The sequence below is a fragment of the Nicotiana tabacum genome, chromosome 3 (assembly GCF_000715075.1).
Source record: "Nicotiana tabacum cultivar K326 chromosome 3, ASM71507v2, whole genome shotgun sequence".
NCBI lineage: Eukaryota > Viridiplantae > Streptophyta > Magnoliopsida > Solanales > Solanaceae > Nicotiana > Nicotiana tabacum.
Genome location: NC_134082.1, coordinates 121,288,053 through 121,360,141, shown reverse-complemented (window position 1 = coordinate 121,360,141; position 72,089 = coordinate 121,288,053). Strand labels below are relative to the sequence as shown.

Genomic DNA, 72,089 nt, shown 5'->3' with positions numbered 1-72,089 from the left:
GTTGCATATAACCAACACATCATTGCCCCTCATAGCATAGAAGAACAACACATAGAACATACCATATACGAATGAGATAAATTCTAATCGAATGGCACAACCCTCAACAATAGCAGTACGGAGTCAACCAATCCGACCTCGTGTAGAATACACATCCTCATTAGGCCTACCAATGGGCTCCCAAATCAACCTTGGTCATCCACAAATAGATAATTAACCCTTTGAAAGTCCAAAATGACCTAACCATAACACATAGCATCATCTGGCTAGCTTTGGCCACATTTTCATAGTCCACAACCATGAAACAATCTGCTTTTGAGAACTCCTAGTCTCCAAATTCATAGAACACACGAATCACCATATCTGACCGCCCGAATGTCTCACACATCTCTCATACACGATCAACTACCGAGGAATACTTTTATAATTCTTTCGTTCCACATAGTAAAATCTGAATATCAGTAGTCGATCAACCAGGCAAGTACCGCAATACCAATGAAGCATTCGTAAGTCAAAATACAGTGCACCTTCTAAAATATGCACCCTTCTCAGGTAATACCAAGTAGTAATAGCATTCATCTAAACATCTAAAACCATCCATATTGTTCAAGATTCATGACCATCCTTTTGAAACTGAACTGTGACCTTGCACATACAAATCACAATCCCACACAACACATCGCATCTATCATGCCATCATATGAAAAGTACCAGAATCTCATAACCAACTCTGAGTCACTAGCATAATACATACCCGATCAGTCAGAAACCTTCCATTTGATCCCGTTTAAGAGAAAATCACACTACGCAACATGCTCTTCACGCTGGTAGGAAATATCCATCTCAAACCGTGGTAGAAACCATTGAAAACTCTTTGAAACCTATTAACACGTAACCAAGCCATCATAACTGAATCTCTCTAACTCAACCAAGCCACGCAGGTCACCAAATCTAAGAGTATTGCCAAAAATTACCTGTAGAGACTCACCACATTATAAGAACCAAAAGAACCGAGCATACCATTACCATACTTATCCAACCTACTACCAAGTTGTCATGTTTCCTCCGAGTTTCTTCTGAATATCCTTCAAGTTGATACTTCTCCTAGCCATAATACCATGATCCTCAACCAAAACTCACCACACGAGACCCTATCATAAAACCACGTTACCCTGAGGCCCAAAAACCATTGTATTTCCTCTTAAGCACCCCAAAAGTACCACAATCGAGATGCCCACTCTGAAGAGACCTTCTGTGAATCTAAAGTCGCTTCCTACCTTCCTGATACTGAAATGTAGAATCCATAATGATACAGAATACCGCGAGTCTCGACACTATCCAATTTAAATCTCAGATTCTAGCCATACACAAATTCAAAAAAAAAATTCTCAATTGCTACATATAAATCTTGAATCCATTAGAACCTTCTAGAGAGTCGCCCACTTTGCTTTAATTTGAGTTGCACTGCTCAAACGGGTCGAACGACTTGTGCCCCATTAGCATGACAACACCCAAAGAAGTAATCCCGCCTTAATACAACTGAGAAAATTCCTACTCCATGCGCACGACATCCTTCATGAATAAAAACTCAATCATTCCATGATTTCCATGTACCCATAAGTGTAATAAACCCTGCATCCAGAAACTTCCTTACTTAAGTCATCCTCCAAACCAACCTCTACATGTCATAACCGATTTACAAGTATGCCTCAAACCAAAACTAGTACAATACATAACCATACAATCCACTCATCGATAACAGACTCCCCCACTTGGCTCAAAGCCATAGATCAAAACGCTCGATAACTCACAATGCCCATAATCTATTACTACCATAATACCGCAGTCGAGATTCAACTAAATCCTTCATAAGCTCATGTGACACAAACAATATAGTACATCAAATCATCTTCTAAGCTCGCATACATCCTCGTGAGGGTCAAGTTATGCATACATCCTCGTGAAGGTTGTACGCGGTGAAATCAGAGGACTTGATTTCTCGCTCTCAAGACATTTCGCAAGAATGCCTCGAGACCCCAAGGACAGGAAGCCACGGCCGAGTTCCCGACCTCGAGGCTCATCGAGGCCCGACTCAGAGAAGACAGAGATCGAAGCCAGGACAGAGGGGAAGTTCCCAAGGCACACGTCTAAGTATGACAGGGCCGGCCTATCTAGAGCCCATGTTGAGGCAACGCATCAAGCCATCGCATCACCATACTTTGTAATTAATGCCCACGTACTCGTAGCCGAGTTCCCCTCCTATATAAAGGGGACTCACATTAACCTTATAGGGGGCTGATGTTGCTCCATTTTCTCCATAAGTGCAATAATATCTCTCTCTCTCTCTCTTTTCTTTCTAAATTACTTGCTCTCATTGGCCCGAGGCCATCTTTATATCTATCGTTCTCTTACTTGTTCTTCATTATGTAGCTTAGTATTGGTCATAGAGAGCCTTGTTTAATTATATCCTCAGTTATTATACCATCCCCGGCTATCCCCGATAGCTCGAACTCGACCCTAACATCGACCCCGAGGTCCCCCATCGACCAGACCTATATCCGGGCAGCAGGCCCCTCGGTTCGATTACTATCTTGCTTTAGGTTGCATTTCATCATTATACTTCACGTTCTTAATATTAACTGGTTTAACAACTAGCTCGGGAATCGATCACGTATTTTTAGAATCTCATTTACAAATTTAATTGTTGTTACCATTTTCACGGTAAACAATTTGGCGCCCACCGTGGGGCTAAAAATAATAGTAATTATTTTCTTGCTTGTTTATTTGCGCAAACGCACATTATCTTTCACACTTTTTCTTGTCCAAGATCCTTTGATTTCAGGTCAAAATGTCTGGCTCGGTAAACAGAGTCGAGAACAACAACCTCGAAAATCACGGGGAAAATGGCATGGCTGTCCCGGCCGCCGAAGCACCACTATAGAATCCCGATAACGCGCCCGGACCAATTCTAGCGGATGCGGATTCACAAGATGCACAGCAAGTCAACGAAACTTCTCATACCAATAAAAGAATATGGCACAACGACCGACAGGAAGCTCAAAAAACCCTGGCCCGGGAAGAACGGGAAGTTAGACTTCATGATATTTTTGAAATGTTATAGGTACAACAGTTGGCTATTGCTCAGTTGCAGAGCCATCCGAATACTTCCAGCACAGTAGTGCCGGAAATAGCTCCCTGCTCCGAACGAGTACCTAAAAGATCAAGCAACAATGGATCGATAACAGACCCCGCCATAGCGAAGATGCTTAGGAATCACTCCAAAAGGATCGAGTCAGGTTCATGGAGGTTCATGCAATAGTTGTCCCCCGGGGAAGCGGTCCCGAAACCCGCTTCACGGAAATCCAAAACGTCGGAACTCCCAAGGTATGACAGGACCTCGAACTGAGATGAACGCACCACCTCTCACACGTGCGCAGAAAAAGGCAGCGACCCTCAAGATGATGAGTTCGAGCACATCGCAATGAAGAAGGTCGGGGAAACACTCTCAAAAGAAATCGTGATGTGGCGCCGCAGCCTAGCGCCTGACCTCACAAACTCGCTTACCATACCAGCAGATTCCTCCGCATAAGCACACGCCGATGACATTGAAGCAGTAACGGAAGAGCCCAACACATATGAGGTCAAACAAAGAGAGAATGAAATACCACAAGAAGTCGTGCCTCATTCCCTTATAGGACGAATGAGATCACTCCCGGTTTCGGATGACTAGGCAACACAGGCCTTCGCCCGAAGTTTAAACGAAGCATGCCCGACGACTCCAGGTCATTTCAAATGAAGCTTGATCATATATCCAGCTGAGATCTGGTCGGATGCCCGTATCCGGCACCAGCCACAAATCAGGGTCGTGGACAACTGTTAGGGAATCTTTACGGGCTCGGTATAACCAAGTAGGCTCCCGGCAAAGAAACTAATGCCAAACAGATGGAGGTACCATCCATGCACCACGAATAGGAGGAACACCACGAGATGCTACCTACCTCGCAACGGTAGGGAAATAGCTCGTGGGAAACATCTTCGAGGAACCTTCAATGGAGCCAGATCTGACAAGGCACAGCCGGCAGAGGAACCCCGCCCAGCGGAGTATGATTTCAACATTGTTATACCAAACATCGTGATCACCATAAGAGAAACCAGGGACACTGAACGACTCAAGCCTATTCGACCAAGACCCCTACAAAAGAACCACAACCCAGTACGGGAACCACAGGGTTGCGCGGCCACGGGGTGAAAAATGGCTACCAGCTCAGAGGGACGATAGCCGTGCTACTCAATAAAAATCACCGAGTACCATCGAGCGGTCAGGCTCAAGTCCAGCCCCAAAGGAGGAAGGCAACCGGGAAGAATGAAGCGAACAAGCCAAGACGTACTACCACGATAGTGAAGGAGCGGCGGCACCCTCTGAGGACTCGTAAAATGGAAAGTGAAAATGTTTGCCGTCAGGGAAAAACGGGTCCAGGGAAATATTCCGGAGGACACCCTTACATCCAGGGAAAAGGACACTGAAACTGCGCATTGGCATCACACTGACGCATTGGTAACCCTCTCGCTCATTTGATCTATTTCAAATAAAACATGTGTTCATGAATTCAGGTGGTTCGATCACGTACAACAATGATGTCGGACCAAAGTCAATGGGGCGGTCCGAACTAATGGACCAAATCGCTCCCGCATCTTGAATCCCTAGCGAATTCCAAATGGCAATCGCCACAAAGACCATTCTCTTGATACAGCCCGTCTGAGCTCGGGCCGGGACGCCGAGATCTGTACAGCCAAGGGAGGCACAAATCACGTACGTCTTATTCAGACAACCGCCGGCACACCATCCGGGGATAGCGTCGGCCCTATTTTTCCAAAAGAATGAAATCCCTCGCAAAGGGCAGAACTAAAATAAGTCGGCAGAAAACAATACGTGACGAGAGGAAGTTCTTCACCATATGGCGCATCGCCAGCATCAATACCCCCACCCTCAGAAGGATCAAAGGGTAAGCAAACCACATCTTTGGCCAAGCCTGATAAGATACAGTGGAGGGCTATATCAAGGTTCATGCCTCGAAAAGGTAGGAATATACCAAATCTCAAAACGTCGCCTACGCATCCCGCGGTGAGGAAGAACTGCTTTACTCCCTTGTTATTTTTTTTCACTAACCTGTATGCAGACAGCTGGCCAGGACATTCGGAAGTTCTAACTCTACTCGGAGATCCCTAGGCCTTAAAAAAGGGCCCTCCGTGCTCTTTCCCCTCAATTGAGCTTCCGCCCCGAAAAGGGTCGTTAGCAAGATTATTAGCGGAGCAACGCACCCCCCAAAGGAGGATCCGATAAGGTCATAGGCCTTCTTCTACAGCCCGACGACGAGCAATGATCTTCTTCTAAGGGCACCGTCCCCTCAGGAGGATCGAGAAATGGCAGATTAAGTCTCAATCGGGAATTATGTGCCAGATCAAATGGTCCGAAGAGCCGCGCCCGCGCGGGCCGAGCTCAAGACAATGAAACAATGTATGTTTACACCAAGCAATAAAAGGATATCTTTTCAGCATCTTATTCTCCAAACAAAGAAAATCTCAAGTATACTCCCGGTAGGGACCCCTCCACCAAATGCATCCTGAAATACACTTAGGCTTAACGTCAACAATTTGGCACTTGCACGACCCCAGGGTCGGAACTCCGGGATCATAAAGCCCCTACAAGGCAACTCCGAGCTCACGAGAAGCGGTCTTCAAGCTTAAACAAACTCGATGACTCGGATACTGTCATTAATCGCCAAAACCCGAAACTGTAAGACCCCTATCGGGCAGACTCGGCGTGACCAGATCTATTCTACATTACAACAAAAACTGTAAGACCACAACAGGCATGACAAACTGTAAGACCTCTGCAGGTATGACAAACTATAAGAGCTCAACAGGCATGACAAACTGTAAGACCTTAACAGGCATGAAAATCCCGAAGTTCAGGCTATACGTCGCATTTGTAAGAGTCCTGAAAGGGCATACCCTCGGTGTAGATGCCTAAACTATCATTCTGGATCAAAAATGGCTCTGGCCAAACACATATGACTACAGTCAAAACGGCTGATACAACCAAACTAACGCGACTCGGGGACGCTCAACCGTCGCTAAACAAATATTGCAGGCCACTACTTCGAATATACTTCGGAAAGAACCGGTTTAAACAGGCTTCCCTCAACAGGCAAAAACAAGCTTCGACCATATCAACTCCAAATCACATGGCTTCGACCTACTCAGCCTACGAGCTATGAACCTTTCGAGGTGCTCGAAACATCGCCGATAACGACTTGAAATCGAGGTTCTTCTAGAACCAATGATGGGTCAGGCAAAACTATTTTCAAAAGACCTTAACGAGCGAAAAACAAATCCTACAAAAAGCCCACGGGCAAAACAGCGTAAGAGCCATTGTCTCCAGCCAAACGAGCCTCCGGGCTGCACACTAAAAGGTCTCTACGACCAAATAGCTTAAGAGTCATTGTCGCCAGCTTGAAAATTGACAACTTGAGGATTAAAATGAGCTCGAATCATAACCCGATTCGGAGACCGGATCCAAAAAAGTTGACTATGCAAGCCTCCAGGCCACATATTAAAAGGTCTCAACGACCAAAACAGCATAAGAGGCTATATCACCGGTCTGAAAATCGAAAGAACTTAAGGGTCAATTAAAGCTCGAGTCACAACGCGACTCAGAGACTAGACCCAAAATGGTTAAACTACAATATGCCTAAGGGCACGGCATAAATGCCACTATCGCCAGCCGAGTGAGCCTCTAGGTTACCCACCTGTAAGGTCACTTCGACCCAAAGCACAAAAGGCCATCGTCGTCCGCCCATGCAGGTAGGAAAGATCTTAAGGGTCAATTGAAGCTCGAATCGCAATGCAACTCGGAGACTGGACCCAAAATAGTCGAAATAGTGAAATGCCCAAGGGCAAGAAATGAGAACGATTACTACCTGCCCGCACGGACACAGATGATTCAAGGGCAGGCAAGTTTGAGTCAAGGCCTGACTCGGCGACTAAGACTAAACAGCTGGGCAAAGCACGCAGGCCCCAATGCCTGCTCACATCAAGTATCGCACTTAAGAGCCTCCGGGCCTGCCCGATCAATTTCGGACCTCCGAGGATCCCGCCAAACACTAAAACTAGCCTGCCTGGTCAAAAGAAATATAGAAAGAGATGCAGAAGAAATAAAGCTTCAAGCTTCCTCTTATCTTACATATGCAAAAAAGGCGCACTCTCCATCTACATACATGCTCTACATATATCAAATACAAAGCGGGAAAATGGCAAAATCTACACTCAGCTCCAAAGGGCTACAGCTGGTCGGGTTCGCTCTTCGTGTCGTCAACAAGAAGTGACTGCGCGTCATGCTCGTATGCCCTTGCTTGAGCCAATTCCTCCGAGAGAACGAAGCCCCTCGCACAGATCTCCTCGAGTAACTCTCTTCGAGATCTGCAACGAACATACTCCTTGATCCTCTTCTCCCGGTCGAGGGTTCGCTTCAGCTTGGCTGGAGCATCCGTAGTGCCTTTTATACGAATTGTCATCTCCTGATCAGCCTTGGTTCGGCTTAGTGATGTTTCAGCCCAGACATCAATTATCTCAGCCCTGATCTTCGAGATATCAGATTCAATTTTCCCTATCATATCCGCTTGAACTTTGGCATTGTCACGAGCCAAGCGAAGTTGGGCTTCGAAGGCAGGGACCTTGGCCGAGGTGCTTGTCTCCTCTAAAGATTGAGCTTGCACCTGAGCCTTTAGCTCGCCACAAATAATTCTGACACGGCCGATGTCGCCCTTGAGGTACTCCAAGGCCTCTGTCTTTTTCTGTAGCTAATATAACAAAAAAAAGGGGTTAACCTTAAGGTCCAAAGGGAGCAAAGCACGAGCTGCAAAAAGTTACCTACTCCACCAAATAGCTCTAGTAATTCGAGCTTTGGTACGCCTCATATCGCCAATGCAGCAACTCAACCTCCTTCTCCTCGCTAAGGAGCCTAAGGGACTCGCCCTTGTCCAGAATTTTCTGAAGCCTGGCCCCTTGACGGAGCAGCTCAGACATAAGCCTATCATAGGCCTGCACAAACAAAGCTCAATAGGGGGGAGGAGTACGCGGAATAAAGGAAAACTGCGCCTAAACTCACCACGAAGTAAAGCCGACGGACCTCCTCGAAGTCAGAACACACTCCTATTGATCCTGCCCTCAACACCACTAAAAGCTCCGTCACATTATGGTTCCAACCCCGTTTATCGCCGTCGTCCCTAGGCTCGGAGGCCGACGCCCCTTTCTCCCCTTCGGAAGAGCACTGCATCATCCTGAAAAACTGCCCAATAACTACAAACGGCAAAGCCAGTAAAAAAGAAAGGAGGGAAATGTTACCTCAAATATACGAAGGCCAAGGCAAAGTCATCGTGCGTGCATACCTTGGTATTTCGCCCCCCATCTGGCACAGAACACAGCTCACCATCGACGCTCATCGCAGGTCGAATGGGTCACCAGCCTCCCAACCCAGCCGGGCAGGTTAAGAACTTTGCCCGACATCTATGAAGTTGCTGCAACAAGGGAGAAAACACTATTATTCAACTGATTTTTGCTATAGGCAAAATCCAAAAAAGCACCAGACGCTCTGTTCACGTGCATAATTCCACCCTTCGGGAAATGGCAAAAGCTCCACAGGGATAATGTCGATCTTTTGGACCCGAATAAACCAACTGGCCCACTCTCGATCCCCGTCCCCTTCGTCATCAACTACAAAGGGTGCGGATGAACGACACCTCAGGGTTAGCAAGCCCTGATGATGAAAGGGCCGGTATAGCCTGACGATGTGGTTAAGCATGAATTCAAGTCCATCCTTCTCCGCAAAGAACCTCATCATCAGCACTGATAATAGGTGAATTTAACTATATTCAGGCCCTAAATAACTGCCTTCTTGCATAGTTTTAATAATAAAAGCGATAACAAAATGCTCTTATTAGTGCTTTTCATGATTTGCAGGTTATAAATGACTAGGGAAGGCTAGGGAGCACTTTTGGAGTCAAAACGAATTAAGAAAGAGAGGTCAACCGTGAAATGTCCCAAGTGAACCACGCAAAAACAGGCTGAAGAATCAGAAAAATGACTCTGCCGCGGTTCCACTTCCACCGCGGCAGACCCGCGGTGACGGATGCTCGCGGACAGAAGGAGATTCAGAGGAGCTGTTTGGCCGCGGTTCCACCGCGATCGTGGCAGAACCGCGGCAGGAGGCGGAAATTTCAAGGACTAAAGTGCAAAACACGGGATTTTTAGCCCAAAACCCTATTTTAAACACTAGACTTCGCCCAAGAGAGGGATGTATTGATTTTTAGAGTATCTTGGCAAGAAAAACAATTGTGAGAGATCACCCAAAACATCTTTCTTCTTTTCTTTGATTTTGATTGCTAGTTTATGATGGATCTTATCTTAGTTTGTTTACCCATAGTTATGAGTAGCTAAATCTTTTGTCTAAGGTTTTGATGGAACCTATTGGGGGATGAACTTCTTGTTTATGTGAATACAAATTGCTAGTTTCAATCTTTATTTATTCAACTATGCTCTTGTTGTAGTTAATTGACAGGATCCTCAATTAGCTGTGCCTATTTAGTGTGCATAACTCGGGAGAGAGTGCATATGTAGGTTATTGTTGAATAACACCACTCCTAAAGTATAAGAGGAATCTATAAATGCGGGTTTAAAGGCGGGATTAGGGATAACGAAGCCTTGGGTGTAATCTTAAGTGAACTGTGTTAATTAAAGCTAGCTAATGTATCTCGGGAGAGTGCAATAGTATATTACTTTGATTACTAGGGAGAGATTTACGGTAAGAAAAGTGTTCATGATTGATAGAGGTGTGTTGGGAAATTTGTATGAAGCATAAACAGAAGGGATTCCATCAATAGGGGAAATCTTTACCTTAGCTTTTTCTCGTCATTGTTTACAACCTTAGCATTTTAGTTTACAGCTTGTTATTTACTTGCAATCTTAGTTAGTAAAGAAACCTTCAACTGTGATTCAAAAGTTTGGGAAATTGGTTCTCAAGAGTTTAGTGGGTCTAAAGATTGTGATTGATAGGTTAACTCTCTATGGATTCGACCCTTGGCGTAATACTCGGGTTATATTTGCAACGTCCGCAGAGTCCTTTTTAGAGGGCATAGTTGGGCGTGATCAAGCACCACTCGCCAAAACGAAGGATGTATCTGCGCCAAAGTAACCTGATACTTCATGCAAAAATCAAGCACGACCCTATCAAGGGGACCAAATGCGAAAGGATATAGGTATACGCTCAAGAATCCATCAGTAGAGTCCGTAATACTTTCATCCGGGGAAAGCACCTGTAGCGCTATCCCCTCGCTCCATCCATAGTACCTCCTCACCATCTCCAGATGATCCCCTCTTATCTAGGACACCGTCCTCAGAGCAAACTCCCATGGTTCCTGAGCGTCGGGAGCAGCACTCCCCACTCCCTACCGGGCCGGCCCCAAAGTGGTTGCCATGATTATGGTAAAACTAATAGATCAAAGAATGGACGTGTACCAACACTTTTTACGCCTGAAGAAATGAAGAACCCTATGCCAAAGCGGAAGGGCAGCTATCTAAAAATAGTGAGGTATTGCAAAGAAGCCGAAGCCGCCACACATATATGCAAGGAGTAGTGATGACTCGCCTACCCGGAGTGAGCCCCGAGAAGCCAACAGCCTCGATACAAATCAACAAGGTGATACCCGATCCCGAAAGCATCCTTCGACGAAAAGCTAGGACTCGAGGAGTCGTTCGTATTATCTCCAATCTCGAGACAGCATTCTACCTCGAGGATCCCCACCAAAAAGAAGTCAAACTTCGGGAAGCTTTTAATGCCATCACTCGACACGAGGCAGTACCTGGTTTCATGGTTCCCTTTTTGTAAAAGAGGAATAAGCACAGGAAGCTCCGATCATGAAAGCTCCACGAAGGTCCGAGGCAGCTCCTGAGTATAGGCAACTCTTCATCAGAAGTCTATCCTATACGTTTTAAAAAGGCTATCTGCATCAAGATCAAAAAGGACCTCCAGGTACCTAAAGTTGTCCTTCATCCAGGATAACATCCTCGAAAGCTCTGAAATTCGGCGTATTATCTCTATACAACTCGGAGGGCCCCAACAGCCCGAGCCTATCAGATCAATTTAGGATTGGTCCGAGGTACAATGATGGGTTCGGAAGAGAGCAATGTCGATCAGCAGAGGATCGGAAAGAATGCTCACGCCCAAGTCAGATATCAGCGGTCAACAATAAAAGAAGATATTCAAAAGGCCTAGAAGGGCATGAGAGCAAACAGAAATGAGGCAAAGATCGAAAGAAGAAGTCAATAGAGTATATTCATATTCATAAAAATTCATGTACAAACAGCCCTCGAGGGGTCCCTACATACAATTACAAAAGCCTACAAAGGTCTACACCTAAAGCGGAGGAACGGAAGGATGTACATGTGATGAAACCCGAGGGCCCGGTCCAACCTCGAAGATCCATCTCCGGTATCAGCGTCCTCAAGCGTCGCCCCCTTGAGCACGTATCTTCGAGGGAGATTCCTTCAGCTGCCATCTCCTCTAGGTTCCCAGCACAATCCCCCAAGGGATTCCTGTTGGAAGAGACAAAGAAGAGGAAAAGGAGGGGACGCAAGGAGGCAGAGAAAAGAGACATGGCCCCCGAAGCCAAAGGTTGAAGATTCGGCGGGCCTCAGCCTCAACGGCCGATAGTGCCACTTTATCCCTTGGGAAAGAAAAAACCCAAGGGATAAAGTGCCACACCAGGCCTGGGTAGGAGAATGAGCAGCGGTGCATAGTCCGAATGACTGTCTACATAAGGGGGAAATCAATTCCCCATCCATCACCATCTCGAGCCAACAGCAGCAGCAAAGGCAAGCATGTCAACGACCAAAGCAGTAACGGGATAGCAGGGTTATGCTCGACAAAGGGAAGCCCCGGCAGAGGGCCGCAACACGATCTAAGGAAGCTCTGCCAAGTGGGCTTGAGGCCATGAGCCTCAAGCATAATGTTCAATGATAGAAGAAGATGATAAGAGGGAATGGGAAAATAAGCCAACAAAAGCATTGGGATAGGAAAAACAATGCCAAATAACCCCTATTTACAGGGGGTTATGACACGGTCGTCGAGGCTTTGAAATATTAACCGACGGATGCAGTTAATGCATCCTTGAAAAACTGAATCGATGACGGTACTTTCACCTTGGAGAGCAAGAATCGGGAGTGCATTGAATGAAGTCAAAAATACACAAGTTCGTTGATGCTCGGTTGCCACAAAGCTCGCGCCAAGAGTCGCACAATCGGTATGACGTCGCCGTAAGGAGCTCAAGGAGTCAAGTGTCAAAATCATTTCCCATCACTTTGCTCTGGGAAACGCAGAGACTATCTGTATGCGGCGAAATCAGAGGACTTGATTTCTGGCTCTCAATACATTTCGCAGGAATGCCTCGAGACCCCGAGGACAGGAAGCCACGACCGAGTTCCCGACCTCAGGGCTCGTCGAGGCCTGACTCAGAGAAGATGGAGATTGAAGCCAGGACAGAGGGGGAAGTTCCCAAGGCACACGGCTAAGTCTGACAGGGCTGGCCTATCTATATCCCATGCTGAGGCATTGCGTCAAGCCATCCCATCTTCATACTTTGTAATTAATGCCTACGTACTCGTAGCCGAGTTCCCCTCCTATATAAAGGGGACTCACACTACCTCATAGGGGCTGATGTTGCTCCATTTTCTCCACAAGTGCAATAATATATCTCTCTCTCTCTCTCTTTCTCTCTCTTTTCTTTCTAAATTGCTTGCTCTCATTGGCCCGAGGCCATCTTTATATCTATCGTTTTCTTACTTGTTCTTCATTATGTAGCTTAGTATTGGCCGTAGAGAGCCTTGTTTAATTATATCCTTAGTTGTTATCCCATCCCCGACTATCCCTGATAGCTCAAACTCGACCCTGATGTCGACCCCGAGGTCCCCCATCGACCAGACCTATATCCGGGCAACAGGCCCTTCGATTCGATTACTATCTTGTTTTAGCTTGTATTTCATCATTAAACTCCATATTATTAGCATCAACTACTCTAACAACTAGCTCGGGAATAGATCACGTATTTTTGAAATCTCATTTGTAAATTTAATTGTTGTTACCATTTTCATGGTAAACAAAGGTCAAGTTAACTTTCTCAACCAATCCAAGCTCAAATTGCAACACTTATACCCACTGGTAGAAAAAAATGCCTCCACACAACATCATCAGGATCATACGTTCGTAGATTACCCCGCAGGTCATACCCCACCTGCTTAGCCTCAAGTTGGCATCTCTCTATACCCTTTCACAGCCACAACTACTACGCAATCACGTAAACTTCGTGAGTCTGAACTCATCCACAAGACATGAGAATCTAATTTGTTCCACAACTAGGAAACATGAAAGACCCTTAAACCCATTCATAACTCAAGACTATATGTCAAATCAAGACATAAATTAAGCACCCAATAGTCCTTTTCATATCCCAAGCAAACTCTTCATGTCACATTCAAACCACCTGAACACATCCCCCAGTCACATCATACTCATCATATAGCCATCCAACCACTCATCGAGCCACAAATACCACACATAGGGACACTACGAACATATAAGTCCAAAGGCATGAACTTACCCAACTAAAACTACCGAGCCTAAGTTGCCCTGTAAACCTGGCCTCAAGTCCTCCAAACTGGTCGATCACCAAAACACTAGAAACACATCTCGTGCCTCATCCATACAATCACAAGTCGTCGATGCACAGCTGATATCGAGCGTTCACATACGCATATGAGTGAGTGGATGAAATTCAAAGAGATACACTTTAAGCTGAATCAATACCGCACGATAAGGAAAGGAATATGGGAAGTTTATCCTAAATGCCCTGTACAAATCATGAGTTTCTATGATTCAGAATTTACAAAGCTGGTATGAAATACAATACATCATCTGTTTGAAATATACATAAACAGATTAATAATTTTAAAGCTATCAAGAACAAGAGGCAGCTATGTCCAAATTGCAGGTGCACATCTTCAATGCTAGCTCCCACCATACACAGCAACATCAGCATCCAAAATCTGCACGCAAGGTGCAAAAGTGTAGTATGAGTACAACCGACCCCATGTACCCAATAAGTAACAAACCTAACCTTAGGTTGAAAGTAGTGATAATCTTGGACAACAGTAAATGTCCAACACCAATAGTCAGCATCAACGCATAACGATACAATAAAGGTAGCAAAAGAAGCTACTCAAAATATGATACTCAGCTCGTTCATTGTTACGAAAAAATGGGCATGCTTTTAAAGTATAACAATAACTCAAATCTTTCACCGAAATCACCAAAGTATGAGTAAGTCAGAAAAACTGTGATTTTTCCCAAAAACCTTCCAATAATAAATAAGATATTTCATTATCAGATAGCATGAGGAAAATACTTCTCTATGCCTACATGTCAATGTGCATGTGAAATCATGAATGTCACAAAATAGTGTAGCATGAGAAAATGCATCTCTATGCATGTATGTCAAGTATGCATGTCAAATGCAATGTATCACAATGATGAACTCATGTACTCACACTCTCAGAGTACTCAATATCACTGTCCCGCACTCCCACTTATCACGCTCAATACTCTACACACTCAGTCACTGTACAAGGGTAGATCCAACCCAAACTCTAATAATCCCGTTGCGCCGCGCAACCCGATCCCATCGTGAATCAATAGCAACCCCACTCATTGTGGGTGTGCAGAACACAGATCTAGCCCAAGTGTTATAATAAGTCAATCATGGCATGAATCAATAAAGCCTAATGTAGCATGCAATCCGATCCCATCTTGAATCAATAATACTTGCTGCGGCGTGCAACCTGATCCCATCAATATCACTCACAATCCGTCCCTCAGGCCCTAACTCAGTCATCAATCTCTCCAGTCTCTTGGGCTCACAATGTCATGAAAATTAGCCCAAAATGATGATATGATGTATCAATAAATAGCAACAGAGGCTGAGATATGATATGCAAATGAATGAGTATGACTGAGTATGTACCTGCAATTTAAGCAGATATGACCTCTGTGGGTCCCAACAAACTAAGCATATAGCCTAAACATGATTTCTAACATGGATCACAGCTCAATTACTCTAGCACATAGAGATTTCATGGATAAAAACAAGATTAGGTAAGTATACAGTATCACAGAATCAACCGAGTCATAATTCACACGGTGCACGCTCACACGCTCGTCACCTTGCATGTGCGTCAAATCCAAAGCCAACACATAACATATATATTCGGGGATTCATACCTCATCACCAAGTTTAGAAGTGTTTCTTACCTCGAACAAGCTGAATCCAATACCGAGCAACTCAAACAATACTCTAGAAACGCCATCCCGCGCGTACCAACCTCCGAACGGCTTAAAACTAGCCAAAAGCAGCTAAATAATATCAAATAATGCTTAAGGAACCAAACCCAATCGGTAAAGGTCGAATTTTTAATCGGTTATAAAAGCTTCTCATTAAGGGAAGAATTGTAAGTTTAAGTAAAATTGTTACCAAATTTAGAAAAGAGTCATTCTTTTTAGAACGGACCAAAAAGGAAATAGGTTCAAATAAACTGGAACAGAGGTAATAACATATTCCTATTAAAACTGGGGCCCTCAAAATTGAGAGCCTAGGCATATGCCGTAGTGAGTCCGAAACCTAAATAATGGTATTTTGGACTCAAAATACCTTTATACAGTTAAAAAAAGTTACATTTCTAACTAAAACACAGTATTATACTGCGTTTTAGTTTAATAAAAAGTTAGCCGTTAAAAAAAACGTAATATAATACTGCGTTTTAATTAATAAATAATTTTTTTAATGTAAAACGCATTATAATACAACATTTTAGTATTATAATACGTTTTACTAAAAAAAAAGTAGCATCTCTTCTTTCTCCAAGTTAAAAAAAAAAGGAACAAAAGTAGCATCCAAACTTAAAACACAAAATATATAATTTAAACGTTGTATTTTGACTAATTTACACATAAGAATTAATACTTAATTTTATATATATACTAGTCTTAGAGTACGCGCGTTGCCCGTGTATTTTATATTTATCTTAGAGTACGTGCGTAGCGCGTGTACCCGATAAGGATTTATACTATATTAAAAGCACGAGGGCCTTTAGCGAAATATCGCTCGCCTTTTTACTCCTTTAAAATATAATTCACATTAGACAATAGAAAATAGTCATTTGATTATCCTAATATTTAGGACCTAAAAATTCATTGAAATTTGGTTATTAAATCTTTACTTATTTAAACTAGGTACCTAAAATGTAGGACTTTAAAAGCAATTAAAATTTTACCTTAAATAAATAATTAAGAAGTCAATTATTTGGATCATTAGTACAAATTTTGTAGCCGTTCTTTTGAAGTAATTTCTATATGGCAATTGGAAAATAAGTACTTTTTTAGAAGAAATTTATTTACTTCAATTAGTATTTGCAATAAAGTATATTAATTTTATAGTAATTACATAGATTCAATCATTATCATGATAAAGATATTATACATAAAAATAAACATCGTTACTTCCTTAGGTTAATAATGATGGGTATATCAGTTAGTCACATATCCCTAATTTGATATTTATTTGCAATTACATGCAATATTTATCCGCTAGATAGATTTATCGACACCATGAAAAATTACAAAATTTATGACAACACTTTTGGATAGTGTTTTATTAACAATTTTTTTAAAAAAAGAATAGTTTGAAATAGCTAACATTTTTAACATTACTCACCTTAAATCTTTAAAATTTTAGCTAATTTGAAAATAATTGTGAGTTCATGGGTTTTGCTTTAAGTTTTCATCGCTTGGTATATTGAAGTGGAAGACTTTTAATGTCACCTTAATTATTGTTATTCCAGGTGAAATAACAATTTCTTATCTATTCTTGTGAAAATTAATTTAATCAACTTATATAGGTAATATTATTGGGATTACGTTCCTAAATATTAGGAGTTCTTATATAGTTCAAATAAGAAAAAATTTAATAATCAAAATTTTAGTTAATTTTAGCATCCTAAATATTAAAAATATTTATTAAATATTAATTTTATCCAATGTAAAATTTATTTTATATGATAAAAAGGTCGACTAATTTTGCGTTTAAGTTTCATACTTTTACAATAGTCTAGATTGATTGAAGAAGATAAAATATATTTAGTAGTTTTTAATTTTGATTTACCACGTAATTACTATAAAATTAATATACTTTGTCGCAAATACTAATTGAAGTAAATAAATTTCTTCTAAAAAAGTACTCATTTTCCAATTGTCATATAGAAATTACATCAAAAGAACGGCTACAAAATTTGTACTAATGATCCAAATAATTGACTTCTTAATTATTTATTTAAGGTAAAATTTTAATTGCTTTTAAAGTCCTACATTTTAGGTACCTAGTTTAAATAAGTAAAAATTTAATAACCAAATTTCAATAAATTTTTAGGTCCTAAATATTAGGATAATCAAATGACTATTTTCTATTGTCTAATGTGAATTATATTTTAAAGGAGTAAAAAAGGCGAACGATATTTCGCTAAAGGCCTTCGTGCTTTTAATATAATATTAATAGATATAGATAAATATAAAATACACGGGCAACGCGCGTACTCTAAGACTAGTATATATATAAAATTAAGTATTAATTCTTATGTGTAAATTAGTCAAAATACAACGTTTAAATTATATATTTTGTGTTTTAAGTTTGGATGCTACTTTTGTTCCTTTTTTTAACTTGGAGAAAGAAGAGATGCTACTTTTTTTTAGTAAAACGTATTATAATACAACGTTTTACTAAAACATTGTATTATAATGCGTTTTACATTAAAAAAAATTATTTATTAATTAAAATTTAGTATTATAATACGTTTTTCTTTAACGGCTAACTTTCTGTTAAACTAAAACGCAGTATAATACTGTGTTTTAGTTAGAAATATAACTTTGTTTTTAACTGTATAAAGGTATTTTGAGTCCAAAATACAATTATTTAGGTTTCGGACTCACTACGGCATATGCCTAGGCTCTCAATTTTGATGGGCGCAATTTTAATAGGAATATGTTATTACCTCTATTCCAGTTTATTTGAACCTATTTCCTTTTTTGTCCGTTCCAAAAAGAATGACTCCTTTCTAAATTTGGTAACAATTTTACTTACACTTACAATTCTACCCTTAATGAGAAGCTTTTATAACCACACAAATACTCTGGCCCCTTTTTAACTTGTTTAGGACCACAAATTCCAAAAGTCTTCATTTTTTCTTAAACTCCATGCCCAGTCAAAGAGTTTCACATAAATTGGAACGAAAGGTATATGTTAAATTTTCTCAAAAAATTTATAGTAAAAAGTTATTATTGTGACGTTGATGTGACTGTTGAGAGATGGAAAAGTCCTTCCGAATAAAGTAAACATCTTTATGATCTCCTTAAACTTGATATAATGATATTTTTGCATTTTTTACATTCTGATCACTAAGCATAATAGTCATTCTAATAATGATGGCTTAGATTTATATTTCGAGTTAAAAATATTAAAAAAAACTCTAATCGATATACTTAATTACATAAATAGATTTGATTTTTTTCCAAATGCCTAATAATTGCCTCAACAAAAAAAAGTTTTTCAAAATAAAAATAAATTAAATCTTACATAAGATCAATAACGTATCAAGAATGAGTAAATTGATGAGCTATATTACCAATTGAAAAATAATTACTAAAGAAATCAATTGTAACAAATTTGGGCTTCTAATTATAGTTACGCTTTAGCCTCTAAGTATGTCGAGTCGCCCCTGCTGTTTAGCCATGATGTTTGTCTGGACACAATTTAAAAAGAAAATTGGGTTAAATATATATTATTGGTCTAATATTGTTTGCTTGATCACCAAGGGAAAAAACTCGTCCGCAACGAACAAAACAAAGGTTATAATGTTTATTCGCTGAAAATTAAGGCTGAAATAAAGAATACTCACTTCACCTAGGTAGAATGATTTGCTTAGCAAAGGAAGGGGGTGGTGAGACAGACGTGAAAAATAACATTATCGACATTGATGGTAATTATAGTATCATAGCACATTATAATTTTTAAATTCATCTGCTTTAATTTATTGACTTTTGACTGAGAATTCAACTGTTAACGTTGTTTTGGCGCGGAGTTATCAAGAGCTATTGAATTTGGTAACTAATAAAAGGATTGCGATATACTTCTGGTTCAGAAAAGTTTGGTAATGCTACGCGCAGGGTTGTCATGTTTTTAAAGCAATCATCTACTTTTTGGTCATATGCCATATGCATGACTCTAGATCATGTTTAGACTTTGAATTATTGAAAATAACGCTATTTCTTTTAATTTATTTATTAATATGGCTGAATTTTATTAATTTGAACAAAAAATATAAATATGGAGGGGATTTACACCAAAACCTCGAGAATAAAAAAAATTGAGAGGAAAAGAGCATAGTTTATTTTCTATGCGACGAAAAAGTAGAGGTCGTAGGTTAAGTTGCTAAATTACCATAAATTATTAATGCAATCTTAATTAATTGTTATAATTTGTGAATGATGTGAGTGTATTTCACTTCATGCTTAAAATGATAAATTACATCGAGAATATATACACAAAAGCTACACATAAGTCAACAATGCATCCCTGAGATCACGCCTTCTACCTACAATATTTGATTATCTATCTGACATACAATCTTATATTTGAAATACTCTCTGACAATATCTAACACTCCCCCTCAAGATGAAGCATACATGTTATATGCTCCAAGCTTGCTACAAATGTGTTCAATCCAAGCTCCTCTAAGGGACTTAGTAAGCACATCTGCCAACTGGTCATTTGAACCGACGAAGCTGGTGGCAATGCATCCGGACTCAATCTCCTGCCGAATAAAATGACATTCTACCTCTATATGTTTCGTTCTTTCATGAAAAACGGGATTAGAGGCAATATGAAGGGCAACTTGATTATCACATATAAGCTTCATCTGTTTGAATTCGACACATTTCAACTCTTGGAGGAGTTGTTTCAACCAAATAAGCTCGCATGTAGCAAGGGCCATAGCTCAATATTCTGTTTCTGCACTAGATCTGGCAACAACATATTGCTTTTTACTTTTCCAAGAGATTAGATTTCCCCCAATCATGATATAGTACCCAGAAGTAGATCGTCTATCTGACGGAGAACCTGCCCAATCAGCAACAGAATATCCAACAATGTCTGTGTGACCTTTGTCTTCATATAATAGTCCTTGCCCTGGAGCTTTTTTGATGTATCTTAGGATGCGAATTACTGCATCCCAATAATCTTTACACGGAGCTTGGAGAAACTGACTAACCATACTTACTACAAATGAAATATCATGTCGTGTGATAGTAAAATAATTTAGTTTACCGACCAGTATTTGATATCTGCCAGGGTCATTCGATGGCTCCCTCTGTCCAGGGACGAGTTTGATATTTGGATCCATAGGAGCGTCAATAGGTTTGCAGTTTAACATGCATGTTTCCTCTGGTATGTCCAAAGCATATTTTCTTTATGAGATAGCAATACCTGTCTTGGATTGTGCTACCTCGATTCCCAAGAAATACTTTAACTTCCCCAAGTCCTTGGTTTGAAAATGACTGAATAGATGCTGCTTTAGTTGAGATATTCCTTCTTGATCATTTCCAGTTATGATAATATCATCAACATAAACGACCAGATAAGTATTATTTTCTGGACCATTATGTCGATAGAAAACGGAGCGATCTGCTTCACTTCGAGACATCCCAAATTGTTGGACAACAAAGCTAAATCTTCCAAACCATGCTCTCGGAGATTGCTTAAGGCCATAAAGTGAACGTTTCAGACGGCATACTAAGTTTGACTCCCCCTGAGCAACAAACCCAGGAGGTTGCTCCATATAAACTTCCTCAGCAAGCTCACCATATAACAAAGCATTCTTTATATCTAGTTGATGAAGAGACCAACGACGCATTGCTACTAAGGAGATAAGCAGTTGGACAGATGCAATTTTGGCAACGGGGGAGAATGTGTCACCATAATCAAGGCCATAAATCTGGGTGTATCTTTTAGCAACAAGGCGAGCTTTCAGGCGATCAATTGTTCCATCTGAAACTACCTTTATTGTATATATCCACCGACATCCAATAGTAGATTTTCCTTTTGGTAACTGGACCAATTCCCAAGTGTTATTGGTCTTTAGAGCAGTCATTTCTTCTATCATAGCACCTTTCCACCCTGAATGTTCCAATGCTTCACCAACAGTCTTTGGTATAGGTACATGAGATAAAGCAGATACAAAGGTATAATATAATAAGGACAATCGATGATAACTTAAGCAGTTAAATCGTACTGGTTTCTGAGTAGTACGTATACCTTTGCATATGGCAATTAGTGGAGTTACTGCATCTGATGAAGGCATGACTAGAGCAGGTGACTTAGGAGCAAGAAATGAGTCATCGGGGGCTGTCAATATATCCAGATCAGGTGTAGTGCTATCATTAGTATTAGCTAGAGGTACTTGGAGAGGAGGAGGAGAGCCTTGAGGGCTATCTAGAAGACTAACATGCAGTACAGGAAATATAGGCACTGGAAAAACTTGAGGCATCAAATTTCGGTTTGTAGTGTTTAGTGGAAAATAGGGAGACGTCTCAAAGAAGGTTACATCCGCAGAGATCAAATATTTATGTGCTTTTGGATCATAACATTTATAACCTTTCTGTTAACGAGAGTATCCAAGAAAGACACACTTAATTGACTTTGGTTGGTGTTTTCATTTCCAGGACTGTGATCATGAACAAAGCAAGTACATCCAAACACTCTCAAAGGTAAATGTAGGGATTTTGACCTGGAAAGAGAATTGAGTGAAGACTTTGATGTTGCAACACAGAAGAAGGCATCCTATTGATTAGATAGCAAGCAGTGAGATCAACATCTCTCCAAAACGAAGAGGAACGTGATGGTGTATAAGTAAGGTAGGAGCAGTTTCAATGAGATTCTGATTTTTACGTTCGGCGACTCCATTTTGTTGAGGAGTATATGCACAAAAAGTCTGATGAGTGATTCCTTGAGATGACATGAAACTAGTGAAGGGGGATGATAAATACTCTTTTGCATTGTCACTACGTAATACCTTTACTGAAACACCAAATTGATTATTTACCTCAACACAAAATTTTTGAAAAATAGAAAACAATTCAAGACGATTTTTCATTAGAAATACCCATGTGCAACGGGAGAAGTCATCAATAAAGGTAATAAAATACTGAAATCCTAAACTTGAAAAAACACGACTAGGACCCCAAACATCTGAGTGAACAATGTCAAATATAGATGAAGCCCTGTTATTGACTCTTTTAGGAAACGAAGTGCAAGTGAGTTTCCCAAGCTGACAAAATTCACATTTAAAAGAAGACAATGTGGAAAGATTAGGAATTAAATTTTGAAGCTTTGCAAGACTCGGGTGGCCTAAACGACTGTGGAGTAGATCAGCTGACGCAGCGGAAGTGAAGGAAACTGGTGGTTGTGATCTGGACATATGATATAGTCCCTGTGACTCATATCCTGTTCCAATCGTCTTCCCCGTTCTCCAGTCCTGCACAAAAACAGACTTAGCAAAAAAAGTGACAGAACAATTAAGACTTTTAGTTAATTTACTAATGGAAATCAAATTGAATGGGCATTCTGAAGTAAATAAGACTGAGTTTAAAGAGATAGAGGGAAGAAGTTGCACTTCTCCTATTCCTTTTACTGCAGTTCGCAAGCCATTAGCAAGGGTAACCGCAGAGAGGGTTGAGGAAGAAATAAGGTTTGAGAAAAGTTTCTAATTACCGGAGATATGGTCAGATGCACCAGAGTCCAGTATCCATGAGCAATTGGGTGAAGACCTGCTTAGAAAAGCAAAGGAATTATCAGTTTTTGAGGTGCCAGATGAGAGTGATTGTTGTTTAGCCGCTTGATACTGCAGGTAATCACTATAATCCCCTCCAGATAAAGTAATAAAATCAGCATGTTGATCTTCTGTTTCACCACCATTTTGAACCATATGGGTTGTACTGCGATTGTTTGTACGTGATGGTCGACCATGCAGTTTCCAACAAAATTTGCGAGTATGGCCTGGCTTGTTGCACTAATTGCAGTATGGTCTGGTGCTTTTACCTTTTCCTTTTTGAGAGACATTTTGTTCCTGTGGATTTTCATTTTGCAAAGCTAATACAGATGTCTCCACTTTATTAGTATCAAGTGTTTCTGTTCCAATACGCAATAGTCGAGCTGAAACCTCAACTAATGAAGGAACTATTGAGCTTGCCAAGATCTGATCCTTTACAGGGCTAAGATCTGATCGAAGTCCTTTCAGTGCCAAAACCATAAAGAACCTATCTCTTTGTTGCTCCTGGGTAGTGACACTTGCAGTAAAAGGCATGAGTGAGTCAAATTGATCTTTCAAGGTATCTATTTGTCCTAAATAACTCGCCATATCTTGATTGTTCTGCTAAAGTTGGACTAAATCCGAAACTACTTTGTATATTCGTTGTATATCGTTCGTATACAAAGCTTTAGCTTTAGTCCAAACTTTATATCAAGTTTTACAAGATTGAAACAAGTTGAGTAATTTAGGATCCAAAGAGTTCCATAAAAGATTACATAATTGTGCATCAATTCGAGTCCAATTACTCTTTTCACTAGTGCCAATTTCACTAGAATTTTTGACTAAGTGTTGATACCCAATTTTTTCCCTATGTATTTTTTATATACAAAATACTTTCAAAATAACATATGTACTCATATATAAGAATGCCCAAGTGTTTTAGTATTTATTTTCCAATTTTTAAAGATTTTTTTAATCAATTTATTGCTCATTTTAGCAGTATAAAAACCAATAATTATTCCCAAAATTATCATTTTTGTGGATAATTTATTTTATTTTCTATATTTATACCAAAATATAGTTAAGGTAATTTTTATATATTTTTACAAATTTCTTTGGTATTTTTAAAGCTAAATTGCATATAATTGCAATTCTAGCCTACTTTAAGATTTAATAGCATTTTTATAATTATAAAATTGGTTAAAACATTATTAAATAAATATTTATATATTATTAACCAATCCAGTACTCTTAATTTACTTTCAAAATTATTTTACTATTTTTATAAAATAAAAAGGGAAAAACAGGCTATTTAAAATCTGGCCCATTTTTATTTCAATCATAGCCAAATTGACCCCCCTAATTGACACAATTTTGAAACCCAATTGGACCGGCTCAACTCTAATCTAACCCGACCCCCGACCCAACCAATTAACCCGCCTGGCCCTTTCTTTCAATCCATGCTGTTGATCATTTAGATCAACGACCACGATTACCCCTTACCTTTTTTAATTCACTAACCCTACCCTAATCCCCTCATTTCCATCTCTCAGCCTCCTTTGAATACTCTCCTTCTCTCAAACTCTCTCGAAGGTTCCTGAAACCCTAGCCTCTCTCACCCCCTTTCAATCACAATCTCACCGGAACCCATGGTTTTTCAGGCCATGGATGGCCAGTACTCACCCTCCTCCACCATTAAACTCTGGGTGTTCGAAGTTTCGAGGTCTGATCTTGATGGTGTCCTTTCAGATCTCTATAGATGCAAGCTTCTATGGCCTCTCCGGCCTGGCTCCGGCGTATTTAAGCATCAGAAGCCTATTTCCGACCTCTCCGACTCAAGATCGGACCTTCTTCCAAGCCTTTCTCATTTCTAGGGTTTCTATGAAACCCTAAGCTATTCGAGGTTTTTCTCTGGTTGTTTTCTTATATCTATGCTATGTCTGTGCTCTACTTGAGTTCTTAAACGTTTTCCCTAATTTTCTTTCAAAAATTACTTCTCTTCGATTTAGGGTCTCTGAAAAGGTTTTAAAATGTTTTCTGACTCCTCTTCTTCTTCTCTTTGTGTGAATCTGTCTATGCTATGTTTTTATGTTCTCTTTTCTACCTCGCATGTCCTTCCCCTGTGTTCTTATGTTTGCCTTATTTTGCATGTCCTTCTATTGTGCTCCGTTCTTTCTTCTACTGGTTTCTATATCATGCTTTCACATGTTTATCTTATATGTTCATTTACCCCTATGTTCCTCTACTGTATTTTCTACTAAGCTTTTAGGTCTTTAGTTGCTTTCTTCTAGATTTTGTTTGAGTTATTTGTTAAACATGTTTCCTCTACTGATCTATTAAGTGCTATACTATCTCGTTCCTCTTCTAAAACTTGTTTAAGTTCCAAGCTTTCTTAAAACGTGTTCTTTATGCTTCAAATCAGTTCTTCATTCTATTTGCCTTGAACCTGCTATTTTATCTATTTGTTTTCATATGAATATCTAAAAGAGACCTCTGAGCCTGTTTCAGTTATTTGTCTTCTCTTCTCTGTATCTGACTCGAGTTAAAAACCCTGGGATTTGGGGGTTTTTTGGCGAGTTTGATCTTGTGTTTTGGACTAGGGTTATATTTGGGACCCTAACTCATTCTGAGTCTATGTACTAGATTTGAGCCTCTTTGTTATGACCCGGAACTCTTCTATACTAGGCTTTTTCGCATGATAGTTCTTTCTTGTTTGATATGTATGTATGTTTTATATATGAGGAATTTTGCCTTCAAAAGGTTTTGTAAACTTGTGATTGATTCGGAATTCCTCTTAATAAGGTTGGATTGGTTGTTACGGGTTTTCCTTAAGTAAAACCCTTTCCTCATTTTTCCTGACTTGGTTCATTCGAACAAAGCCTAAAATTTTGATTTCACTGGCTGTTGAGTGATCGCCTTTCCTTATTTTCCCAAACCATGTACCACTGGACTTTTTCCTTAAACAACTTCTATGTATTTACCCTTTTTGTGCTACTTTGGAAAAGATTTTGATCAAACTCTTTCCTTAATTATCTTGCCCGTTTGAAATCAGAATCCCTTAATTGAAGGGAGACCTTATGTGATTGATTTCGAAACTATTTTCTTACCTTTTCTTACTTGCTTTCTGCACTATAAAGGGCACGACCCTTCTGCACTTTTACACACTTCCAATTCAATACTCTTTAAGACCTTGAGTTCAATACTCTGACAACACTTATTGAACACTTTCAATTTCAATACTCCTACATTCTCAATTCAACACTCTACTCTCTTCTGAAATCTTCTGGCTGTGTGTTTGCAATTTGGCTTTACTACTGCTCTTCTCTTCTTATTTCCCTGAAACTGGTATGTTCTAATTTAACTTTCAGCTTCATCCCTATGTGTTTGCTTTACAGTTTCAACAATCTTGTCTACTTTGTTGTTTATGTTCTGTATTGAATATGCTGTCTTTTTGCATCTGTTGCTGTGTGAATTCCTCATACCCTTATTCCTTTCTATGTGTTTGAGTTAAAGTTCAAAGCATGGCAACATCCAAATTGTTGTTCATGTCTGGACTTGATCCTTTAATGGATCCTAACTCCCAAACAATGTGGCTAACAGGCTGGTTGGGGTGTGCCAGCACTTCCAATTGCTGGGTATGACCACCAGCCTGTCTTGCTTTCCCCAAAATCCACTCTATGCACTTGCACTCTCTCTTAGATTCTAAGTTCTGCCCCCCTCCTACGAGCCTTGCTTTGGGACTTTGAGCTCCCTCTAAACTTGGACATTTGAGGGCTGGCCCTTCTACACTGCACTATAATCCAATTCTGTAATATATTTGGGTGTAAGCACTGCCCGGAGTCCACTTGAGACTCTTAGGGAACTCTGACACATCCCAAATAAGAGAAAGGCTTTGGATTTGATCTTTGGAGTTGGTTTACTTCATGCTTGAGACAGAAGTCTGAATCAGGCTCTCCTTGATTGGGATTTTTAGCTTTCTGATGTAATTTTATTTTACTTTTCTTTATTCATCTGGGCTGTAATAATTTATAATAACTTATGGGGTTTTAGTAAATGGGAGGGTTACTCATATATGCATAAGGGTAGATATCATGTTCATAGGTATTTACTGCTGCAATCATGTCCTATTTTCACTTCTGCATTTTTCATATAGAAATCATGTTTACAAGTCCTGCACTTCTGCGTTTTTCATATAGAAACCATGCCTACAGGTTCTGCATTTCATATAGAAATCCTGTCTATAGGTTCTGCATTTCATACGTAGATACCGTGTTTATAGCCTCTGCATTTCATACATAGATACCATGTCTATAGCTTCTGCATTTCATACATAGAGACCATGTCTATAGATTTCTCCATTTCTGCCTATCACATAGAGAACATGTCTATAGAGTTTCCTAAATTATGCATATGTATCTATCACTAGGCAAACGCATTTATAGGCTTAAATAATAAAAATCAGAATTTTAAACACCATGCCTATAGGATTTCTACATTTTCGTAAAGATTAAACTCAATAACACTTAGAAAGCATGTCTTTAGGGAAAACCAACTGATCTGAATCATTTACAAGTCTAAAATCAGTAGTAACGTTACTCAATGTTTGTAGAACTTATGTTTTCTATAATCAACAGGCCTTCTTCTTGTAAAAATCAGTACACTTCTGCATTATTAGATGGCATGGATGTAGGTTTCACTTAGGCAAGCTATAAGGTAAAATTAGCTAATAGAATCAGACTCTGTTAATTCCAACCAGCAGGCAGGTCTGATTCCGATTTCTTATCCGAAATGTGTAATAGACTAGTCTGCCTCCTTAACGTTTAAGTTTAATTCAGACCATAACCAGTATCTGCAAGACATGCTAAACAATCTGTCTTTAAGTGAGGAGGCCCGTTTGAGCCTCTTAAATTGTTATGTGTTTCCCATATCTGTCTTATGTGTTTTTGTTTGTCGCTTTAGAATTTTATCCTTTTAAACCATACAAAGCCCAAATCTCCCTTCCCTTTAGGACTAGTAGTCCCAAATGCCTCCGAGACTGATAGGATTGGGGCGGGTACTAGCATGCAATAAGTAATGAAACCAGTCCGCGTTTAAATACCTCAACGGGGTGGGAAAGGGTAGATATGGATATGATGACCGGTGCGCTAATACCACGTGTAACCCCTCTTCTGAGGAGTGATTACTGGGTATTGCATTGATGTGATCCATATTATTTATAAACCTAAGACCCCCTTCCCTTTACTTGTTTATTTTATTACTTTCAAAATTTCAAACTCCTTTCTCAATTTTCAACGTCATTGTTTTCTTCAAACTTTAACTTATTTGCATTCACAATGTGACAACCCCTCATATTTGAAACCCTTAATTGCTTATTTATTGTTTGTACTTAAGTCACAATTGTAGCATGATCGGGAACAACACTAGTGGATCTTGAGGGGTGCCTAACACCTTCCCTTCGAGATAATTTCTAGCGCTTACCCAAACTCTAGTTTTTCTAAACAAATTCTTCCTAGTGTCCTAATGCACTTAATCATTAGGTGGCGAATCTTCAAATCAAAAAACCCAATTCCCAAAAGGGAACGAGTTGTCCTCCCAAATGTCATAAACCCGATTTCGCGAGAAAAAGGGGGCACGACAGCGTGGCGACTCTGCTGGGGATATTGTAGGCTTTTACCATGACAATTTTTTTAATTATTATAACTGCATATTCAACATCATATTCCACTCGTGCCAAATAAAATACCATAGCAACGCTTATAATGAGTGGTCGCGCCCTTCTGATATTATTACCCCCTAAATTTGGCAAAAGAGTATTTACGGTAAAACCAGTCGATCAACAGTGTAGTCGACGGTTCCATACCTTTTCCTCTTAAGTTGTCTGCTCAATGGTACCAGTCTAATACCCCATAGAAACCCTACTTTATTTAATTGTGCATGCATCACTGTCAAAACCTAGCCGAGTCAGTTATGTTGTCCACATAATGACTCTTCAAAATAGCCTTGTCCAAAGTCCACTGGGTTTCCTTGGAACCCAAACGGACATTACCAAGTTCTGTGCATTTATTTGGAGAACTAAATGCTACTTATGCCAATTATTGATAGTTAAATAGTCGAGTCCGGCGGGGGTAAGGGCCTAACCCTTTTGTCTTGCAGAAACATGAGGCACGAGGTCCCCAACTTCGGTATAGTTAGCACACCCTCACTCTTGCTGGACTGGTAGAGGAGTCTTCCATCAAATGACCAAATCAACGAGTGGAAAGAGAGGGCCGCCAAAGCTAGCGAAAATTTGGAATATCTGGAGTACAGTCTGCTGGAATTGGAAAGGAAAGTGAGGAAGAGAGTCACCGACTGCCAAAACGCTGAAGGAAACAAAGGAGAACACATGGCAAAGGCATTTCTACTGGTGAACCTATGCGAGCTGGAGGATTTGATTAACTAGAGCATTCAACCTGAGGAAGGTCCTTCTCGGACCAAATAGATAGGAATTTTCTTTTACTTTATGAAATGTAATAAGGCCAATGGCCACTAGTGACATTTTATTCCTTTTCATTTAGTGTCGTTTTAGGATTCGTCTGATTTTTATCAATAAAATGATGCATTTAGCATTCTAAGTTCTCCAAATCAATTTATCGCTAGGACTACCTCGGGCACAACGAGGCTCCCAAATTAGGACACGGTTTATATTCTCGCACTATGTGTTTAAATATCGCAACATTTTTTCCTTATAATCTACACTAACTTGCTACCTTTTGTTTTTATTTTGTTTTATTCCCCTCCTCAAAGGTTAGTTCGTGCACTCTGGCATCGTCATCATACTCTATAAGATCCAAGGGCCCTCCACCCACTACTCCTCCTAGTCCCGTCAGAAACAGGAACAAGGAAAAAATGTAAGATTTGAGCAACATCAGAAAGGAAAACTCGGTTGAACGGGTAGAAATCACTCAGGGTACTCATGTCTCCAAAGAAGGTGCATCCCAACTCGAGCAGAAACTGCTGAAATTTCAGGAGGAACTTGATCAAGTCCGGAATTTGGCAAGCTTGTCGTTTTCCCTCACCACCCCAGATGTCAACTTTCTTAACACTCAAAACCCCACACCTCTACAAAACATCCCGAAACTACAAAACCATCCCGCTCCCCATCACCACTGTAACACTTGCCACACTTCTAACAACACCCTGCTACTCATCACTGAGCCACTGAACTCCGCAAATGATCATCTCCACCCTCACCATAACACCCCTATCTATGTAGAAACCATGCCACCCTCCACCTAATCTGTCTCAAGCACACCCGAGTCTGATGATAAAGACTCCCTTATCAGGAACCTGGCCGCAGAACTCAAGAAGTTGGCTAGCCGAGTTCAAGGTGTTGAAGGAAGCAAGGGAATCAAGGGATTGAACTACGAAGACCTCTGCATACAACCAGATGTCGAACTACCCGGGGGTTACAAACCTCCTAAGTTCAAAATGTTTGATGGTATAGGGGATCCCAGAGTCCATTTAAGGACATATTGCGACAAGCTGGTCGGAGTAGGGAAGGATGAAAAGATTCACATGAAGCTTTTTATGAGAAGTCTGAAAGGAGATGCCCTGTCTTGGTACATTAGCCAAGACCCGAAGAAGTGGCCGAATTGGGTAAGTATGGCGTCCGATTTCATGGACAGGTTCAGGTTCAACACGGAGAATGCGCCAGATGTGTTCTACATCTAGAACCTAAAGAAGAAACCCACAAAAATTTTCCGCGAGTATGCCACTCATTGGAGATCAGAGGCTGCTAAGGTCAGACCGGCTTTAGAAGAAGAACAAATGAACAGGTTTTTCGTCCGAGCTCAAGACCCAAAATACTACGAAAGGTTGATGCTGATTGAAAGCTAGAAATTTTCCGACATCATCAAGCTGGGGGAGAGGATCGAGGAAGGTATCAAAAGTGGCATGGTCACAAACCCTGAAGCTTTGCAGGCTACCAATAAGGCTCTGCAGTCTGGTGGCACGTCCAAGAAAAGGGACGTAAGTGCCGTGATGGTTGCACAGAGAACAAAATCCCCAATCAAATACCGAACCTAACCAATACCTCCACTCATATATCAACCTACCCCAAATTACCAAGCACTCTCTCCCTTTTACCAAGCTCCACCACCTACTTACCAATCACCTCCACCACCCACATATCAACTTACTTCACCCAGATACTCCCAACCCGCACACGTCTACCAAGCCTACAACACCCAACAAGCCCACTATCAATCACCTCCCCCTCGCCAAAACTTTCTTAGACCCCGACTAAATTTCGACCGCAGACCTCCCAAACAGTATATCGCCATTGCCGAACCAATTGATCAGCTATATGAAAGGCTCAAAGCTGGTGGTTAGGTCACCCATATCCCTGCCATAACCCCCGAAAACCCCTCCCAATAAGTCAACCCAAACAAAACTTGTGCATACCATTCCGGCATGAAAGGGCATACCATTGATGAGTGCCACTCTCTGAAGGATAAGATCCAAGCTTTGATTGACAACAAGATCATCGTGGCAAAAGAGCCTACCCCGAACATCCGCAGCAACCCTCTACCAGACCACAAGGGTAGAGGGGTTCACATGATTGAGACAGAGGATGATTGGGACCCCAAAAGATCGATCAGATTAATCGCAGAGGGTGACGAGCCAAAGAAATCAACAGTCACCCTTAACCCGATTGTGGTTCAGATTCAGCCTTCTAGGTATGCTGAGGTGAATATGTCTGTACCACTTGAGCTTGAAGCACCACCCCCTGCAAAGATGCCAACACTAATTGAAGTCGAGTTTAGGTCCCCAAAGGCACCTGTACCATTTAAGGTTGTTGTATTGTCTTCCAAAGCAAGGGTGCCCATTCAGGTAGCAATGACAGCCATAACACCGTTCCACACAAAAGCCATACCATGGGATTACACAGCCGAGGCAAGAAGGAAAGAGAAAACCAAGTTCGGAGAAGTAGTTGCGGTACAGGGTATGACAAGGATCGACAAGGTTTATACTCTAGAACACTTGGCTGAGTCGAGTAAGCAGGCATCTGGACGGCCAGCCATCATTGAAGCTGGGCCCGACGACCTCTGGAGGAAGATACAGGCCAAAGAGTATTCAGTCGTTGATCAGTTGATCAAAATGCCAGCCTAGATCTCTATCTCAGCTCTGCTACAAAGCTCTAACGCACATAAGAATGCCTTATTGAAGGTTCTGAGTGAGGTGTATGTACCAAGCAACATCACCGGAGGCGAAATAGTAAATATAGTGGGACAAGTATTGGAGAGTCACAAAATCACTTTTCATGAAGATGAGTTGCCACCAGAAGGGCGGAGCCACAACAAGGCATTGCACATCACCGTGCAATACGAGGATTATTTTATCACCAGGGTCCTGATCGATGGAGGGTCCAGCCTCAACATTTGTCCGCTGGTAACACTCATAACATTAGGGAAAGGGCTACATGAGATCAAAGACGGGGCCGTTAACATTAAAGCCTTCGACGGTTCCCAAAGGTCCACTATTGGGGAAATCAGCCTGTGTTTACAGATGGGGCCTACTTGGTTTGATGTCGACTTTCAAGTAATAGACGTGCCGACATCTTACAACTTGCTCTTAGGATGACCATGGATTCATGCCGCTGGAGTTGTAGCATCAACCCTACATCAAGCATGAAATTTGAGTGGAATCACTAAGAGTAGATCATCCACGGCGATGGTATCAATCCCATATACAATCGCCAGACCATCCCAGCGATCGGAGGAAGAAGGAAGATAGGCGGAGAAACCTATCACCACATCGAGCGAGTCAATGCCATTGACAAGGATAACTGGTGGGACAACAAAATCAAAAGCATATTGAACTGGTGCGGATATGAGCCAGGCAAAGGACTTGGCAAGAACCTACAAGGGATTGCTAAGCCTGCCAAGCTGAAGAAACATGGTACCACCTTCGGTATGGGATACGAGTACACCTGGAAAGAGTTCAATGAATGGTCGCCGCCATGGCGTGGGCCTTATTATCCACTAGAGCACCCGATACCTCACTTGGAGCAGATTTTCCAACCAGCTGATGTTATATATATGGGTCAAAAGAAGAGGAAGCACTGGCAGCGATGAGGGATTTGTTTTTGGAAGAGGATGACATGGATTGTTGTGTCATTTTCGAGGAGGATGAGGAGGAAGGCACTTCCATACAAACCGTGAGCCGAGGAGCGTGCCTCAACAATTGGTCCATCAGAACCACCAGAGCCCAGAAAGCCTTGGGGTAGCAAGGTTGAACAAGCATGATGCACTATTTTTCATTTTTACTAGTTGACTTTCCTTTTGCCTTTTAATTTCGCAATAAAATCTTCAATGTTCAAAACAGTCATGGAATTTTTCAAAGTATTTCGATTTTTTCTTATGAATCTTACTCTTATTACTTTCTCTCATTTACTTTAATTACAGTATTAATATTACTTATCTTGATGAACCAACGACTGTGACATGTAACGAGATAACGCGACAAACGAACTCAGAGGAAGATGATATACCAGAAGAGGTTGTTAAAGAGGTTGAGGATTTTGAGAACAGACCTAAGTCCAACCTAGACGTGACCGAGATTGTTAACCTGGGAGATGTAGAAAATGTCAAAAAAACTCGGATCAACGTTCATTTGTCACCGGCAGAAAAGGAAGAATACACAGAATTTCTGAAGGAATATGAGGACATATTCGCCTAGTCGTATGATGACATGACTGGTTTGAGTACATCTATTGTGGCGCACAAGCTGCCAACTGATCTGACATGCCCACCGATAACGCAGAAGCTTAGGAAGTTCAAGCCTGACATGAGTTTGAAAATCAAGGAAGAAGTCACCAAGCAAGTCAAAGCTAAGGTTCTCAGAGTAGTACAGTATCCAACATGGTTAGCCAACATCGTGCCAGTACCAAAGAAGGATGGGAAGGTCAGAGTCTGTGTCGACTACCGGGACCGTAACCAGGCCAGTCCCAAAGACGACTTCCCCTTGCCAAACATACATATTCTAATTGACAACTGCGCCAAGCACGAGCTGCAATCGTTTGTTGATTGTTTTGCTGGGTATCATCAGATCTGGATGGATGAAGAAGATGCTAAGAAAACGTCCGTCATTACGCCGTGGGGAATGTATTGTTACAAGATGATGCCGTTTGGATTAAAGAATGCTGGGGACACCTACATGAGGGCCATGACTACCATTTTTCATGATATGATACACAAGGAGATCGAGGAATATGTAGATGACATCATCATCAAGTCCAAGAAATCCACTGATCACATGGAAGATTTGAGGAAGTTCTTCAATAGACTAAGAAGGTACAATTTGAAGCTGAATCCTGCAAAATGTGCATTCGGGGTTCCTGCCGGAAAACTACTTGGGTTCATTGTGAGTCACCGAGGAATAGAATTGGATCCGTCAAAGGTCAAAGCCATTCAAGAGTTGCCACCGCCAAAGAACAAGAAGGACGTAATAAGTTTTTTGGGAAGACTCAGCTATGTCAGCAGGTTCATAGCTCAATCTACTGTCATCTGTGAGCCAATCTTTATGATGTTGAAGAAGGACGCCACTGCCAAATGGACTGATGACTGTCAAAAAGCCTTTGACAGAATCAAGGAGTACCTATCCACACCGCCAGTCTTGGTCCCGCCTGAGCGGGGCAGACCTCTATTGCTCTACCTTGCAGTATTGGATGGAGCATTCGGTTGTGTTCTGGGACAACATGATGAAACGGGAAGGAAGGAGCAGGCCATCTATTATCTCAGCAAGAAGTTCACCCCCATACGAGGCCCGATATTCTCTGTTGGAATGCACCTGTTGTGCTCTGACTTGGGTAGCTCAGAAGTTAAGGCACTATTTCTGTGCCTATACTACGTATGTCATATCAAGGATGGATCCGTTGAAGTACATCTTTCAGAAGCCCATGCCCACTGACAAGCTAGCCAAGTGGCAAATCCTGCCGAGTGACTTCGACATTGTCTACGTGACTCAGAAAGCAATCAAGGGATAGGCTTTGGCAGATCATCTTACTGAGAATCCCGTGGACGGAGAATACGAATCTTTAAAGACGTATTTTCCTGACGAGTAGGTATCCTTCATAGGAGAAGACATTGCAGAATCCTATGATGGTTGGAGAATGTTTTTCGACGGAGTAGTAAATTTCAAAGGAGTTGGCATAGGAGCAGTTCTAGCATCAAAAACCGGTCAGCATTATCCGTTGTCCGCCAAACTCAGGTTCCCGTGAAACAACAATATGGCCGAGTATGAAGCCTGCATCTTGGGACTCAATATGGCCATTGACATGAACATCCAAGAGTTGCTAGTAATCGGGGATTCAGACTTGCTTATACATCAGGTTCGAGAAGAATGGACAACCAAGAACTCCAAGATACTCCCTTATCTGTATCATGTACAAGAGTTGAGAAAGAGATTCACAAAGACAGAATTCCAGCATGTTCCCAAAGTCCAGAATGAGTTCGGTGATACATTGGCTACCCTGTCCTCTATGATAAAACATCCAGATAAGAACTTCATTGATCCTATTCCGGTGAAGATTCATGATCAGCCACCCTACTATGCTCATGTCGAGGAAGAAGCGGATGGAAAACCTTAGTTTCATGATATCAAGGAATACCTGGCAAAAGGAGAATACCCAGAGCTTGCCAACACCACTCAGAAGCGCACACTTTGGAGGTTATCTAACAATTTCTTCCACAGCGGAGGAATCCTGGATAGGAGGACTCCTGATTTGGGATTATTAAGGTGTGTCGACGCAAGGGAAGCATCCAGGCTACTAGAGGAAATCCATGTTGGGACCTGCGGTCCACATATGAATGGTTTTGTCTTAGGCAAGAAGATACTCCGGGCTGGTTATTTTTGGATGACTATGGAAACGGATTGCGTCCAGTATGTTCGAAAGTGCCATCGCTGTCAGATACATGCGGACATGATAAATGTGCCCCCAAATGAGCTTAATGCAACAAGCTTGGTGTGGTCGTTCGCCGCGTGGGGAATGGATGTCATCGGACCTATCAATCCCACCGCATCAAACGGACACAGGTTCATTCTAGTGGCAATGGATTATTTTACCAAATGGGTTGAAGTAGCATCATACAAAGCAGTGACTAAGAAAGTTATGGCAGACTTTGTCCGTGACCGCATCATTTGTCGATTCAGGATCCCAGAATCAATCATTACTGATAATGGTTCAAATCTCCACAGTGACATGATGAAGGCCATGTGTGAAACCTTCAAGATCAAACACAAGAATTCTACAACTTACAGACCTTAGATGAATAGAGCCGTAGAAGCTGCCAATAAGAATATCAAGAAAATACTAAGGAAAATGATAGAGAAGCATAAGTTGTGGCACGAGAAGCTCTCATTTGCTTTATTGGGATACCGAACCACAGTCCGTACATCAACTGGGGAAACTCCCTACATGTTGGTATATGGTACAGAAGCAGTCGTACCCGCTAAGGTACAAATTCCTTCCTTAAGGATCATACAGGAAGCAGAGCTCGACGACGCAGAATGGGTGAAGAGTCGTTACGAGCAACTAGCTCTTATAGATGAAAAGAGAATGAATGCAGTTTGCTACTGTCAGCTCTATCAGAACAGAATGTCCAGACCTTCAACAAAAGAGTCAAGCCGAGACAATCCGCACTGGGGCAGCTAGTGTTAAAGAAAATTTTTACGCATCAAGAGGAAGCCAAAGGGAATTTCTCTCCCAACTGGCAGGGTCCGTACATGGTTCACCGGGTTCTGACAGGAGGAGCCCTCATACTTGCAGAAATGGACGGAGAAGTTTGACCAAAGCCGATCAATTCAAATGCAGTCAAACGATACTATATGTAACCTTTATGCTTTCTTTTATGATGTAATTTGAACTACGCCTGACCTGATTCCCATTTAAGAGGGGATACGTAGGCAGCCCTATGGGTTCGGGCACAATTCAATAAAATTTCCATTTACCTCGCTATTGGAAACTGGGGCAGAATTTTGAGGAGGACCCTCAAAATTCCAAAGTCAATTCCAGCCATTTATCATTAACAGCCGTCAGGAGCAGCAGTCCGGTAAACTAGGGCAGAATTTTGAGGAGGACCCTCAAAATTCCGGAGCAAGCAAAGTTGCAATGTTTTGAACCACGTCGCAGTCGTCGGATCATTTAAAGAAAATTATTCTTAATTACGCACTTATATTATGCTTTTACTAAATCATGCATGTCTGTTACCAAAATTGCTTTGATTAGCAATGCTAACCCAATGATACGCACAGTATCACCAAAACAGAGCCAAGCAGGTCAAGCAAAGTCAGCGGGGATACGAACTAACCTTTCCCCTTTACAAAACTCATGATTTTTCTTGGGATGCAGGCACCTAAGTTGGACTATCATCAAATATATTATACACTCATACTGATCAGGAATACAACTCTCAGAACCGTCACCTACTCACATTTTCTATACGCACACAATATCGCCACAATATCGAAATCAGATGTCAGCTAAGAAAACTCTACTGGCACCTGCCTTTTATTTTTTGCATAAGGATATCATTCTGCCTTTCGAGACTAAGCTCTGTCCCCATCTGCATTCTTTGCATTGCATAGGGCTACCATTCTTCCTTCCGAGACTAAGCTCTGTCTCCATCTGCATTCTTCGTATTGCATAAGGCTACCATTCTGCCTTCCGAGACCAAGCTCTGTCTCCATATGCATTCTCCGCATTGCATAAGGCTACCATTCGGTCTTCCTGGGTTAAGCTTTATCTCCATCTACATTTTGCTGCATCGCATAAGGCTACCATTCTGCCTTTCGAGACTAAGCCCTGTCTCCAACTGCATAGCTGAAATATCGCCACTTTATTTATGTCTCGCATGGCTGAAAGATCGCCACCTTCATCTACATCTTGCAGGGATGAAATATCGCCACTTTTATTTTCTTGCATGGCTGAAATATCGCCACTTTCTATCTTGCATCGGCTGAAATACCACCACCTCATTTACATTTTTTGCATGGCTGAAATATCGCCACTTTGTATTTACATCTTGCATCGGCTGAAATACCGCCACCGCATTTACATTTTTTGCATTGGCTGAAAGATCGTCTCCTTCTGCATCTCATGGGCTGAAAGATCACCAAATTGTCCGAAGGGATCATTGTTCGGAGGCACCATTTTCATAGCCCGAGAACGCCATGCCATGGCCTGAGGACCCCATTTTATCTTTTGCATATCATTATTCAAAGGCATCATAGCTCGGAGGCATCATCTTCATAGCCCGAGAGCATCATTTCATGGCCTGTGAATCCTTTATTATACGCTTCATGGCCTAGGACGTCATGGTCTCAGGACGTCATCTTAACCGTCCAAAGACAGCATTCATGGTCCAATGGGAACTTGCATCACGTTTAAATCTTGCACCATATACATTTGTATTGTTCATTCGCAGGTAAACTAGCTATCAACGGCCGTCTCAGTAGGAGCGATCCCGCTCCAGTTCCCGCAGCCCGGATTAGACCTTAACTATCCTTCCTGACCTGAATACCGTGTCTGTTCTTGTAAAACCTCCGTCAGCATATCCCGCCGATGGATCCTAAATTACATATGGACTAATTCTTGTAAGACCAGGGATATGTAGGCAGCTCAGGAACCACAGCATGGTCAAATTCTTCTAACTATCTCGTTCGGTTAAAATTGGCCATCATATCTTTACCCGACAACTCTTTCATCCTTCCCGAGTAAAGAGGGGCAGCTGTTGATACCCAATTTTTTCCCTATGTATTTTTTATATACCAAATACTTTCAAAATAACATATGTACGTATATATAAGCATGTCCAAGTGTTTTAGTATTTTTTTTCCCAATTTTTAAAGATTGTTTTAATCAATTTATTGCTCATTTAAGCAGTATAAAAACTAATAATTATTTCCAAAATTATCATTTTGATGGATAATTTATTTTATTTCCCATATTTATACCAAAATATAGTTAAGGTAATTTTTATATATTTTTACAAATTTATTTGGTATTTTTAAAGCTAAATTGCATATAATTGCAATTCTAACCTACTTTAAGATTTAATAGCATTTTTATAGTTATAAAATTGGTTCCAACATTTTTAAATCAATACTTATATATTATTAACTGATCCAGTACTCTTAATTTACTTTCAAAATCATTTTACTATTTTTATAAAATAAAAAGGGAAAAACTGGCTATTTAAAATCTGGCCCATTTTTATTTCAATCATAGCCAAATTGACCCAATTTTGAAATCCAATTGGACTGGCCCAACTCTAATCTAACCCGACCCTCAACCCAACCAATTAACCCGCCTGGCCCTTTCTTTCAATCCAGGCCGTTGATCATTTAGATCAATGACCACGATTACCCCTTACCTTTTTTAATTTACTAACCCTACCCTAATCCCCTCATTTCTATCTCTCAGCCGCCTTTGAATACTCTCCCTCTCTCAAACTCTCTCGAAGGTTCTTGAAACCCTAGCCTCTCTCACCCCTCTTCAACCGCAATCTCACCGGAACCCATGGCATCTCAGGACTTGGATGGCCTGTACTCACCCTCCTCCACTATTAAACCCTGGGTGTTCGAAGTTTCGAGGTCCGATCTCGAAGGTGTCCTTTCATATCTCTACAGATCCAAGGTTCTATGGCCTCTCCGACCTGGCTCCGGTGTATTCAAGCATCAGAAGCCTATTTCTGACCTTTTCGACTCAAGATCGGACCTTCTTTCAATCCTTTCTCATTTCTAGGGTTTCTCTTAAACCTTAATCTATTCGAGTTTTTTCTCTGGTTGTTTTCTTATATCTATGCTATGTATGTTCTCTACTTGAGTTCTTAAACGTTTTCCCTAATTTTCTTTCAAAAATTACTTCTCTTTGATTTAGGGTCTCTGAAAAGGTTTTAAAATGTTTTCTGACTCCTCTTCTTCTTCTCTTTATGTGAATATGTCTATGCTATGTTTTTATATTCTCTTTTCTACCTCGCATGTCCTTCTCCTGTGTTCTTATGTTTGCCTTATTTTGCATGTCCTTCTATTGTGCTACGTTCTTTCTTCTACTGGTTTCTATATCATGCTTTCACATGTTTATCTTATGTGTTCATTTACCCCTATGTTCCTCTATTGTATTTTCTACTATGCTTTTAGGTCTTTAGTTGTCTTCTTCTGGATTTTGTTTGAATTCTTTGTTAAACATGTTTCCTCTACTATTCTCTTAAGTGTTATACTATCTCGTTTCTCTTCTGAAACTTGTTTAAGTTCCAAGCTTTCTTAAAATGTGTTCTTTATGCTTCAAATCAGTTCTTCATTCTATTTGCCTTGAACCTACTATTTTATCTGTTTGTTTTCACATGAATCCCTGAAAGAGACCTCTGAGCCTATTTCAGTTATCTGTCTTCTCTTCTCTGTATCTGACTCGAGTTGAAAACCCTGGGATTTGGGGGTTTTTTGGCGAGTTTAATCTTGTGTTTTGGACTAGGGTTCTATTTGGGACCCTGGACACTCTCATACCCATTATGAGTCTATGTACTGGATTTGAGCCTCTTTGTTATGACCCGTAACTCTTCTATACTAGGCTTTTTCGCATGATAGTTCTTTCTTGTTCAATATGTCTGTATGCTTTATATATGAGGATTTTTGCCTTCAAAAAGTTTTGTCAACTTGTGATTGATTCGGAATTCCTCTTAATAAGGTTTGATTGATTGTTACTGGTTTTCCTTAAGTAAAACCCTTTCCTCATTTTTCCTGACTTGGTTCATTCAAACAAAGCCTGCAATTATGATTTCACTGGCTGTTGAGTGATCTCCTTTCCTTATTTGCACAAACCATGTACCACTGGACTTTTGCCTTAAATAACTTCTTTGTATTTACCCTTCTTGTGCTACTTTGGAAAAGATTTTGATCAAACTCTTTCCTTAATTATCTTTCCCGTTTGAAATCAGAATCCCTTAATTGAAGGGAGACCTTACATGATTGATTTCGAAACTATTTTCTTGCCTTTTCTTACTTGCTTCCTGCACTATAAAGGGCACGACCCTTCTGCACTTTTACACACTTCCAATTCAATACTCTTTATGACCTTGAGTTCAATACTCTGACAACACTTATTGAACACTTTTAATTTCAATACTCCTACATTCTCAATTCAACACTCTACCCTCTTCTGAAACCTTCTGGCTGTGTGTTTGCAATTTGGCTTTACTACTGCTTTTCTCTTCTTATTTCCCTGAAACTGGTATGTTCTAATTTAACTTTCAGCTTCATCCCTATGTGTTTGCTTTACAGTTTCAACAATCTTGTCTACTTTGTTGTTTATGTTCTGTATTGAATATGCTGTCTTTTTGCATCTGTTGCTGTGTGAATTCCTCATACCCTTATTCCTTTCTATGTGTTTGAGTTAAAGTTCAAAGCATGGCAACATCCAAATTGTTGTTCATGTCTGGACTTGATCCTTTAATGGATCCTAACTCCCAAACAATGTGGCTAACAGGCTGGTTGGGGTGTGCCAGCACTTCCAATTGCTGGGTATGACCACCAGCCTGTCTTGGCTTTCCCCAAAATCCACTCTATGCACTTGCACTCTCTCTTAGATTCTAAGTTCTGCCCCCCTCCTACGAGCCTTGCTTTGGGACTTTGAGCTCCCTCTAAACTTGGACATTTGAGGGCTGGCCCTTCTACACTGCACTATAATCCAATTCTGTAATATATTTGGGTGTAAGCACTGCCCGGAGTCCACTTGAGACTCTTAGGGAACTCTGACACATCCCAAATAAGAGAAAGGCTTTGAAATTTGATCTTTGGAGTTGGTTTACTTCATGTTTCAGACAGAAGTCTGAATCAGGCTCTCCTTGGCTGAGATTTTTAGCTTTCTGATGTAATTTTATTTTACTTTTCTTTATTCATTTTGGGCTGTAATAATTTGTAATAACTTATGGGATTTTAGTGAAAAGGGGAGGGTCACTCATGTATGCATAAGGGTAGATATCATGTTCATAGGTATTTACTGCTGCAATCATGTCCTGTTTTCACTTATGCATTTTTCATATAGAAATCATGTTTACAAGTCCTGCACTTCTGCGTTTTTCATATAGAAACCATGCATACAGGTTCTGCATTTCATATAGAAATCCTGTCTATAGGTTCTGCATTTCATACGTAGATACCATGTCTATAGCCTCTGCATTTCATACAAAGAGACCATGTCTATAGCTTCTGCATTTCATACATAGAGACCATGTCTATAGGTTTCTGCGTTTCTGCCTATCACATATAGAACATGTCTATAGAGTTTCCTAAATTCTGCATATGCATCTATCATTAGGCAACCGCATTTATAGGCTTAAATAATAAAAATCAACATTTTAAACACCATGCCTATAGGATTTCTGTATTTTTGTAAAGGTTAAACTCAATAACGCTTAGAAAGCATGTCTATGGGCGTAACCAACTGATCTGAATCGTTTCCAAGTCTAAAATTAGTAGTAACGTTACTCAATGTCAGCAGAACTTATGTTTTCTATAATCAACAGGCCTTCTTCTTGTACAAATCAGTTACTTCTGCATTATTAGATGTCATGCCTGTAGGTTTCACTTAGGCAAGCTATAAGGTAAAATTAGCTAATTGAATCAGACTCTGTTAATTCCAACCAGCAAGAAGGTCTAATTCCGGTTTCTTATCTGAAATGTGTAATAGACCAGTCTGCCTCCTTAACGTTTATGTTTAATTCAGACCATAACCAGTATCTGCAAGACATGCTAAGCAATCTGTCTTTAAGTGAGGAGGCCCGTCTGAGCCTCTTAAATTGTTATGTGTTTCCCATGTCTGCCTTATGTGTTTTTGTTTGTCGCTTTAGAATTTTATCCTTTTAAACCATACAAAGCCCAAATCTCCCTTCCCTTTAAGACTAGTAGTGCCAAATGCCTTCGGGACTGATAGGATTGGGGCGGGTACTAGCATGCAATAAGTAACGAAACCATTCCGCGTTTAAATACCTCAACGGGGTGGGAAAGGGTAGATATGAATATGATGACCGGTGCGCTAATACCATGTGTAACCCCTCTTCTGAGGAGTGATTACCGGGTATTGCATTGATGTGATCCATATTATTTATAAACCTAGGACCCCCTTCCCTTTGCTTGTTTATTTTATTACTTTCAAAATTTCAAACTCCTTTCTCAGATTTCAACTTCCTTGTTTTCTTCAAACTTTAACTTATCTGAAATCACAATGTGACAACCCCTCATATTTGAAACCCTTAATTGCTTATTTATTGTTTGTACTTAAGTCACAATTGTAGCATGGCCGGGAACCACACTAGTGGATCTTGAGGGGTGCCTAACACCTTCCTCTCGAGATAATTTCTAGCCCTTACTCAAACTCTGATTTTTCTAAATAAATTCTTCCTAGTGTCCTAATGCACTTAATCATTAGGTGGCGACTCTTCAAATCAAAAAACCCAATTCCCAAAAGGGAACGAGTTGTCCTCCCAAATGTCATAAACCCGATTTCGCGAGAAAAAGGGGGCGCGACACTAAGTGATCCTCATATCCCTGTCCCAGGAACCACATCTCAATTGAAGAAGACCATGGTGAGTAATTATTATTACCTTGTAATTTAACAGTAGTAATAGTGGAAGGATTTGAAATTGAAGAGAAAAATTTGACTTCTTCTACTGCGGATGACTCACCTGTCTGTGAAGAATCATCTTTCTCCGACATTTTGAGATTCTAATTCCGAAAAAACCAAATAGGTAAAAATAATATGTTGCAAATAGCTTCCACTAGAATCCAGAATAAGCCAAAGTAATGGTTTGATGTAGAGGAAAAATGGATATCAATAGTGAACTTTTTGAAAAAAGCAATAAAGAGGTGGGACAAAATAAAGAGGTGGGACAAAAAGCAATAAAGAGGTGGGACAATAAAGTGGACTTGAATTAGCTTTAACGAAAAACTTATCATAAACCCAATTACTCTGTTCCTCTCTCAAAATACAAGACCCAACAACTCTTCTTCCTATCTCATTACAACTTCAATAACAACAAGAAGAAGCAAAAGTAGAGAAATTTCTTACTGTGTTACAAAAATGGCAAGATTGATGTCTTTCTTTCTGAACTCAAAATTGTGGAAACAAGATCTGGCCGGGAAAGAAGACGACTAATGGAGTCGGGGGTCAGAGGGTAACAAGATCTAACCTGGAGTAGTGACTGCCGGAAAAAGCAGCCGAAAAAAAAGGTATGAGTCTCTACCGAGATCGTAGAGGCTCTGATACCATGTGAATAATGTAAGTGTATTTCACTTCATGCATAAAATGATAAATTACATCGAGAATATATATACAAAAGCTAGACACATAAGTCAACAATGCATCCCTGAGATCACACCTTCTACCTACAATATTTGACTATCTATCCGACATACAATTTTATATTTGAAATACTCTTTGACAATATCTAACACAATTATAGTGAAACCTCAAGCTTATATAGCCCCCCCCCCCCCCAGCAAAAACTGATACACTAATTCATAGCAAAACTAGGATGGCCGAGAAACTTATAGCCCGTTTGGCCAAGCTGCAAAAATTAGCTTATTTTGAGAAGTGCTTTTTTTCAAAAGTGTTTTTCTCAAAAGTACTTTTTGGTGAGAAGCAGTTTGTGTTTGGCTAATTAATTTGAAAAGCACTTCTGAGCAGCAATTAATGTTTGGCCAAGCTTTAAAAATTGCTTCTAAGTGTATTTTTCTCAAAAGTGCTTCTCAAAAAAGTACTTTTGGAGAGAAGCTACTTTTTTCTGCTTCTCCAAAACTGTTTTTGTTTCTCCTCAAAAGCACCTTTTTTCCTTCCAGAAGCTTGATCAAACACCTCAATTTTTGGCAAAAAATGTTTTTGGCTAAAAAGAAGCTTGGCCAAAAAGGCTATTAATCAGTATCGACAATTCGACATATTAATTAACTTATTCATAACGCCTTGTAATTAATTTATATCATAATAAATGAAACGCTCCGATGGTGATGAGACTTCCCTTCCATGAGAGAGTGATACGCAATTCCAGAGTAGATTCGACTTATTTGCTTATAATTATATTAATATGTGATAGTTTCTTAGTTGTAGAATAAAATTAGTCTCCTTTGTGAAGAAAAAAAAATTAATGTAGACATATACAATTTGAAAGTAATACAAACTAAGTATCATTTTGGACAGAAAGTAAAGTGATAAAACCACTATAATAGAGCCGAATTTAACATAAAACCGACATATCTTACGTAAAATATTGTTTACACCATTGCTTATATGAGTAAAAATTTAGTTAATGCAGCAAGACATCATTAATTAACAGCATGGAGTCCAAAAAGAAAAAGGAAATAAAATAAAACAACCAAGTAGAATAAATAAGAGTGATATTCCTTGATTATTTTGTTTCATTTGATTTTTAAAAACAAACAAAAAACATTTAAAGCACAAGATTTCTCTAAAACAATGATTCAAAATCAATTATTTCGTAATCAAATCCAAATACTTCGCAAGAAATATGAAAAGGAATAAACTCAAAACAAAAATAAGTTCATTTTAATCTAAAGTGTAAGTTAAAAGGTTCAAATTCCTCAGTTGACCTGAGGCCTTAGAAGTGACTTATTGTAAAGGAATTTTTATATTCCTATATACTATATGAAACTATATTATCTTTCCTACTCAAATTTTATTATAATTATATTTTATATATCAAATTATTATTTATGTACATTTTAAGGAACTTAATGATAATAATCAATGTCCTTAAAATTACTCTAACATATCTTCTACTCCCCCACGTTTCTTTCTCCACATCTCACCCCCTCCCTCATGTATATTGCACACACCCATGATTCCACGATTGACAACCATTAAAAATCTTTGAAGCTTTGAATTCGAGTTTGGGTTTTCAAAAAACATTATTCGTTTGAATTGGATGATGTTGCAAAGAATTGGGAATTCTCTCTACGTCTCTCTCTATCTCTCAATCCCTAATTTCATTAATATAAAGCAAAGGAAAAGAGAGCATCAATTCTACCATTGACAACCATTAAAAAGCTTTGAAGCTTTGGATTCAAATTTGGGTTTTCAAAAATCATTATCTGTTTGGATTGGGTGTTGTTGCAAACAATTGGGATATGGTTTGGAATTTATATCTCAATTTTGAGAGGTTTTGGTGAAGATTAGACTAGATTTTGACTGAATTTCAGATTGAAACTCGTAGAAGAAGAAGAAGAAGAAGAAGAAGAAGAAGAAGAAGAAGAAGAAGAAGAAGAAGAAGAAGAAGAAGAAGAAGAAGACATGATATACATTATATTTACGAAATTGTAGAAAAATTGTATTCTGTTGTTTATATATTTTTCTTTCATTTATTTAATTATTGTATGAAAGTTGAACAATATTGTATAAAAATTATATTTAAGTTGTATGATATTGTAGTTGTATATAACTGAGTAAAAATAATGTATGAAAATTATAGATAAGTTGTATAATATATAATTAATTGTATGAAATTTATTTTTACTATGTATAAATCAGATACAAAATATACAAAAGGCATATTGTATAAAATTTGTATTTAAGTTGTATGTTATTGTAGTTGTATTTATCTAGGTAGAAATGATGTGTGAAAGTTGTAGATAAGTTGTATAATATATAATTAGGTGTATGAAATTTGTTTTTACTATGTATAAATCAGATACAAAATATACAAAAGACATATTGTATAAAATTTGTATAAAAATTGTGTTTAAGTTGTATGATATTGTAGTTGTATATAATTGGATATAAATAATGTATGAAAGTTGTAAATAAATTTTACAAGCCTATGACATAAGCTTTGGGATTTTTTCGGTCTCTTTTAATTTAGACGATGTGGTATTCAAAATTCATCCAATATGAATGGACCCAGGTTCATCTATTTTATATTTCTGCTTCGTCTAATTCTATCTAGATCTAATTCTGTAATTGATGATGGTAGTTCTCATGCTTTTTCGGTAATTCTAGTCAGTTTCTCTTCCCTTCCCTCTGTGCAAGGGCTCAAGAGTATTTGAAGGTTTTTTTGTTTGTTTGAGAATAGCATGTAATTTTTTCTTTCCCTTGCAATTTTAAGTTCACAACAACTTCTGTTATCACAATTTCTTTAAAAAAAAAAAGAGGAGAGAAGTCTTCAGACAAATACATATTTGTAAAGAAAATTCATCCCCTTGAACGTCTGTAAGCCATTGAAAGAGAGTAGGGCTTTCTCTTGTTGCCGGGTATTGCAATAGAAGAAATCAAGTTCCTTAAAAAGGAGTTCAAATTCCTCGATATTTTTCCCAGATTGTAGAGTTTTAAAATTGTACTCGAATTTAGTGATGCAGTTATTAGTATTTTTGGTGATCTAGTGAAGAAGAGAAAAAAAAAAAAAGATAAAGGGTGTAACTAAATCCCTTAATTGAAGGCACTAATAATGGATTGGTAGCCTTTTAAGGTGGAGTGTATATATTTTGTAAACAAAACTTGTGTAGATAAAGTAATTTACTTAACATAAACATTTAGGGTAATAAAGTTTTCAATAGTATATAGGAATGAAAAAATCCTTATTGTAAACGTGCCTATAGTAGAGATCGAATATTGCGGCTAACCTCCCAGAGTATGACTACTTTTGTGGATGTTTGAGACGCAGTCCGAAGTATTAGTCTTGGCTTGGGTCGTATAAAAAATTTATCCGCGTCATGTGTTTACACCAAGCTAATTAATATAAAATATATCTTTTGAACTTATATTTTTAATACTTAATCATGGTTAAATGATATATATATTTACACTTTAATTTCTTTAGATTAATGCGGGTAGTATTTACCAGTTGGTTTTGTTTCCCACAGTGTGTCAAACAACCCACACATGTATGAATTCTTGTCCCTTTACGAGCATATGATTTTAATCCTCTTTCCAAAAATTCTGACGTTCCTCTTCTTTCCCCTTAACAAAGCAAACTTATAAGTATTTATTTTTGTTTTATTAAAAAGTCACTAAACTTTATGTCTATTCCTCAAATCCGAAGGGAGAAGTTTGACAATTAATCTTAATTTGGGATTAATAAGTGTATTCAAACTTAAAATAAATGAAAATATGTAAACACATATAGGTCTATCTATAACACCGGAGGAAGTTTTTCATCATGAAAAAATTGTAAATAAGGGAAAACTTGAAGTCATTTTAATTTCTCAAACAATTTGGATAGTCATATATATTCTTCAATTTCTTTTTCTCTAAGAGAACATAGAGTTTAGTCAACAATAGCAAAATAGGACCAATAATCGTGGAACTATTCAAGAACAATATACCACTTGTGATCATTGACTTTGCTGCTTTGTAGGCAACTAGGCATTGAAATCTTCAAATTCTTCAGTACCTGACTTAAAAAATCAACATGCAGCAATGATATTCAATTAACGAAGGCGAAATGACTTCCTGGCCACTTAAACTTGTCGGATTTTTTAAAGCCGATACACAAATTTTGGGTTTTCCCATTTGAACACTCGAACTCATGATTCCCTTAACTAATAAACATATCTGACCTTTGAGCCTATGCGCGTGTATTACACATACACAGACATGTCCATCCAGTCAGCAATTGACCAATCCAAAACTAAGACCCCACCCAACTAATGACATGTGTAATTTTTAAATAAAAATTGTCACCTATATTTATATTTTAAAAATAAAAATAAATACAATAAAAAAGAAAACACTTAATCCCTTCCAACTTCCTCTTCCCCTTCCCCGTTCTTTCCCATCTCGCCCCCTCTCCCCCACACCTGCAACTCTTTCTTCTACTTCCATATCAACACTCCCTTCCTAGGTTCTTCTTCGTCTTCTCCTCTCTCTATTTTTTTCTAGCTAGGTAGATTGCCGGAGAAATTTTCCGATCAGCACTGTCGCAGAATTTGTTTTCTTTAAAGTTGTGACAATTAATTTGTTGTAATGGCCAATTGGCGTGACCTCCTCAGCAGCAGGAATCGATTGGCATTGCTCTTGAGCGATTTGGACCACTGGAATGCCATCTCCGACCAACTGGAGCCGCCGGAGAGTTGCAGCGAAATGAACAAGGCGAATGCCATCTCCGACCCAGAATTGAACAAGGCGAAATGATTATTTTGAGTTACTGGTGCTTAATTAGAAACAACTCACGAAAAAAACAAGGCTAAATGATTATTTTGAGTTAGCAGTGAGCCCGCAAAGATCGCTGAGAAATTGCTATTGGCGGCTAGACATAGTCGACATCTTACTGAACAGTTCAAAACTGTGGTGGATGTGATGGTTGGTACAATTAAAGGTTTGCAGGTTAAATTGGAAGAAAACAATAATACTTGTGAGAAAGTCCTGGAAGAAAAGGAGATTCACCAAGAGAGGATCTCCCAACTGGAGACTGATCTAGAAGCGTCAAATGATCTTTGCAATGAGATGAAGCTTAAGTTAGAGGATTATCAGGCAAAAGAGGATAATATCAGGGAGAAAGAAGCTGAAGTTTTGTCTCTTAATTCTAAAAATGGAGGAAGGGGGTATTTTAGAAGGAATGAATAAGAACACAATTAAACATAACCCATTTTGTACTGTTGGGCATTGAAAAGGGGGTTTTCACGCTCCAGTGCGTCGTGTTCCTCACGTGGACTACTGATTAAGACCGACTAACGCCACATAGGCATGGTCAATGGTCAAATGTGTTTATTAGTTACGGAAAAAACGAGTTCGAGTGTTCAAATGGGAAAATCCAAAGTTTGTGTATCGGCTTTAAAAAACCCGACAAGTTTAAGTGGCCAAGGAACCATTTCGCAAGATCTAATTGCTGGTTGGACGTCTATTTTGTCCTTTCCCTTCCTTGGTTATTTTCTTTACAATATGTCAACTCCTTTTGAAGTTAAAATAGTATATTACATGCATGCTTGTCCAAAAAGTATTAAGCTTTTTTGTTAAACTAATTAAATAAGATGATAATGGAATAAATTCTAGTTAAACATAATAAATCCTATATCTGAAATCGGTTGATATGAACAATGTATAATTGCATTTAGACCAATTTAATACAAAGGGGTGTTTTAATGATATTGCTATGAATGTATGAGGGAGTAATGACAAGTAATAAATATATTAAATGGCAATGAATGTAAATAGAGAGAATGATTCACCCAAATATCCAATAAGGTGGATGATTCTCCCTCTAACAATGATGTAAGACAAACAAACATGAGAATATAGAAAGCTTTCTCGTATCTGATGCGAGAAAGTGTAAAATCAACAACAAATCGAATCTTTTGTAAAGACAACATTTGTAATTTTCTTGAGAGTCAACTTTTCGTGAGAGAACTTATCATATAGAATATTACATACCTTTTTATCTCTCTCTCTCTCTCTCTCTCTCTCTCTCTCTCTCTATTCTCACTTATATGGGATATATCCCTTACCTAACTGAAAGTACAAGTGCAGAGAATATTCTGTAGAATATTCTTCTAAAATATCTTATTACTAAACTAGTCGTTTGGGATGATCTGAGTACTCGACCTCGACCCTAGCTACTCATCTCGTCAATAGGTTCCTTCTTGAGAATGACCTCGGCCTAATCAGATCTTAGTTATCCTCTCTTAGGCAGGATTCCCTTGGTCAGATTTTGACCCATACAGTTAGTCCCTCCGTCCGTCGGGGTTATTTTTGGACGAGCTCGATGGGCGGACTTCGCCAGTTGCAATTTGAGAAATCTGAGCATGTTGGCCGAGGAGTAACTTTTTTATGGTGAGGTGACGATGTGGTGCTTTAAGAGCCACATCTGACTGTTACGTCAGTTTGAAATGACATCACTTCATCATGTGTCATTATGGCGCATGTTCCCAATACATTACGTCATTTCTCGTGCCTCTTTTGTTTCGAAATCAATGTGGCGGCGTTTGGCTTTCTCGATTAAGGTGCCAGTATTCTTATTAATAGGAATGGGAATTCCTCATTTGAGCTACTACATTTCTTAAGCATTCGAAATTCCAAGCTTTCCCTTCTTCTTCTTCTTCAAAATTCTTGCATCTTTTTCTCTCCCTTCTCTTAACGTTTTCTGCCATTGTTGCCCCTTTCACATTTGCACTTTCTTCTTATATACGTGACAGAAAAATGGCTAGTGCATCTTTTAACCTTGAGGGAGCTTCTGATCCTGTCGCGTTGACCATGGACATGCCTTCTCATGAAGAAGGAGTAGCCATAGTAGAAGATGAGTGTTTCCCCACTGTAGACGAGATAGTTCCATGTTCGGGGAGGATCAGGTCAGACTTCAAGAACCGACCTGAAGATGATCATGAACCCGTCGTTTCTGAGATGGATGCGGCGACGCTTGTTGCATTTAGGGCTAAATGGCAAATTCCAGACCATATCGAATTATCCCTGTCGGTAACGACGTGGTGCAGATACATCGCCTAGGGTACTACGCGCTCTACGTGTATCCATTTGTCATCGGCTATACGCTTCCTCTTCCTTCCTTGGCAGAGGATTTCTACCGCTATTATGGTGTGTGCCTGGCTCAGCTCTCCCCGTACATCTATAAGCTTTTCCTTATGCTTATCAAGTATGCGGAGCGAGCCAACCGTGGGATTTCTCTTCGTCATCTGCTTCACCTCTTCGCCCCAAGTTTTCACAGGGGTACGATGATACACCTTTGCCATCATGGGACCAAGGGAATGGTGGTGAAGATGGATGATAAAACAAATTGCTGTTTTTGGGTTAATTTCTTTTACGTGAGGATGGAGTATGTGGTGTCAAACCCCAATGGGTTTCCCGAGGAGTGGAACTTTGCTCGTAAGTGTTTATCCCAAATGGTTGTTTGTTGTTTTTTTTGGTGATCTGATCACTCTCCATTCTGTTTTTTTATGTAGCCGAGAAGGATCCTTCTTCGCTGGTCACCGACATTCGTGACTGGGTGAGTCAAATTTTGCCTCATACGATGGGGGTCCGTGAGTGGTCTCAGTTCAATGAGAGATTTGGGTGAAAACCTTCAGCCGGTGAGTCGTTTCACTTCGATCTTAGTAGTTTTGACCTTCGTACCGTCTTTTCTCTCCTTTCATTTTTTACTTAAGTCTTTCTTTGTAAGTAGGTCGGCGAGCTTTGAGGAGAGCGAGGGCTCCTTCTCCCGCTTGATAGAATATAAGGGCGCACCAAACTCTATAGAGAACCAAGTTCTCTATCAAATCCAACAGTACACACACACACACACATCAGTAATTAAATGGCAAGAGGAATTTTACGTGAAAAATTTCCAGCTCAACGGGATTAAAAACCACGACCTACACTTGTAGGATTTCAACTTCACTACTAAGCAACTTTTAGATTACAACCTATGCCTAGGAATTAACCTCTTAATCCCTCAATAACTTGTAATACTATATTACAAGCCACTTTTTAATAACTCTATTACAAAGACTTTACAACATGACTAACTCTAGCTAAGACTCAAACACATGAGTTTAAGGTTTACAAATGAGTTCCTATAGATTGCTTCTAAACAATCTAGATAGGAATTACAATTAAAGAACTATTACAATGGTACAACTCAACTAAGGACATACAATAGCTCTATGTGGGAACTGATCCGTAGTTGGTTTGTTCTTTGTTCTTGAAGCACTTGAAACTTGCTTGCTGGATAGTCACGTTAATGAGCTTGTCAAAATTTTCAAGTGATTTGTTTTACCTCCCTTGAATGCATATATATATGTGTGTGTGTGTGTGTGACATCACTTACAATGATGTAAGCAAGGTGGGTAAAAAGTCTTCCCTGAAAAGTTGACAGTAGCGCTGTTCTGCACTGTAGCGTGTGCAGGCAGCAGCTTGGCCAACCCTGTACTACTACAAAGTAGCAAGAGAGGTCGAAGCAGCTTTTACCCGAGAAGATTGGGATCGATTTCTACAGGGAGCTAGATATTGGAGTTGAGTTTCTATCTAAATTGGAGTTGCGTAATTATTCCTAATGGCACTTCTAAACATTGTTGGTTTTGATTTTAATTCTAATTTTATATTACTAAGATGCTAAGTTAGGCTACGTAAAGCTAGTATTAAACTATTGGAAGTTGTTCAAATAGATAAAAGGCGCTAGGGTATTGACTTGCTCCTAGGTGGCTAATTGATGGATTCATAAGTCTAAGGCTAGGTTGTCATATTTGGGGAGTATGATATAACCATTGCACGATTCTACTCACTCTATACCTCTCGGTAGTTCGAATAATTTTGCCCGAATTGACTTTCTCAAGACCAATTGGGTATGATAATTTGTGCAAGCAATTAAGGTTCAAGTCGGGTATTACTATCTCCAGGTTTAACCCTTTAATTGGGGCTATCAATCTCTTGAATACTCCCCAATTCCATGTTGGACCAATTTTATAGACTTAGGCTCTCTTTCTCAAGAAGAGCCAAAGTCAACTAGGCATAAACTAGTGCTTGCAACAACTAATTCAACATTAAAATCTTAAATCAGTCCAAATATCAAACACTCATAGACAATCAAGCATTAAAACACAAGACCCATCAATTACCCACACTAGGGTTGAGCCACAACCCTAGCTAATGGGTCTAGATACTCATAATTATAGAAGAAAACAAAGAAATAGATGAAGAAAATCCCATAATAATTAATTACTAGATAAAACTTAAAGAATCAATAATGAAACTAAGCTAAAATTACTCAAATTGGAAAAGAAAAGTGTTCACGAGCACAGCTCTGTCACAAAATACAACCGATGACCTAAAAATGGGAAAAAAACTATTTATACTAGGCTAAAAATTCTAGACAAAAATACCCCTGCAGGGCTTGTCACACCTCCTTTTTCCTACACCCGGAAGGGGTGTATAATAAAGGAGTTTTTTCCAACTTAAAGTGACAATTGAAACAGGATTATTTATTTAAGAATCAGAGTCGCCACTTGGGATAATTTATGGTGTCCCAAGTCACCGGTTCAAATCCCGAATCGAGGAAAAGATTGACCCTATTTTACAGTCCGCGAACATAGAAATCCGAGTAAGGAATTCTGTTAATCCGGGAGAAGGTGTTAGGCATTCCCGGGTTTCGTGGTTCTAGCACGGTCGCTCAACTGTTACAATTGGCCTATTATCTGATTTTAATACATGTTTTAGCCTATGGTATATTTTAACTTTCTAACCGCTTTTAATTATTTTAAGGAAAATTTAAACGTCATCTAAAACACGTCTTTGGACCACGCCACATGAAATGCACCCGCAGTCCAAGACATATTTTATTTAACATTGTTAAGATTTGGATTTGGGTCACGTGAAATGCACACCCGAGTTTAGGAAAGTAATTTTAAAATAGCGCGCCTAAAGCAACTACGCACTTTCAACTTTGCGAGGGCCATGGAAAATTCAACTAATGGCACACCTCGATTTCTAAAGTATTAAAATTAATTAAGTGAGGGCCATGAATTTAGGGGTTTTATTTGGCATGGCACGCCTCAAGTTATTTCAAAGGATTGTACTTAACTAAAGCAAACTACGGATGTTCATGAATTATTCCTTAAGCTACTTTGAGACTTGTTGTAAGGTTATCGGTTAGGGATATATAAAAAGTGCTTGAAGTTAAAGTTAATGTTACAACCCAACCTTCAAGAATTTGATAAACAATCCATAAATTAAATGAAGCAAATAGTACTTTTTTTTGTGTGTGTGTGTTATCGTACGATTGATTTGAGTGAATTTGTAGCACCAGGAAATGAAGTAACTTTACACATAAATCCCCTATATTAATCTTAGCAACGACGCCTACCAACTTAAGAGACCAAACTGACGAAAAGGACAAGGAAGACATTCTTCCATGATTCTTTGCTACATTCAGATTTAATAAAATTGCAAGGTTGGGATTTGGTTTAAGATCACAGTTGCTCTTACTTTGGCTTCCAGTTTTAATATTGTTACAAAGAATAGGCCAAATGCTTTTGAAATTCTTCTTCCTTCACATTCGCCGATTTCAAAACCAAAAAAATAATCAAATATCACGATTAAATCCAGAAACAAAAATGACACCAACACAATGGACTCGAGTATTTTAGTAAAGGCCACAAGGAATTTTTGGCTTCTGATTTTATAAATGAAAACAAAAATCACATTCCTTTGCTAATAAACTATCTGTTAGCAACAAAGATTTTAAAAAAAAAACCATGAAAACATCCTCACTTATCTCGAACGGAGCAATCAAAATATTTAACAAACATTCAAGGAGCAAAGTAAACATCCATAAATGCATTCCTAGATATTCTGAGCTATCAAAGAGTCATTTAATGATCAAAGTATTTAAGAAATGGTATGGAACCAAATCTCTAACATACTTCAAGAACGATAAGAAAAGATCACTCTATCTAAAATTGAACTGATCGAAACAATCCAAACAAAAATATTCACACTAAGAAAATATGCCCATTTAAACAAAAATCTACTTCAACGAATACACATAGAAGATCTTTCAACTGCAAAAATTCTGGAATCTTTCAAACACATGAGAAATTAGACATAAAATAACGGTTAATTCGATTTTTCATTTCGTAGAAATTGAGACAACACCCAATTTGGTATAGAACATACCTTAATTTCCAAAAAAATCACAAATAGAGACCAAATAGGAGTCCGATAACCAAGCTATGGAACTCAGCAAGCAGTTTTCGGCAGAGGAATAGCACAATTTTCGACCAAGAGCAAGCTTTTGAAGATGAAACCCAGAACAAAGAGAGCAGCGGTAAACTCAAATAATTCAAAGATTCCTCTCTACCCTCTTTTCTTTCTTTCATTTGAAGCTATCATATTTCAGATCTAGAATCTAATTTTTCAACACTGAATTTCAGAATTTTGTTATTTTTTCGTGTGTTTGTGTATGTGTAAAGACGGACGTCTACTATATCTTCAGAGAGGAGGGATTTAGAGTGGACGGCATGGGTTTGTTCATTTGTTGAGAGGAAGATGAAGAACAGAGAAAACGTTTTTTTGCTCTTCCTTGTTGCAGTGTCCAGCTCTCTGATTTTTGTTCTCAGAGAATAGCGTCGTTCTGTATTTTTTAGAGAGGAAGCTCCCATGGATCTTCGATCTTCGCCCCATTTAATGTGAGTGATTTAGGGTATAAAGAGGGGCAAGAGTTAATGGGTCAATGGTCTAGGCCTTTAAAAATGGGCTAGGAATTTAAATCAAATGGGTTGTTCCAAGCTGGCCCAGTCCAATTTTGAGCTACAAAATGGCCCTTTTGCCTTTCTTTGTTTTCTTTTTCTTCTTCTTTAATTAAAAATCTTAAAATTAAAGTCCTAGATTATCTAAAAATGTGAATTTAAACTAATTAACTAGTTGTAAAAATTGTAAACATTACTTAATTCTAAATTAAAAGAGGAAAATCAATAAACTAAAAGTAAAAGACAAAAAATGTAAAAATGAGTTATTTTTATGATTTTCAAATTTTTATAAAGAAAATAATTACTGGTTAATTCTAAAAATATAAAAACAAATCCTAAATGCAATTCATGATATTTTTGGTATTTTTTCATAATTAAAACAAAAATTAAACGTGCACAAAAATGCAAACAATTAATAAAAATCCTACCAAAATCCTATAAAATGGCAGATAATTGGAAAAATATATTTTCTTGAATTTTATAGGAGTAATTCATCTAGGGCAAAAATCACGTGCTCACAGCTGCCCTTCTTTGCTAAAAAACACGAAAGGTTTTCGGGCAAAGATAAAGTGAGCGAATACGAGCGATTTTTGCCCGTTTGAATACTCCGTGGGAAGTATTTTTGAAAGATCTGACCGAACCTTGCTTCAAATGTTGCCTACATATCCTTAGCTATAAAGGAATCAGGTCAGTGTAGTTCTGAAAGTTTCGGTAGCTGGAAGGGAAGCTGTAATTTCACTATTGTTGTTGCTGCTGCTTACTGAGCTCCTTATTACACCATGTCAAAATAAAAAGAAGCTAGACTAGACTATGATCTATGCATTACAAAATCCGATCTATATCTTCAAACTTGCTCTTGTAGTTCTTGTTGCCTTGTTAACTTGTATTCTCCCAGCGAAATCCCTTTGTTGCCGACTTGAATTGTAATCTGAGATATTTTCCCTTTTCTCTAGGTGGATGCCTGATTGCTGAACTCGAATTATACTCTGAGATGCTTTCCTTTTCTCCAAGTGGATGCCTGACTGCTGAACTTTAACTGTATTCCCGTGCTCTACAGGTGGGCGCCTGACTACTGAACTTGAACTGTATTCCCGTGCTCTCCAGGTGGGTGACTAACTGTCGAACTTGAATTGTATTCCCGTGTTCTCCAGGTGGACGCCTGACTGTTGAACTTGAACTGTATTCCCGTGCTCTCCAGGTGGGCGCCTGACTACTGAACTTGAACCGTATTCCCGTGCTCTCCAGGTGGGCGCCTGACTGCTGAACTTGAACGTATTCCCGTGCTCTCCAGGAGGGCGCCTAACTGCTGAACTTGAACTGTATTCCCGTGCTCTCCTGAATTGTATTCTCGTGCTCTCCAGGTGGGCGCCTGACTGCTGAACTTGAACTGTATTCCCGTGCTCTCCACGTGGGCGCCTGACTGCTGAACTAGAATTGTATTCCCGTGCTCTCCAGGTGGGCGCCTGACTGCTGAACTCGAACTGCTCCTCCCTGTTCTCCAAGTGGGTGCATGATTTCAACAAAAATAGAAAAAACAAAGAAAATTTCTGCCCCAGTTTGGTAGCTGGGCACATCTGTGAGTGTTAAACTGAATCATGTTACCAAACATTATCAAGAATTTGAAAGCTATATCCCGTTATCCAGGAGGGTCCTGGCAACTCCTATTTAAATGATAATTTTAAAGCTAAATTATGTCTTCTGAAGGTATGTCTTTTGCTAAGTATTGTTATCCAAGCAAGTTTTAAAACTACATCCCATTATCTAGGAGGGTCCTGAAAACTCCTAATTGAATCCTATCTTAAAAACATGCAAACTCTGAAGCCAACTTATATTCCTTTGGGGTACATTTATGCTAGATTATGCTACTCATGATTGTTTTAAATTTTAAACTAGGTCCCATTTTCCAGGAGGGTCCTGAAAATTTATGGTCAAACCTGTCTGGTGCTTGCTTTTCCTTACGGAGGGTTTCTCCGAAACAAACAAAATTTTCTGCCCCTATTTCAATCAAAGAAAAATCTTGTCAGTTTAAAATGCGGTGGTTGGTTTGTGGCCTTGACTTTGAGGGCGATTGCTCCTTCACTTCCCATGATAACTTTGACTTCCACTCGAAGACCTTGCTAACCACTTTCTCTGTCATCCTTATCACAGAAAATACCTCTTCTCCGTTCAGACCAAATAATCTCTATCTGTTGCATTGCTCATGAACTGATATTTACCAAACCTTTGTGTCTCACATGAATCCCAAAGCACATCAATTGCCACCCACTCAGTGCGTATGTTGTTCTTTCTTGACTTAAACCATATGGCCTTGGCCTTGAGGTCTATTGCTCCTTCACTTGCCATGATAACTTTGATTTCTGCTTGGAAGACCTTGCTTGTCACTGGTTAACCACTTTCTTTGTCAATCTTATCACAGAAAAATACCTTTGATCCGTTCACCCTACACCCTCCATCTGTTGCATTGTTCATGAATTGATATATACCAAACCTTTGTATTTCACATGAATCCCAAAGCATGTTGATTGCTACCAACTCAGTGTGCACATTGTTCTTTCCTAACTTATGCCACTTTAATGTGCTGGCCAGATCCTGTTTTGTGCAATTGGAAAGCTGGTGGCAAATTTTGAAGTCATTTCTCACTTATTTTGACCAAACAGACTCAGGAAGAGGAAGTAAACAAGACAAAAGGAATAGAGTAAAGGACAAAGGAAAGAGATGATTCCCAACAAGAAAACTACAAAGTAGAAACCTATCAGATGTGGATACCAACTCTAATGACCATGACATGCACCTATGGCCTATTCTATTGAGCAAGTCTGATGTTCAACTCCTGTTTTACTCCTAAACCTTGAAACTAGGCTTCAATGCTCCGATTATCCAATCTGATTCACAATCCTTATTCGACTTGTAGTGCCCGAAGGGTTTTCACCATCAAGCCTCTCTCATTTTGTTCTTTCTCTCAACTTACCATCGCCTTACGGTGCCCGCGAGGGTTTTCACCAATAAGACTCTCTCATTTTTGATTTCTCTCAGCTCACGTCGCCTTATGGTGCCCGTAAGAGTTTTCACCATAAGACTCTCATTTTTCATTTTTCTTGCTTGGACCAGAGTGTTGCCCCTGATATGAATCACCTCCACTTGCTTGACTTGACATTTCTCGAAGACTGATCGAAAGGTCATTCTTTGGACCGTAATGTGGGATTTTGGATAGGGTTAGAAAGAAAGAGTGTCAAAGGCCCAAAACAATTCAAATGGGTTCAAAATTACAACTTTTGGAATCAGATTTCTTGCAACAACCACAACTTCTGCCCCAATTTCTTTGCTTGGGGACTTTTGGGATTTTATTTTGATGGGACCGAATCGTGAGGCTGCATACGTATCCTTAAAAAGTATTAGGTTGAACGTTGTTCATGTCATAGGAATTACTTTGTTGTTGTGATTTTTCTTTCATTTTTCTTACTATTTCTCCTCTTTTCTTTTCTTTCTTCTTTTTCTCTTTTTGTTGTTTTGTTGTTTTTTTTCTTTTTCTTTTTCTTCTCTTTTTCTTCTTTTTTTTTCCTTTTCTTCTTCTTTTTCTCTCTTTTTCTTCTTTTTCTTTTCTCTTTTTCCTTTACTTATCTTTCACACTTGCGTTTCTGATCTTTGATACTGATTCCGAAAGAGGGGTATGAAAGAATATAAATAAGGCTCAAAGGGTAACGAAGGATAAAGTGTTTAGATAGCAGAACAAAATGCCTTTGTCATTCCAATCTACAAAACATGTCAAGTGTAAACAACACAATTAAACAAACTAAGAAAAACATTTGTAACATCTTTTGATTGTACCAAATTTGATAACCATATCCACATATTCGCCTTCTGCATCTGTTAACTACAAAGCACTTTTGGACAACACCATCACTCTCATTACCACGAACGGCCTCTGTCAATTTGGGCAAACTTGCCTTTAGCTTCAACCTGATGCGGCATGATTCATTTTAATAAGGTTTCTTTATGTTCTATCTGCCCCAGTTTCACACAATTTGGGCTTGAAATGATCTCACAATGCCTTTACTTATTTCCCTCAAATGTCCCCATCATCTTCAAAATTGTTTCATTTCTTCCTGACTAAGCTGACTTTTAAAGAACAGGCTGAGAATTATGATGTGCATGTCATATCACTAGAACCATCATGAAAAGAACTGTAAAAGGAGAAGAGAACTAAAAATGACTAAAAATAACAAAAACAGAAAATTGCATTAGATAGATGGTGAAAGGGTTTGAACAACAAGACAAGCAAACTAAATTGGGGTTACAACCCTGGAACAAACCTAAACAACACTAAACGAGCTGCTACGACTAAACGAACTAGGCAAAATAAAAGGATATAACGGTTTGAGTCACAAGATAGTATCCAGATTACAACCCTGAAATAACCTGGACAACAGAAATGACAACAAAATAAACCACCAAAACTCCTCCCTAGCTAACCAAGAAAAGAGCGTCTTTCCAATCATCAAACTCAACATCTTAGCCACTGACTTCTGTATCATCAATACTAGGACCTTCACAAGTCTCCATCACATTGTTCTTAACAGACTGCCTTTGGGTTCCCTTTTCCTGCTCATTCTTAGGATCAACCTCTGATAGTGCTGAAAGCTTTGTAGTGCATGGACCTCCGAGGATCCCAGAAGAACTCTCACATTCCTTTTCAAAATAAATCATACCCACCATATGTGTCTCATTATGCACAGGTGACAGACTTTGGCTAGTATCTGCTGTATCTAGATTTTGCACGATAATATCGCTTGCATCAATAAGCTTCTAAATCACGTTCTTCAGATTCCAACACTTCTCTATGTCATGCCCCGGGGCATCTGAGCAGTATGCACACCTCTGAGAAAAATCAAACTTCTTTGGAAGAGGGTTTGGCATTTTTATCTGGATAGGCTTCAACATGTCCAATTTCCTTAGCCTCTGGAACAGACTGGCATATGACTCTCCCAATGGAGTGAAGGTTTTCTTCTTCCGCAACCTCTCATTCTTAAATGCTTGATTAGGCCGGAAACCTGATCTAGGGGGGTTTCGGTAGGCTCGTAGGGATGGATAGGCATTTTGTGGAGCTGGGTACTAGGAAAGTGATATACGACTTTGGGAGTTCTGTGGACAGAAGTAGCATTGGGGAGGGTCATCTAGTGCACAAGGATATCCACGGGGATGATGTCGAGGCTGGAAGTGTTGAGCAGGAAGGCCCATTAGATCATCTTTTCTGTTTCTCTTTCTTCCACCCAAGCTTATTGGGATGTTCTGAATGTCTTTCGAACAACTCATGATTTTGCCTGACTTGATTCCCTCTTCTACCAGCTCCCCTATTTTTAACACATCATTGAAAGGCTTTCCCAAGGCGGGGATTAAATGACTAAAGTAGGTGGGCCCCTGGGCTTGCAGGAAAAGCTCAACAATTTCTTCTTTACCAATCGAGGTATTGACTCGAGCAACTTTCTCCCTCCATCTGAGCCCAAACTCCCTAAAGCTTTCCTCCGGCTTCTTTTCCATTTTAGACAGGGATGAGCGGTCTGGGTAACACCTAATCTGTATTGAAAGCACCGAACAAAATCTTGAGCCATGTCACCCAATGTAGGCCACTTACCAACATCTTGATGATTATGACATTCCAAAGCTGCCCCAGTCAGGCTCTCACTGAAATACGCCATCAACAAATCATCTTTCTTGCCAACACTTCTCATTTCACTACAATAATCCCTCAAATGGGCTATTGGATCTCCACACCCATCATACAAGTTAAACTTTGGCACTTTTAACCCCGCAGGTAGACGAACGTCGGGGGACATAGACAATTCTTTGTAAGACATGCTACCCTGGTCTCCCATTCCTTGCTTGTTTTTTAAGGACTGTTCTATGCCTTTCAGCCTCCTGGGTATCCCATCTCGCCCTTTTCTTCCTGTGAACTTTTCATTTCCAACATGAGGCTCATCCCGCGAGCCCTACTTGTATGAGTTGGGAACCTTGTGGGCAACCTCTGAGGGGTAATATTGGGCATCGTGAGCTTTGAGTGGGTGTTCATTATTGGGGATGGTGGATAAGACAGGAGGGCAATTTTTGGGAAAGGTAATTGGAAGATGAGTGATGGAGCTACTAGGGTGGTTGGGAAAGCCATGATAAGCGGGTGGATCTGGAGAGTATGGGGGATCATCTGGCATTGTGACCGGTGTTTGGGTAAGGGTAGCATTTAGGAAGCTAGGAGGTGGCGGGGGTCATCCAAGCATGATACATATCCGTCATGTGTTGTCTTAACATACTTACCTCATCAGCCAAACCAGTGTCCCGTTCAACCAACTGCTTTCGGGCACCAATATCAACCAACCCAATTTTGTTGATGTCCGCCATTTCCTTTTGAATTTATGTTGCGGAGAGGAGTTACTACTTCGGGAACTACAAACCAACCACCTTTCTATGCTGAATTGTCAACAACAAATTTGTTAGTGATTAGAGCTTAACAGATAGGCAACCACACATTTGGGGAATGAATGCACCTAAGCAGTTAACCGTTTCTATTATGCATTTGATCGGTTGCTTGCATCATCCCGGCTTTTCCTTATTTCCATTTGCAACTTCTTCTCCTTTCTTTTCACTCATGCCTTTCTATGCTTGATTTCTCTTTGTTTTTATCCTCTCATTTCTCTCTCTTGTTTTGCCATTGTTTCCTCCCCATGGTTTCTTATTTTTCTCTCTTTTCCTTTCTTGTTTTTTTTCTTCGTCTTTCCTCTCTTTTTCTCTTTTTTTTTTCTTTTGATTATGGTCGAATCCTATGAAGATTGCATATGTATCATGACCCCGCAAGAATCAGACTGAGCGTAGTTCTGGGGGATAAAAATAATAATAAAACATTTTGGGATTTTCAATTTTTTCATAAAAATAACATGTTTTGATTACAACGACTCATCCTACCAAATTTTAACCATAAAAATCAACAGACTTGAAAAGGAAACTAACAGATTCTAACAGTAAGATGAAAACACAAACTCAAAAATAGACTAACAAACTCCAACAGAAAGAAAATACAGACTCGAGTAAAAATCATGAATACATCTATGTCTCAAATGCTCCTAGGGCCCGTGGGACATCATTCGGTCTCGCCACCGGACTCTGTGCAGGATCCCCTTAAACCTCTCCAAATCACTCATTATCTGGTGGGCAAATGTCATCACTACAACTAAGAAAGTGGTATGAGTCATGTCCTCACATGCTTGGCATTTCATGACAATGTAGTCGGCAACGGCTCTGACCCTCTCTCGGATTCTACACTTTTCCTAAAGTAGAGGCCCGACCTGCTGATTCCGGAGCTTCTAACACCTGAGTATCATGGAGGTGTTGATTTTGTAATTGTTGTATTTCTTCCTCCATCTGAGCCATCAAATCATAACAGTGTTCTCTATCAGCTTTAAAATCTTTGGTCTGCTTGGCTGCTTCATTCTCGAGAGTAGTGACTTTTCTCTTCAGGCTGGTGATTGTCCCTTCATACTTTCTTTTTATTTGTTGCACAAACTGTGCCCGCCCTTTTGCATTTTCCGCCAATTGAGCCCGGACTTTTGCTAGACTGGCTTCAGACTTTTCTAGGTCTTCTTGACACTCAAGTGCTTTCTTTCTCAGACTGCCTATAAGCCTTTAATCCGCTCGGCTTCTTTCTGGGTTTCTAACGGCTATCCTTATTTTCTGGATTTGAGCTTTGAGGGCTTCATTTTCCTGAGTTAGCTTTTTCTTTTCCCTTTCATCTGCGGCGGCTTGCAAACCATTCTCAAATCGAAGATCACTGACTTGTCTTTCCAACTTGCTTATGGTAGCTCTGCACTCGTTTTCTTTGGTCAACCAGTCCCATTGCACCTATGTTCCGTCGGTGAATTGTTGGACATAGTGTCTCTTTGGGGGCCGTTCGAGCTCTTGATGGACTTGAGATCTTTTATAACCAGGCTCTAATTCGCCTCTGGATAGATCTTGCACTTGAGTCTTAGGCCCTAAGAATCTGCATTAATGCCAAATCCGACGCACTTTTTCTTCTGGGAAAACAACTTTTGGTTCTAACTTAATGACCTGCCGATTCAAATCCTCATCGTGTGGGATGGTCTGGTATCGGCCTAACAGACATAGAACTCGGTGCGAAGCATAAGGCTGGATACTCTGAAGATCCATCAACAGCAGAAAACACACCTCAACCGACATATAAATTACTTCAACGATCGAGAGCCACCCAAACGTCCATTCGATCTTGTTTGCAGTAAAGGATCTCTAGTGGGCATGCCATGCTTTTGTACCATCCGGGAACTCATAACCCTCTACCCACTTTTCATGTTTTTCAATGCACTCGAGGCCAGTCATATCACAATTCAAGTATCCGGGACGGTGGCAAAGGTGTTCCTCCATCCACAGTTGTAACAGCATATTGCACCCTTCAAAGAACTTTCCTCCTTCTCGGCAGAGGGTCAAAGCTCGGTAAATTTTTGCCAAGATCAGCGGCACTATGGTCCCATTTGCCTTTTTCATCATAAAATCAGTTATCCCCACGAGTCCCAACTCTATATTCCCGTCTTTTCTGGGGCAAATCAAAATACCCAGGAACGCCACTATAAAAGCTAATCCTTTCCAAGCTTCCCACTTGTCTTGGTTTCCCGAGTGAGTAAGACCGGTATCTGGCGTCTCAAAGCCACGGGGATTCCCATAACGTCAGTACAAAAAGTAGAAGGTACAGAATCCTTTGGCCAAATTTCCGTCTCGGATGTCTTGAGTGATGCTTAAGAAATCCAAAAATTTGTGAGGGGTTACTATTCTAGGTGCCACCGGGTATTGATTTATAAGATTCCCGTCGAAACCGATGTAGCCTGCTATCTCTTCCAGTGTAGGAGTTAACTCGAAATCAGCAAAGTGGAATACATTATGTGTTGGGTCCCAAAATGGTATCAAGGCCTCAATCACGTCCTTTCTTGGCTTAACCTTCAAGAGCCCGATAAGACCACCCAACGCTTTTGTCATAACTTTCCTATCGTCGTCCCCCAAATCATGCCACCACATGTAGCTCCAAAGGGATCTCTTCACGAACTGAGAAAGGTTCATTTTGAGTTGTGCTCATCCTGCACATTTATTAGGGTAATTTTCATTAAAAGAAAACTATGACTCATTTTGGCTCAAGAAAAATGACCATTTTTTCAAAATTGTCACAAAAATATCCGATTTTGCCAATACGACCTTTCAGCACTCCGAAAACGAAGATTTTAAGGCTGTGTTCGCTAATCGGCAAAAACCTTGAAAAATGACCAAAGGTGGCTATTCTTGCAAAAACGGCCTTCCGGTGCCCTTTTGGGGACATTCGGCTATTTTAGACAAGAATGGCATCACCTTACTTATTTGCAATAAAATTAATTTTTTGTTCTTTTGGGGATATTTTTGTAAAAAGGAAGTTGGACCCGATGGGGGTTGCCTACGTATCTCACACCCTTTGAGAATCAAACTGGCGTAGTTCGGGCAAATGAAACAAAACCAACTGTTTTTGAAAACAAGACTTTCTCTTTTTTTTTCATCTTTCTCAAAAATTCGGCAGAGTTTCAGTACCATTTGGACATTGATCTTTTAAAATAGGTAATTAGCCCCCTTAACCCTCACACTGCTATTTTCTTTTCCCAACTTTCTCCTATTATTCAGAAGCCGGTCAACATGCAAATCCGAAGAAAATAAATGCACAAGTAGCAAGTAGGATGCATCAGGATGGTCGTTTTTTCATTTTTGGTACACTTGTCCTAGATAGACCCAACCCCTGTATTGAGTCTTCAAAGTCAAATGCACGCGATGCAAGCAAACGTTCATACTAGGGATCCGACATGAGGTCTTGTTATACTAGGTTTAAAACCTGGGTTTATTGTTCTAGACCTGGCCTACCTGAGCGGACAACTCGAGCTGAGGGGGGTAGCGTACTGGGAATACAGAAGCTTCACCGACTTTGCAACTTGTCCGAACCTCGTTCTAAAATTTGGGATATGACTCTAACAGAAAAGAAGTCACACGAAGTGCACACTTCTCCATGATTTAGAAGACTCAGAGAGAGGAGGGATTCGTAGCAATTTATATACAGTTCACAGAATATCAAAGCGGTAAAAGTAACATTTAGCATATTAGGTCCAAACATGTGAATAAAACCAGATAATACATAAAGTCAAATATAACAATTCATCTAAGCTCGAATTCTGAACCCTGAACCAAAAGTTCTAGGTTCTTGTCCCCAGCAGAGTCGCCAGAGCTATCACACCTCCTTTTTCCTACACCCGGAAGGGATTTATAATAAGGGAGTTTTTTCCAACTTAAAGTGACAATCGAAACGTGATTATTTATTTAAGAATCAGAGTCGCCACTTAGGATAATTTATGGTGTCCCAAGTCACCGGTTCAAATCCCGAATCGAAGAAAAGATTGACACTGTTTTACAGTCCGCGAACACAGAAATCCGGGTAAGGAATTCTGTTAACCGAGAGAAGGTGTTAGGCATTTCCGGGTTCCGTGGTTCTAGCATGGTCGCTCAACTGTTACAATTGGCCTATTATCTGATTTTAATACATGTTTTAGCCTATGGTATATTTTAATTTTCTAACCGCTTTTAATTATTTTAAGGAAAATTTCAACGTCATCTAAAATACGTCTTTGGAACACACCACATGAAATGCACCCATAGTCCGAGACATATTTTATTTAACGTTGTTAGGATTTGGATTTGGGTCACATGAAATGCACACCCGAGTTTAGGAAAGTAATTTTAAAATAGCGCACCAAAAGCAACTACGCACTTTCAACTTTGCGAGGGCCATGTAAAATTCAACTAATGGCACACCTCGATTTCTAAAGGATTAAAATTAATTGAGGGCCATGAATTTAGGGGTTTTATTTGACATTGAACGCCTCAAGTTATTTCAAAGGATTGTACTTAACTAAAACAAACTACGGATGTTCATGAATTATTCCTTAAGCTACTTTGAGACTTGTTGTGAGGTTGTCAATTAGGGATATATAAAAAGTGCTTGAAGTTAAAGCTAATGTTACAACCCAACCTTCAAGAATTTGATAAACAATCCATAAATTAAACGAAGCAAATAGTACTTTTTTTTTGTGTGTGTGTGTTATCATACGATTGATTTGAGTGAATTTGTAGCACCAGGAAATGAAGTAACTTTACACATAAATCCCCTATATTAATCTTAGCAACGACGCCTACCAACTTAAGAGACCAAACTGACGAAAAGGACAAGGAAGACATTCTTCCATGATTCTTTGCTACATTCAGATTTAACAAAATTGCAAGGTTGGGATTTGGTTTAAGATCACAGTTGCTCTTACTTTGGCTTCCAGTTTTAATATTGTTGCAAAGAATAGGCCAAATGCTTTTGAAATTCTTCTTCCTTCACATTCGCCGATTTCAAAACCAAAAAAATAAAATCAAATATCACGATTAAATCCAGAAACAAAAACGACACCAACACAAAGGACTCGAGTATTTTAGTAAAGGCCACAAGGAATTTTTGGCTTCTGATTTTATAAATGAAAACAAAAATCACATTCCTTTGCTAATAAACCATCTGTTAGCAACAAAGATTTAAAAAAAAAAACCATGAAAACATCCTCACTTGTCTCGAACGGAGCAATCAAAATATTTAACAAACATTCAAGGAGCAAAGTAAACATCCATAAATGCATTCCTAGATATTCTGAGCTATCAAAGAGTCATTTAATGATCAAAGTATTTAAGAAATGGTATGGAAACAAATCTCTAACATACTTCAAGAACGATAAGAAAAGATCACTCTAACTAAAATTGAACTGGTCGAAACAATCCAAACAAAACTATTCACACTAAGAAAATATGTCCATTTGAACACAAATCTACTTCAACTACTACACATAGAAGATCTTTCAACTGCAAAAATTCTGGAATCTTTCAAACACATGAGAAATTAGACATATAATAACGGTTAATTCGATTTTTCATTTCGTAGAAATTGAGACAACACCCAATTTGGTTTAGAACATACCTTAATTACCAAAAAATCACAAATAGAGACCAAATAGGAGTCCGATAACCAAGCTATGGAACTCAGCAAGCAGTTTTCGGCAGAGGAATAGCACAATTTTCGACCAAGAGCAAGCTTTTGAAGATGAAACCCAGAACAAAGAGAGCAGCGGTAAACTCAAATAATTCAAAGATTCCTCTCTACCCTCTTTTCTTTCTTTCATTTGAAGCTATCATATTTCAGATCTAGAATCTAATTTTTCAACACTGAATTTCAGATTTTTGTTATTTTTTCGTGTGTTTGTGTATGTGTGAAGACGGACGTCTACTAGTTCTTTAGAGAGGAAGGAGTTAGAGTGGACGGAGGCGGCAGCTCATGGGTTTGTTCATCTGTTGAGAGGAAGATGAAGAACAGAGAAAATGTTTTTTTGCTCTTCCTTGTTGCAGTGTCCCGCTCTCTAATTTTTGTTCTCAGAGAATAACATCATTCTGTATTTTTTAGAGACGAAACTTCCATGGATCTTCGATCTTCGCCCCATTTAATATGAGTGATTTAGGGTATAAAGAGGGGAAAGGGTTAATGGGTCAATGGTCTGGGCCTTTAAAAATGGGCTAGGAATTTAAATCTAATGGGTTGTTCCAAGCTAGCCCAGTCCAATTTTGAGTTACAAATTGGCCATTTTGCCTTTCTTTGTTTTCTTTTTCTTCTTCTTTAATTAAAAATCCTAAAATTAAAGTCCTAGATTATCTAAAAATGTGAAATTAAACTAATTAACTAGTTGTAAAAATTATAAACATTATTTAATTCTAAATTAAAAGAGGAAAATCAATAAACTAAAAGTAAAAGACAAAAAATGAAAAAATGAGCTATTTTTATGATTTTCAAATTTTTATAATGCAAATAATTACTTGTTAATTCTAAAAATAAAAAAACAAATCATAAATGCAATGCACGATATGTTTGGTATTTTTTCATAATTAAAACAAAAATTAAACGTGCACAAAAATGCAAACAATTAATAAAAATCCTACCCAAATCCTATAAAATGGCAGATAATTGGAAAAATCTATTTTCTTGGATTTTATAGGAGCAATTCGTATAGGGCAAAAATCACGTGCTCACAGAGCTAGTGCGGACCGCACAAAATCGAGTGTGGTCGTACTAAGGCTCTTGGCTAAATAATCTGCTCTCTGAAGTTGCCCACCACGGACCCCACAAAATGCTCTGCAGCCGCGGTGGCTTCTATTGCGGTCCGCATATAATGGACCGCGGACCGCATCGGCCAAGTCCTCCAAAATAGCACCTCTATGAACTTGAGCTTTGCGGACCGCACAAAGTCGAGTGCGGCCGCAATGAAGTCAATACGGTTCGCACAAAATACTATGCGGTCGCATTGCCTGGCTTCCTAAATTGCATGCTCTCTGAACTTCATCTTTGCGGACCACGCAGAATGGTGTGCGGCCGCACTGATCCTGTTAGACTGAGCTTGGCCTTGTTCTTGGTACTTGTGCATGTTTCACTCCTTTTTGAGCTGGTTTTTTACAAATTTTCACCTTGTTGACCAAACCCTGCAATCAAGTACAACATGTGAGCCTTTGGGACTATTTTGTACATATTTCTAATCAAAACTTAAGCAAGAAAGAGTGTAAATTGCATCATCATCCCTAGTTATCAACTCACCCAAACTTAAGTTTTTGCTTGTCCTAAGCAAACAAAATAAGACTCACCCATTAAGAGTCAATCGAAGAAAATTCAGCCAACCTAAAGTGACCTTATCTAGCATCAATTGGGACTTAAAATTGTACTCAATTCAAATGAATCATTATCAACATTCACTCTTTTGAACACCATGGATTTAGTGCGACACAAGAGCATCAAGAGTTGACTCAACACATCAAAGAAACTCTTTTCTATTACTTTAGTCGTTGTGGAACCCAAACTCACACATCCTCAACTCTCCCTAAGCAAACCTTACCTTTAGGGTAGTGGCACTCAGAATGAGGTTAATGGAAATACACTCATCTCTCTCAAGGAAAAGTCACAAGTATGGCTCAGAGAGGATAGCACCTCTCTGAACTTGAGCTTTGCGGACCTCACAAAGTCGAGTGCGGCCGCAATGAAGTCAATGCGGTCCGCACAAAATACTATGTGGCCGCATTGCCTGGCTGCCTGAATTGCATGCTCTCTGAACTTCATCTTTGCGGACCACACAGAATGGTGTGCGGCCGCACTAATCCTGTTAGACTGAGTTTGGCCTTGTTCTTGGTACTTGTGAATGTTTCACTCCTTTTTGAGCTTTGACAAATTATCACCTTGTTGACCAAACCCTGCAATCAAGTACAGCATGTGAGCCTTTGGGAATATTTTGTACACATTTCTAATCAAAACTTAAGCAAGAAGGAGTGTAAATTGCATCATAATCCCTAGTTATCAACTCCCCCAAACTTAAGTTTTTGCTTGTCCTCAAGCAAACAAAATAAGACCCACCCCTTAAGAGTCAATCCAAGAAAATTCAGCCGACCTAAAGTGACCTCATCTAGCATCAATTGGGACTAAAAATTGCCCTCAATTCAAATGAATCATTAATAAATTTCACTCTTTTGAACACTATGGATTTAGTGCGACACAAGAGCATCAAGTGTTGACTCAACACATCAAAGAAACTCTTTTCTATTACTTTGGTCATTGTGGAACCCAAACTCACACATCCTCAACTCTCCCTAAGCAAACCTTACCTTTAGGATAGTGGCACTCAGAACGAGGTTAATGGAAATACACTCATCTCTCTCAAGGAAAAGTCACAAATCTGGCTCTAAGTACCATATGCTTACCCCTTATGTAAGTCACCACTAATGTAAGTTTCATTCAACTCAAGATCATATAGGACTTTTGTGGAGATATAGTGAAGGCATTTGGTTCAGGGTAGGAAATGTTTGGTCTAAGTAGGTTCCATCTTCCCTTTAACACTTCTTTTGCTTCATTTTGGAATACATTCACTTAACTTTTTAAGCCATTTCACTTCTTTCTAAGGGGTTAGAGAGACACACTGTCACTCTTTCTCGTTCATTTCAAATCTTTTCTCCTTTCTCAACTTTCCACACCTTTCATTCTTTGCTTTTATTGAATCCCTTTATTCATTTCTAAATTGAACATTCTTTTTGTCTTTTTGGTTTTCTTTCTTTTTTATTGCCTTTCCTTTTCTTCATTTTGTACCTTTTTACCACTTTATTGCAATCCTTATCTCTCCCCCCAAACTTATACTTTTGCCATGTGCTAAGGAAAGATCGGGTGCCAATAGAGGGTATCTTTAGAATGGGTAAAGGCTTGTATCATGGTTCTTGAAGGAAAAAAGTCTAAGGCTCAAAATGGTTGACTAGGGATTTTATAATTGGTAGGCTATGGAAGTGTTCAAGATATCGTCCAGATCAAGGAGAGCCTATAATCATGTCTCAAGTCAAATTACACTTAGAATTTTGCCTAGACAAACATTCAGGGCAAGTTCTAGACCAATGGCTTGGGACTTGGACTTGCAATTCAATTTCTCACCACACAAGCTATGGGATCGTTAAAGACACAGAGTCGGGTGCCCACAACAACCTTAGATAAGATTTGAGCACACAATGGCCCCGAAAAATCACTTGATGATTATCGGCCAATACAAGAGTCTCAAGGTCACAACTTTCACCATCCTATACACAACGATTTGTTTTTGACCATAGGATCAAAGGCAAATGTGTTAAGCACAAGTGAAACTTTGCTTGAGGCACCCTTACCAACTAACTACTAAAAAGCAAAAAGAAAAACAGACTCAAACCCTTAAGAAGGTTGTCAT

General features: G+C 39.4%; 1 long non-coding RNA gene across 2 annotated transcripts; it reads right to left on the bottom strand.

Moving 5' to 3' along the window:
* Positions 1-55,460: 55,460 nt before the first annotated feature.
* On the bottom strand, positions 55,461-68,790 carry LOC107806980 (uncharacterized). Of its 2 annotated transcripts, none has more exons than XR_012707803.1 (2): positions 68,279-68,790; positions 55,461-65,339 (listed from the first exon to the last, which is right to left on the bottom strand). It is a non-coding gene; the product is annotated as an uncharacterized LOC107806980 (long non-coding RNA). The 2 variants fall into 2 exon arrangements; XR_001652802.2 differs by having other exon boundaries at positions 55,461-60,398.
* Positions 68,791-72,089: the final 3,299 nt, after the last annotated feature.